The 70,800-nt window shown below is 48.6% G+C and overlaps 3 protein-coding genes across 5 annotated transcripts in view; all 3 read right to left on the bottom strand.

The window, feature by feature from the left end:
- LOC103292862 (mannose-binding protein A-like) overlaps positions 1 to 1,770 on the bottom strand; it is a 2,414-nt gene extending 644 nt beyond the window's left edge. Inside the window, exons 1-3 of the mRNA XM_008149121.3 lie at positions 1,590 to 1,770; positions 1,097 to 1,213; positions 411 to 485 (exon numbers count right to left, since the gene is read on the bottom strand). Of these exons, the coding sequence (XP_008147343.1) occupies positions 411 to 485; positions 1,097 to 1,213; positions 1,590 to 1,770 (373 nt within the window). The remainder of the gene's footprint in view (positions 1 to 410; positions 486 to 1,096; positions 1,214 to 1,589) is intronic.
- An 11,818-nt stretch (positions 1,771 to 13,588) lies between these two features.
- Positions 13,589 to 15,999, bottom strand: LOC103292861 (pulmonary surfactant-associated protein A). Of its 3 annotated transcripts, none has more exons than XM_054729144.1 (5): positions 15,966 to 15,999; positions 15,645 to 15,830; positions 15,247 to 15,366; positions 14,438 to 14,515; positions 13,589 to 13,965 (listed from the first exon to the last, which is right to left on the bottom strand). In XM_054729144.1, the coding sequence occupies exons 1-5, from the start codon at positions 15,997 to 15,999 to the stop codon at positions 13,589 to 13,591; spliced, it is 795 nt and encodes a 264-aa protein (XP_054585119.1). The 3 variants fall into 3 exon arrangements, with proteins under 3 accessions (XP_054585119.1, XP_054585120.1, XP_028012733.2); XM_054729145.1 differs by having other exon boundaries at positions 15,247 to 15,306; positions 15,732 to 15,830; XM_028156932.2 differs by lacking the exon at positions 15,966 to 15,999 and having other exon boundaries at positions 15,645 to 15,837.
- A 14,316-nt stretch (positions 16,000 to 30,315) lies between these two features.
- Positions 30,316 to 45,142, bottom strand: MAT1A (methionine adenosyltransferase 1A). Its single transcript, XM_008149118.3, has 9 exons — positions 45,049 to 45,142; positions 40,465 to 40,542; positions 39,556 to 39,678; positions 36,639 to 36,751; positions 36,120 to 36,263; positions 33,015 to 33,233; positions 31,435 to 31,617; positions 31,015 to 31,148; positions 30,316 to 30,418 (listed from the first exon to the last, which is right to left on the bottom strand). The coding sequence occupies exons 1-9, from the start codon at positions 45,140 to 45,142 to the stop codon at positions 30,316 to 30,318; spliced, it is 1,191 nt and encodes a 396-aa protein (XP_008147340.1).
- Positions 45,143 to 70,800: the final 25,658 nt, after the last annotated feature.

The raw sequence follows: 70,800 nt of genomic DNA, 5'->3' as shown, positions 1-70,800 counted from the left end.
GGGGACAGGGAAACAGGCGTGGGCCCCGCTGCCAGGCTTGGACGTCAGGACCGAAAGGGGCAGGAACAGCCATCTGAGAACAGTGGGTGCTGAGGACGGAGCGAAGATTTGGAGGCAGCAGACCTCCATGCAATCTTTCCTTTGCTGCTTCCCACCTGGGTGACGGTGAATGAATTACCTACAACTCCTGGACCTATTTCCTCTCACTTGTAAATTAAATAAGGGTAATTTACAAACAACAGTGATGAGAGGACGGAATGAGACCATATTGTGAGAAAATGCCAACCTAGCACAGGCCCTGGTATATAATCCGTGTTCACAATTGTCAGTTCTCCTCCACCCTCCTGAAAGCCCAGAGCACTCAAGGACACGGGGAGAGCGGGAACCCAGTGGGGCAGGAAGAGGCTTACATTTTTTGATGTGGTCCAGTTCTGCCTTCAGGCTCCTCAGCTCTCTCTCTAAGTTAGCCAGCTTAGTCTCCGTAACTGCAAAGCAACCGGGGAGGGCAGATATTGAGAAAAAGACCCTAAATTCAAGAACAGAGTATTTTGGGGGGGGATGGGGGAGAATGCTTATTAAGAAGTATGCTTATTCCAGAAAAATAAGAAAACAAAAGGAAGCAAAAAAAAAACAAAACTTAACTGTATTCCTGCCTTCTCAGACATAATTCATACCTCTTATAAACTGTAACTCTGAAACTAGTAATAGCAATAGCAATAACGGTAACTTGCATACTATAGCTCTGGATCCTTTTCTTCCCTTACTGCTTAAATACTGTGCTATTATACACATTTATAGGAAAAGACAGAACTCTTTCTCCTTTTTGAAAAATTTTCTTAATCAAGCTGAGGGAGCTGGTCCATCTGCAGGATCCACAAGGAGTATCAGGCAGGGTTGCAAGTGTGCTTTCAGGCACCTGTAGGCCTGAAAAAAAATCCCTTCAGGCCCCAAGTAGGACTGGGAGGAGTGAGAGTGCTGGGTCAGGAAGCAGAGGTGAGGTCTGTCAGTGGGGCACTGGAGAAGGGCCCCTTCCACCAGGTCCTCCTGTTCCAGGACCAGGCCCCTCAGCCCCGCCATGCTGAGATGAGCTCCTTACCTGAACTGTCTCCACGATCTCCTTTTTGGCCCTTCACTCCTTGCGGCCCAGGAGCCCCTCTACTTCCTGGAGGCCCCAGTTTCCCTGGAGGGCCCTGCAAGCCTCGGAGCCCCTGCCCTGTTGGAAGATGAAGGACATGTGGCCCAGTGTCTGTCACTCATTCTCTTCCTCCAAAAGCTCAGCACTAGATTCACGTTGACGCCAGAAACCACCAGCAAACTAGTGGTGACCTAAGAAAGAAAGCCCTCCTGCCTCCAGCGCCAGCTGACCGGCTGCAGATACCGCCTCTTCACGGACAACCACACCCCACCGATTCCTGCGTGGAATGTGGGAGCCAGGTCACAGCAGCGTCTTTGTTTAGGAGAGAATGAAATTGAACAAGAATAATCCTGAGTGATTCATGCCCATCATAATGTAAGGGGAGCCTGCTCATGACTCTGTCCCAGATCCCTATGGGGAGTAAAGATTCAAGAAGTCAGACCAGCCTGGCTACCTGGTTCTCCTTTTTCTCCCTTGGCTCCATCTCGCCCATCTCTGCCTGGGGTGCCATTGGTGACCGGGATGCCACAGGCAATCACTGAGCAGGCCTTCTGGGCATCTTCACAGGTTGTGGGTTCTGAGAAGGACACTGTCACCACACACAGGAGGGTGGGAAGTGGTAAAAACCAGAACATGGTCTCACCTGATATGGAGAGAGTGCAGGGAAAGAATTTCATCTCATCCTGTGGAGCCAACATTCGCTACCACCTCTGGTGTGTTGGACCCTGTGCTCGGGACAGCAGACACACCAGCTTTGACTCTGAGTTTCTCCCAGGCTACTAAGGAGACAGACAAGTAAGTTAGAATTCAATCAGTGCTAAAGCCAAGGTAGATGCAGGAGGACTTGGCAGGAGCCCGTTCTCCTTGGGCCTCCAGTGCCCCTTTGGGTACAAGGCTTAGGGGGTGAGGCAGGCCCTATGCATGAGAGCCCACGGGGTCTGGAAATGACCTAGCTCTGGTCCTGGTGGCCTGGAGCAAAGGCAAGCTCACTGCCTGTGTGAGCTTCGGCTCCTCTCTCAACTCCAGTCTGTGAGGACCAAGCAGGCTTCAGATTCCCTCTTCTTCCCTTCCTATGGGCCTGAGAGCTAGACTCAAACTATAGCAGGAGCCTTGAGCTCCCACAAGGCCCATTTCCTGTCAGGACCTGGTTATGACATCCATTCTCTCATTTCACATAACAATCCCTTTTACAGTTCTGGGTCCACCTAACCTCAGAACCGCAGTTGTTTCTCCAAGTGTGTCAACCATTTCATCTACAGTTTTTACTTTATGACCGGCCCTTGCTGGATCTCAGGACCCAGAGTTCCCTGAGGCAGGGCTCTGAACCTCCCAAGGAACCTTCTTTGATCATTGATCTTGGCCACATAAGACTTAGATTTGCTTTCTTTCCTTGGTTTGAAGTTTTCTATTGTGAGGCAATTATTTATTTTTATTTTTTTACCAGCCAGAACCCAGGCTCCTAAAATTTCTGTTTATACTCGGCTTGGCCAGATTTCAGCTCATTCTTCTTCTCCTGGCAGGCTTCTCTGCATTCTGCCCAGAGGCCCCCCCAGCTCTGTACCCGCACCCTGCTGTCAGAGTCCCCTCCAGCCTTTGCTCAAGCTGGTCTCTGTTCCAGAAAGTCTTCGTAACCCAGCCCCATGGGGCTCTCCCTCTGCTCCTCTCTGGCCACTAATCCCAATGTTGCTGGTCCTTGTTGCATAACTACCATCTGCTCTTGCCTACCCTTCAGCTCCCTGAACCCTTCCCTCCCTCCAGAACGCAATGAGAAGTAGTGAGTTGGAAGGAAACTTTATCACATTTTCTCCACCTTTCCTTTTTCTATCTTCTTCCTGCCCACCCCCCTTCCCCAATTATACCGAAGGCCAAGGTCAGGTGTAAACATACCCACTTCCATTCTTTCTTTTGACTGAAAAGACAACCCTTTAGTTTGCTGATAGTCAACTGGATCCAAGAAGAACATAAACAGCACAGGTCACAGAGAGACCGAGACCCTGAGTGGGCCTGACAACCCCACCAACGCTCCTGCCTGGACCTCATGAGGATCAAGTCAAGTGGCCAGACTCTTGGCCCAGGACTCTGCCTCTGACCTCCAGAAATGACTTACTAGGGCCTCCTCAGAGCACGAAGGCTATGGCAGGGAAGCTGTCCTCCAGCCCAGGCCTCTGGTAGATGCCTCAGCAATGTCAGGCCCAATTAGCCTGGTGACCGGCACAGTGCTGGACTGGCCTTCACCCCAAGTTAATAAACAACCATTATTAGAACTCCGGTATACTAGGCAGCTCTCCAGGACTGATGATGGACCCTTCAGCCGCACTGGGCAGCTCTCTAATACCCTAAACTCCTCCTTCTACTGGCCCCTCCCATGCATCCACCTCTATAGCTCGGCAACTGACCCTCTAGAATAACAGATTCTCAGGCTATTTTCCTACAGACATTTTTTTATAGAAGATACAAGCACAGACATTCTACCAAACACATGATCACGTGTGCACTCACACGTGCACAGACACACACCTCTGTATCTGTAGTTTACCCTCCATTTGTGTTTACTCTACTGACAACACTGACTCCTCTCTTTCCAACCTTCTCATTCAGAACATTTATCAAATGTCTTCCTTGGGCATGTCACAGGGCTAGGCACAAGGAGAAGTATTTGTAGGTAAGTTACATTCAAAGCTGAATGTGGCATTTGCACTAGCTGTTCCAGCCCAGGACACTTCCCTCTATCTTTGCTGAATTGTTTGTTGTCATTCAGATTTCAGCTTAAAATTTTATCTCTGGAGAAAGGGCTTTCCCTAACCCTTTAACTTTAAGTAGTTATCAAAATTGTAATTCTCCGCCTGTAATTTACGTCTACAACATAATCTTTATTTGGTTGCGTATTTAATGGTCACATGATTCCTTAGAGCAGAAGTTCTGTTCATCAGCTGTTGTATCCCCACCTAGAAGAGTGCCTGGAAACAGAGTCATTGGTCAACAGACGTCAATGGAACAACCAAATCCCCAGCATCATGTCCTCAAAGCAGCCCTCTTGATTTCTCTCCAGCTAGCATGAACATCTGTGACACTGTTTCAGTGTTCTTAACTTTTCTAAGAACATTTGATTCAGTTCCTTGTATCCAGGGTGCAACCCAGGGCTGGGTACACAGAAGGACCTGCTGAGATAGTGAAGAGAGAAGCAGAGACCATGAGTGGGGTAGATACCAGACCAGTCCGTGGCTCCTCCATGCCTGGGTTTCCAGGGGTGTCCAGTTCTTATCGTCAAAGCCTGATGAAGTCACCTTTTCCAAGTCTCTGACATGACCTTTGATTCCCGCCCTCCCCGAAACTTACACTCACTCTTTGAAGCACTTAGTCTTATCAAATAACTCAAAAGGTTTGGGTTTTCCCTGGCAGGGAGCAGGAACTGCTCTTGGTTTGATCTTACTTTGTGATTGGTGTTTTGACTTCTCAAAAGTCATCAGTCCTGTATATTCAAGTCCTCATGCCTGTTGGGCAGTCCTCCCAGGTTCCTGTTGTAAAGGAGCCTGCCAGGCACTACGAGTGGCCCTTTGTAAAGAAAACCCTTCTCAGGGCTGTGTTTCCTGATGCCATTGACACAACTTTGAAGGGCCAATAGGTTCAGAGGACAAGGGGCATTCAACCCATTCAGCAAATGAGCAGACCTCCCAGAGAGGTAGAAATTTGAAACTGAGTGTACATAAAACCAGGACCCTGAATGTGTTATAGACTTAGAGGAAGGGAAGCTTGGGACAGAGGGAGGAATGTGGCCTGTCAGTTAAGGCATAATAAGAAAGCCTTGACTCTGTGCACACATATCCATAAGTCTGTCTTCTCATAGATTGGAGGTTTGAGTGTATGCTATTATTGTTGTTTGCTATGATTATTATTAATGCATTTTTCTGTTTATGTCAAGATGAAAAATTGTTTTTCAAGGGTCTCAGCTCATCACAACCTAGCGTACCATGGGGACATAAAAGCAATGGAGGACCTTACCCTTAACCCAGGATTTGTTCAGATGGAATCAGGTAAATTTGAGTTCATTTGGCAAAAATTGGCAAATCCAGTATGAAACAAACAGAGTGAAAGCTGATTGAGACGACAAGCCTCAGAAATAGTCCTCCAGCAAGGGAAATCATCAACAAAATGAAAAGACAACCCACTGAATGGGAGAACATATTCATCAAGAGTACATCTGATAAGGGGTTAATATTAGAAATTTATAAAGAATTTACATGGCTCAACATTAAAAACAAACAATCCAATTAAAAAATGAGCAAAGAACCTCAATAGACACTTCTCCAAAAAGGACGTACAGATGGGCAATAGACGTACAAAAAGATGTCTGTGACAGTATAGTTGGACCTGGAGAGTATTATGCTCAGTGAAATAATCCAGTCAGAGAAAGACAAATACCATATCACTTATATGTGGAATCTAATGAACAAAATAAATAAGCAAACAAAATAGATGCAGAGAACAAATTAACAGCTATTGAGGGGAGGAGAGTTGGGGCTACTGGTTGAAGAAAGTGAAGGAATTAAGCAAAAAAGAAAACTCATAGACACAGACAATAAGGGAAAGGGGGTTGGAGGGAGGTAGAGGAGGGTAAAGAAGGACAAATGGTGACAGAAGACTTGACTTTGGGTGGTGAACACACAATACCATGTATAGATGACATATTATAGAATTGTATACCTGAAACCCATATAATTTTGTTAACCAATGTCACCCCAATAAATTCAATAAAAATTTAAAAATAAAAAAGAAGTAGCCCTTCAAGGACTGCTGACTCTGTGCAACACATAAATTAATATTTTTAGAAAAACAGTATAAATAAAGAAATAAATAGGAAATAAAATAAAAATAAAAATAAAATAAAAATTAAATAATATATTTAATGAACTAGAATAAGGAAATAACCATAGAGCTAATAATAAAACAAAAACTTGTTCCTTGCAAAAAAATAATAAATTTGGCAAATATGATCATGGTAGTTTGAATTATTATTCCTCATTTAAAACATCTTCTTATCATAGAATTCTATTTTATTTTGTTCTTATCATAGAATTTTATTTTTTTTTTCTCTTTTTTTTTTAATGAATCTTTATTGTTCAGATTACAATTGTTTCTCCTTTTTCCCCACATATCTCCCCACCACCCAGTTCCCACCCCCCTCTGCCCTTATCTCCTCCCCTCCCCCCCACTGTCCTTATCCATAGGTGTATGATTTTTGTCCAGTCTCTTCCCATACTCCCCACTCAGACACCCCTTTCCCCCTGAGAATTATCAATCCACTCCCATTCTAGGCCTCTGATTCTATTAAGTTCACCAGTTTATTCTGTTCCTCAGATTTTTAATTCACTTGACTTTTAGATTCACTTGTTGATAGATATGTATTTGTTGTTCATAATTTTTATCTTTCTTCTTCTTTTTCCTCTTTTTAAAGAATACCTTTCAGCATTTCATATAATGCTGGTTTGGTGGTGATGAACTCCTTTAGCTTTTTCTTATCTGTGAAGCTCTTTATCTGCCCTTCAATTCTGAATGATAACTTTGCTGGGTAGAGTAGTCTTGGTTGTAGGTTCCTGCTATTCATCACTTTGAATATTTCTTGCCACTCCCGTCTGGCCTGCATGGTTTCTGTTGAGAAATTAGCTGATAATCTTATGGGAGCTCCCTTGTAGGTAACTAACTGTTTTTCTCTTGCTGCTTGTAAGATTCTCTCTTTGTCTTTTGCTCTTGGCATTTTAATTATGATGTGTCTTGGTGTGGTCCTCTTTGGATTCCTTTTGTTTGGGGTTCTGTGCGCTTCCTGGACTTGTAAGTCTATTTCTTTCATCAGGTGGGGGAAGTTTTCGTTCATTATTTCTTCAAATAGGTTTTCAGCATCTTGCTCTCTCTCTTCTTCTGGTACCCCCATAATTCTGATGTTGGTTCGCTTGAAGTTGTCCCAGAGGCTTCTTACACTATCTTCAACTTTCTGAATTCTCTTCTCTTCATGCTTCTCTGGAGGAGTGTCCTTGGCCTCTTTGTATTCCAAATCTTTGAGTTGATTCTTGCAATCCTCTAGTCTGCTGTTGGGTCTCTGTATAATATTTTTTATCTCAGTCAGTGTATGTTTAATTTCTAGTTGGTCCTCATGGAATTTATCGGCCTTTTCCATGAAATTCTTGAAAAACCTTATAACTCTATGTCCAGTGGTTTTGAACTCTATGTCTAGTCGCTTGTTCTCCTCCATTTCTTTGGTTTGGGATCTGTTTCCTTGCCTTCTCATTTTCGCTGCTTCCCTGAGTTGGTAGGGTAGCTTTGTGTACTAGGTGTCCTATTGGTTCAACGGGTCAGCCTCCCAGTTACTTGAGGTGGACACTCTTGGTGTACCCTTGTGTACTGTGTGTCCCCCAGCAGGAGCTACAGCAAGGGCTAGTTTTCTCCTCCTTTGCTTGGGCGGATTTGGAGCAGTCTGACTAGAGCTACAGTTAATTTGGTTGAGCTGTCACAGAACAGGCCATTTATATGCAAAAGCCGCTATGTGGAGCCTGGGCGGGTTTGTAGAATGTGCGGGGCGGGGCCTCAGGGCGGGGCGGGGTCTCAGGGCGTCACTAGGCTGGGGCGTGGCCAACGGCGATGGCTGCAGTCAGCCCTCTCTGCCTTTCCACGTTTCCAAGTCCCTGCGCCCTGCGCTCCAGCGCAGTAAACAATGATTGCTGGGCGCACCTCTGCAAAAAAGTCACTCTCACTTTCCGACCCGATGGCCGAGAGTCCAGCTTCTCCCCGTAGGTGTCTGGGTCCCCCGAGTGTCCCCAGAAACTGGATTTCAGAGTGATCGGGAGCTTGTCTCCCTGCGGGTTGAAGAAAAGCCGCGCACCCAGCCGCCCGCCGCCGGCCCGATTTGCGTGCCTCCGTACCTCAGCTTTTCAGCGTTTGTGCTCCTTTCTCTTCTTAGCTGTAAATCTTCCACTCAGCCAGCTTTCCCGTGGTTCTGGGTGGTAGATGTTTTGTCTTTTAGTTGTATTTTTGAAATTGTTGTGTGAGGCAGCAGATTAGTTGTTTAACTATGCCGCCATCTTGGTTCCTCTCGTTATCTCAATAGATCTTATCATAGAATTTTATATCCAAGCCCTTTGTAGAGTCTCCTACTAGACAGAGTACATGGAATAAACACCCTATTGATATTTGGCTTGGCTGTGTGACAGTGAGCAGACATGAAGGGAGCAGTAGCTTCCAATGTGCTTGTAAGTTTAACCTGGCCTCTTCTTGCTTTTTTCTAATTATGGGAAGAATATGTCCCTGGTACCCACTAATATCAGAATAATTATATGATGTGGAGTACCCACCTGAAAGCCTGAAGTAAAAATTGGCTATGAAAGTCCAGCCAAACATTAATGGTTAATAGCACAGTCTCTAGAATCTGACTTCCTGTATTTATAGTCCAGTTCTATCAGTAACTGGCTGCATGATCTTTGACAAATCACTTTAATATCTATTTTCATCAATATTCTTATCTGTAAATTGGGGATAATAGGGCTAAAGAAGATGACGTGAGTTAATACAAGTATAGTGCCTGGCACATAGTAAGTGTGATGAGAGTATCAGCCATTAGACCAAGTAAAATATATCCTAGAAATGCAAGGATGGTTCAATATAAAAAAATGAATCCATGTAACTCACTAATTTAATATACACTGAGTGGCCAGATTATTATGATCTCTGAATGCATAATAATCTGGCCACTCAGTGTATATCCTATATAATAAAAGGCTAATATAAAAATTGCCCCCTGGACCAGGAGTTTGACCAGCAGGCATACCAGCCAACTGTCCATGTCCCTTCCCCCTGGCCAGGCTGGCCAGACCCCACCCATGCACAAATTCATGCACCAGGCCTCTAATCCTATCTAATAAAGAGGGAATATGCTAATTGACCCTCACACCATCGCAAATATGGTGGCGCCCACAGCCAATAAGGCAGAAATATGCTAATTGACTGCTCTACCCTCAAAGATGGCAGCGCCAAGTCCCCTCAGCTCTGCCATCCTGCCTCTGGAGTCCCCCAGTCCCCTCAGCTTCCCAGCTGCCCAGAGCCGGCCCGAGGTGCAGACAAGCCTCAGATGTCAGCTATCCAGCTGCCCAGGGCTAGCCTGAGGTGCAGGCAAGCCTTGGATGGCAGCTTCCCAGCTGTCCAGGGCCACCCAAGACTCAGGTAACAAGGGCCTGCAGAGGTGTGATGGGTGTCACCTTCCCCTGATCGCCGGGTCGCCTCCTGCCCCTGAGGGCTCCCGGACTGTGAGAGGGGGCAGGCCAGGTTGAGGGAGCCCCACTCCAGTGCATGAATTTTCATGCACTGGGCCTGTAGTATATCTATATCTATATCTATATCTATATCTATATCTATATCTATATCTATATCTATATCTATATCTATATCTATATCTATATCTATATCTATATCTATATCTATATCTATATCTATCTATATCTATCTATATCTATACATATATATATATACATATACATATATATATATATATACACACACACACACACACACACACACACACACACACACACACACATACACTGAGTGGCCAATTATGCTTTCAGAGATCATAATAATCTGGCCACTCAGTGTATACTAAATTAGTGAGTTATGAAGTATTATAGTCAAATGGGGACATAAAAGCAACCATAAAAATCCCTCCATTTCTACATTAGGTGACTTAATCGAGTGTATAAGAAGTTTTACTGCCGAAACCGGTTTGGCTCAGTGGATAGAGCGTCGGCCTGCGGACTCAAGGGTCCCGGGTTCGATTCCGGTCGGGGGCATGTGCCTTGGTTGCGGGCACATCCCCTGTGGGGTGTGTGCGGGAGGCGGCTGATCGATGTTTCCCTCTCATCGATGTTTCTGGCTCTCTATCCCTCTCTCTTCCTCTCTGTAAAATTCAATAAAATATATTTTAAAAAAAAAAGAAGTTTTACTGCAGATATATACAATCTTAAAATTTGAAGTTTGCCTGGTCTCAAAACTAATATGTGGTCTCAAAATTCTTCATACATTTTCTTCCTGCAATGAAAACTTTCTAGGGTTGATCTAAAACAGTCCAAATGAATTGTTCTCCAGTTTTGTCATTAAGATCTCAGTTTTATCTCTGATTCATCATTACTCTGGCCATAGAGTGGTGGCTTCTTAAAGTGAAGAGTGGGCAGGCCTTCTCTCTTACTTCTTTCCATATGTGGGGGTAAAGAAAATGATGATTCCAGTAGTAGACAATACCTGCTCACAGGAGGAACTACATGTCAGTGGGGACAGTGCTGCTTCTTGGCCCACCCTGACTGGTTGTTTGGTCCCTTTGATCACAAATGACAACCCTTCTCAAGAGCTAATTCTTCAGACAAGGGACCTGTAAGCTTCTAGCTGCACGTTTCCTACCCTCCATATCACATCAGTGGACATTTCAATTCATTGTCTCTTGTTCTTTGAGCTCCTGTGTCCCTGCTTCAAGGGAAGCAACTTGCTCACAACTAGGATTTAAACCCCAGCTCATTTCTATGACACTGGCATTCACAAAGCCCCAGGGAAACTCCATACAAGTGATGGAAATCCACATTACCTCCAAACACTCCTGTTCCCAGCTCGATTCTCCCCTTTCTTCATCTTCCCATGCCTCAGCAACATCGGTCCATCTGCTGATTTAGCACTTCAGTGATTTCAGAACTGGATATAATCCCTCCATTTCTACATTAGGTGACTTAATCGAGGAAGGTGAAGCAATTGGGCATTCCCTACTGGCAAAGATTAGGGAGAGGACAGTGCAGTCTCCTCCTGAACCCTTCAGGGAGTGAAGAGGAAAGGATAATTTCTACCCAAGGTGCATCAGCCTTCTTTCCTCTCTTTATCCCTTCTCATACTGACCATGGGGGTGGGAATTATTAAATCACTCATGCTGAACAGCCCCCTCCTTGCAGGTTCCTGGGGCATTTCTTCAATCTTAAAAGACGAGGCACTTAAAGCCTCTCATTCTCCCCTGTGGACTCCAGATGCTGGAACCCAGGAATTCAAGATGACTCAACTCATACTAGACATCAGTTTAGTGTTATTAGACTAAAGGAAATGCCAAAAAATAATCTGATACAGTTCAATACATATTAATGATTAAAATAAGTCACAGCAAACTAGAAAAAAGAGGGAACTTCTTTTCCTTGATAAAAGGTATCTATCAGTTTCAAAACAAGCAATATTTTCAATGGTGAAATATTGAAAATGTTCCCATTTATACATTCAGAGCCACCCAAAAATCATAAATTTATCATTGAGGGTTTTCAACAATATATAGGACCTCCTGGCACCTTTAAATATATAAAAATTATATATAAGAAATGTAAATATCAAAATGGATAGGCAAAAAGTTCTGTCATTTGTAAATACAATCATATGCTTGTAAAATATAAGATAATCAATTATATTATAAATATTAGGTGATACATGAGAATCCAAAAAGATGGCTGAATATAAGATCAATAAAAAATAAATCAATAGTTTTCTTATAAACCAATAATTAATTTAAATGTGATAAAAATAATATCACAACAATGGCAAATAAAACCATAAGGTAAGTAAAAAATAAATCTAATACAAAATGAGAAAACATCAATTTTTGGATTCTTAGACTATTGATCTATAAAATAGGAAAAATGTACTTCTCCTTTTTGCTCTTTTGAATTTTGGGGAAGGCTCAATAATTTGTGTGTTAGGCCCATGTAGCAAATGACCAGATTAAAAATTGCCATTCATGAAAGAATGATAAATATTTCTGCTCATTCCCATCTGGCTTTGTGGGTTTTGATCCAAAGCTCTCTCTTGCCTAAGAAAATAATTATATGCAGTGAGGAAGAGCATTAGAAGATTTGAAAGTGGAAGAAGTGAGGACCTTTCTGAAGATGGGACACATATGTGGTTGCCTCCTCAAGCCAGGAGGGACATGATCCCATTCCCACAGAGCCTTGGGACATGGTCCCATTCCTTGCATACCTGAGACTGGGGTGGCTCACTGAGGCCTTGGACAGAGCCATAACTAGGGAAAACATCCAGGTGGCTCAGTAGGAAATGAACACATTAAATCACCACCCAAAATGGATACATAGACTTAGAGGAGGAGTTATCTTAATGCCAGCCACCAACACTAATGTTCTTCCAGGAATTTTCTGTAGCTCCTCATTCAACTGTATAACCTATGAGTGGAGAGCAGGTTGCCCTCCACTCAACAAAGAAAGCATAACCTGAGATTGAATTTTCAATTTTTTAGGTAAGTGGGGGCTCAGAGCCAGTTAAGTTGATTTATAAAAATACAGAAATGTGATGTTTCTTCGAACCAGAGCAATGGAAACTTATGTTAACACATTCATGATTTATTTAAATAATCTCTGTTCAGTAAGAGAGTAGGGTGGTTATGATGATGAGCTTCAGGTCCACGTTGATGGGTTTGAGTCCAGTCTCTGCCTCTTGCTCCATGTAATAAAACTCAAAAACATTTAACTTCTCTAAATTTCAGTGTCCTCAGACAGAAAGTAATGATGGTCCCATAGCATTGGGTAAATATTAAATAATATTTATTTGCTAAAATGCTTGTCAAGATGCTTGGTACATAGCATATGCTCAATAGATAGTCAATGGGGTGATGAGTGGTGTGAACACCTCATGAGAACTGAAGTTGTGTGGAGATACTAGTATGTCCATCAGCAGGAAGTTACTTGGGTTATGTCTGAGGTGGAGTTAAGATCTTCCCTAGAGGTCTAGGCTTGCTGCTTTTAGGTCAGGGAGTTGAGTTGGTACCCCAAGACTCAAGAAAGTGGATCATATATGGCAATCACTATAGTGGGTTGGCCTTCATCATGCTGGGACACCAGCTGGCCCTCTGATCCCGTGGGGAAACTGACCACATGTGTCCTCAGAGGCCACAGACTGACAGATAGTCCCCAAATTTGGAATATCCCAGAAGTCCACCTGTTTCTATCATATGCTTTACCAGAATTGCTAAATCGATGAGACTGGGCAGGGAGTGGGCTGCAGAGAAAGAGTAGAGGTAGCCAGGAAGCAGGCACCCTCTGTGTGATTTTGGAGGGATCTTCCATCCCAGGACCTCACTGTTACCACCTATAAATGAAGGAACTGGACAAGAGGAGGAAGAAAGAAGTCTCCATCTCTCGACAAAGGGCAAAGATAGTAGTGGCTGCCTAGAGTGCAGTGCTGAGAGGGAGCGCCAGGGGGCGTGTCAGACTGATTAGTGATCAAGGGGGAAGAGGGAGGGCCTTAATGGGGAGTGGAGTGGCTAAAAATGCCTCTAACTTGAATAGCCACAAATAAATGTTGTTGAAAAGGATATACAGGTGGGTCCACAGGTTGGCGGCTGAAAGCAAGGTGGGACCCTATCTCTCCTGTGGCTTTGACGCCTGCTCAAAACTCACAGATGGTCAGTCTGTATTGGTGGCAGCTCTTGTCATTCCACTGCCCATCTGTGTACATCTCCACACACTTTTCTTTGCCCCGACCCCTGGGCTCCCCAGGGTACCATTTGGTGTAATTTACAGGAGTGTTATCCAGGTAGTGGAAGTCTCCAGGGGTGGGGCCCTCGGTCAGGCCCAGGTAGGCGTAAGTGTTGTGCTTCTTCGCGATGCTTGCAATGGCCTCATTCTCTTCTGGACTCTCCGGGGTTGCAATGCTGCCGCCAGCTCTGCTACACGTCTTATTAATGGCATCAAAATTGGCCGTCTGCCCATTGGTGGCGAAGACCTTCTCTCCCACTATCAGCATGGAACCCAGCAAACTGAGGACTGAGAGCAGAGGAATCTGGGTCAGGCCACTGGCCTCTTTGTCTCACTTGGGCTCTCTGCCTTTATACTCTCTCCAATCTCTTCACCTCTGCCTTTCCGTCTTCCCTCTGTCTTCCAATCCTACTCTTTCTAAATTCTCCTCTGTGTTCTCATCATTCTGTTCATTCACTCATGCATTTAACAATTACTTATTAACTGTCTTATTATGTGCCCCAAACTGCAATTTCTGGGATTCAATGGAAAACAAGATAGGCAGAGACCTTGCTTTCCCATGACGTAGGGAGCTAATCTGTGTCTATCTCTGTCCCCTCTGGGCCATCAAAGACATCAAAAAGGGAAGCATCATTATTTTCCCCAAGACATGCATATCCACAACTGTTTGTCAAGTTGCTAAGTTCTGGAGCCTGGTGCTGAGGATGAGGGGAACTTATGGGAGACCCCCTGTCCTGTAAGGCCGTAAGTGGTCCCTTACCTCCCTTTGACTGCAAGATTTGATGTCTGAGGTCTTGGAGTTCGCTTTGGAGCTCCTCATCCTGAGAAGCTGGAAGCCCTGTAGAGAAAACCCCATCCAGAATGAGGGTAAGCCAACAGGTGTGATACCAGCTGCGAGCCTGGCATTCTTCCCTCTACTTGTCCATGCCTACTGCCCAGGACCCAAGTCGCAAGGCTCCACTACACTGGAGTGTGCTTCCACACTCCCTATATACTTGTCCTTTCACGCAGCCTTGCACCTGGAGAGCTCTCTCCGCTCTCCTCTCCTGCCACAGCCTTTGATGCCTGTCTGCCCACCTCTGTGGGTTTTTCTGGTTTCTGGGCAGAGCCCCTCCCCAGGGCAGGTGTGGTTCTCTATGTACTCTCCTGATGGACCTGGATTACTACTCAGCGCTTCGGACTTTCCCTCTGCATGTGGGGCTCCCAATCACATGATCTGCTTGGATCTTTAGTCCACATACCCCATACACCTTTCAGAATTCCCCTAGTGCCTCACCCCTAAGAAGTGCCCCCCGGTACTACCCATTTCCCATACCCAACACCTTGTGCCTCCTCTATGGCAGTCGTGATGCATGGAGCACTTACAACACCCATCGGTCCCTGCATTGTGGCGTACCACCCACACACCCTTTTAATGTCTCTTCTCAATCTCAGATTCTTTTATTTAGGTTGAGCAATATGCCCTTGGGGGACCTCCACGGTTCTGTCTGATCCCCATCATCCCTCATGTGACAATCACATGGGCACTGTGCCCATGTTGCCACTGCCTGCCTTCCCCACCTTGCTCACCTGGAGGGCCCCTCTCACCAGGTTCTCCTTTGTCTCCACGCTCACCAGCGATGCCAGGTGCTCCGATGGGCCCATCACGCCCGGGGAAGCCTGGCATTCCTCCAGGGGGGCCCATGGGGCCTGCAGAGAGAAGGGGACATGGATGCATGGTATTGATCACTCACAACAGGGTTGGATTCACCTGACGGGACCTTCATTATCAGCCAGGCTGAGTCATCGATCAGTACATGGGCACTCTGAGGAGACACCCTCCAGGGCTCCTCTAAGGGCCCTGGGAAACTCCCACCATGCCTCACCATCCAGCTGACCCTTAGGCCCCCTCCAGAGCCCCAAACACACTGGGCTCCTGAAAACAGGTCACTGTCCCTCAGATAAGGCAGGGATCTCCCAGTCAGTACCTGGAGGTCCGGGGTCTCCTTTGACACCATCTCTCCCATCTCTGCCTGGCAGGCCATGGGATCCCGGAGTGCCAGGGATGCCCGGGCTTCCAGAACAAACTTCCTTCAGCTCACACTCGATGCCAGAGACCACCAGCAGGATGAAGGTGAGGGCCAACGGGCACAGCAACATGGTTCCTGCTCCAGCTGCTCCTTCTACAGAAAGTAAGGGCTGTCAGCCACCTGAAGCATGTGCAAAGGTATTCCCTCCCCTTGCACCACTGAGCCTCAGAGCCAGGTACTGACAGGAGCTCTGAGAGGACCTGAACTATCCTTGGAAACTCCCAGCATCATCTGGCATCTGACATGGTCTCATGCCCCATTGCTCTGCATAAGTTGGTGCGGTGCCTGGGCAAGTGAGGTACACAGTAGAGAGCTCTGGAGAACCAGAGGACCTGGGCTCTAATGGGGTCTCTATTTGCACCTGCCGGGCGACCAGGGGGAAGTCGCTCTACCACTCTTCACTCAGCTGAAACTTCCATGCCCTGGAGACAATCCTGCCCTGCCCTCCCAGGCTGCTAGGTGGAGCGATGTGGCCACTCACTCACTCCTGCCCTTGATGCTCTCAGCTACCCTCTTCTTGGGGTCTAGCAGTGGTTCTCAACCTTTCTAATGCCGCGACCCTTTAATACAGTTCCTCATGTTGTGGTGACCCCCAACCATAAAATTATTTTCGTTGCTACTTCATAACTATAATTTTGCTACTGTTATGAATCATAATGTAAATATCTGTGTTTTCCGATGGTCTTAGGCGAGCCTGCTAGCGGTTCTCACACATGAGGAACTGTATTAAAGGGTCGCAGCATTAGAAAGGTTGAGAACCACTGGTCTAAGGGATCATGCTCCTGAGGATGAATGAAGATGACCAGCATCCATGGCCTGGCCACTCCAAGATGGCCAATGATGGGGAGACCCCCCTCCTGCTCAGGCCACCCCTTCTTGGCAGGCTGTTCTCTGCTCCCTGTCAGGTCTCGCTGAGTTCCTGGTGGGAATGGACCTGGCTGAGGAGCCCAGCAAGATATGAGAAGGTGACTGCTGGGCTGGTTCCCACCACCTGCGACCTTTGCACTGGGCAACGCCAGGGGATGGGGCTAAACTCACCCACACGGGGCCCACGTGGATCTCTGCCTCCAGCTCAGAGTGGAGGGTGGACAGCAGCATTTATACGGACGTAGGTGAGCACGCTTCCTCTCCACGCTGGAGAGGCTCCTGTCACAAGGGCCTCCGCTCCCGTGCCGGAAGCAGCCATCCTGTTTACACAGCACATTTCTTCACGGGCACTCAGCGTGGAGGGGCACTTAGGAAGCCTGCAAAGAGCAACCGCAGGGACACTCCCCTCCACCAGTTTCCAAGCAGTGAGGACGAGGGCACTCACCCAGGTCCCGGCGAGGCACGTGGCAAGGAAGCCCTCCCCGCTGGCCGTGGCTCCCATCCTGGCTGGTGACACACCCGCCGGCAAGCACCACCAGCCCCTGAATGCCCACCACCAGCAGAGAACATCCCAAGGCTGGGCTCTTCCCAGGAGAGCAAGGGGGCAGCTCAGCCACCAGGGGTATGTCCGTGGGGCCAGGCCGGCCCCAGAGCCTCCTCAGCTTGGAGGGGTCCATGTAGTTCCAGGAAGTGCAGAGGCCCTGGCTCAAGCTGAGGGTGGTCAGGCTGACCTGGAACTAGCTGCCTGTCACGGGGTGTGCCCAGCACTGAGCCCCCCAGACCTCCCCGCTCCTGCTTCTAGAGCCTGCGGCTGAGGAGGAGGGTGCATGGCTCAGAGTCACAGGTAATGACTGTGGCATCACAGGTCATGCACGTCCCCTTGCTGGGTGCTGGCAAGTTCAGCTGTGGGGAGGCAGGCAGGGCCTGGAAGTCACAGGAGAGCGGCAGCTTCTGCCTTTGGCCATGCGTGATGTCTGATAACCTGCAATGCTGAAGTGGTGGAATCGTACACAAAGCCCTAATTGATAAGATCCCCTATTCAAACCACTTGATTAGGAAGGAATCTCAAATTGTAGGGTTGGTGACATGGGGAACCAAGACAAGAAAACATTGCCATGGTGACTTGTAAGTGATTTGAAAAATCTCAAGGTCCTTGGGAAGAGCTGGAGGACTTTTGGGGAGTGGGAGCTCAGCTGATGAAACCCCACTCCTAGGGACAGGAAGCCAGCCAGAACTACTTGGAGCGCTGAGTGCTTCCAGCTGCCCAGCAGCTGCCAGCCACGTGCCCTAAAGTGGGTGCCAGGCCAGGTGGCTGGAGGAGCCAGGTGGATGGAGGGCAGGCTGGGTCAGTGGGGAGCAGTTCCAGCAAAAGGACTTCAGCGGGGCTTGGGGGAGGCAGGCGGCTGCACAGATGATCGACCAGGGAGAGACTTTCTAGGGCCAATTTCGAAGGGTCTGGAAAGGCAGCTGTGATGTCGGGGGCCCGGTGCTTGGTGCAGGAGGGTGTGGATTCAGGAGCCAGACACACCTGAGTTGCAATTTGGTGCTGCCATTTATTATCCAGGTGGCCTTGGTCAGATCATATAAACTTCCAGCCTTGGTTTACCCTTTTTATTATTATTTTGAAGGAATATCAAACTTAGAGAAAATTTGCAAGTACAGATTTTTTTCCTGAACCTGTAAGAGTTGGTGGCCAATATGATCCTCCATCACGCCAGAACTTTAGTTTATATTTCACATAAATGTTTGTTAATAAATGTGTTTTCCTATACAACTGCAATATAACCATTAAATCAATAAATTAGCATGATTCTGATATTATTTTTATTAAAAAGTGATATAATATCATGGGGTATTTTATTTAAACATGTAAATTACCTGTTTGATCATTGAAGTCACTCACGTAGCTTAATGGCAATATATAAACACGTGTCATACACAATTCTAATGAAATGACTATGCGATCAGCTACCTGACCCTACCTCCTCCTTCATCCTGGGTCCCACCCTCTCCCTCTGCAACCTCTCTAAGGAGAATGCTGCAGTGCACAGAACCGAGGCTGCTTTCCATGGCTCTCTCTCTTTGATCATGATTTTTCTCTCGTCTGGAGTGTTCTGACTGTCCTTTCTGACACACAAAAGAAAGAGAGAGAGAGAGAGAGAGCATATTGCCCAGGTCTCCTGGAATCCACTTTAAATTCTCTGCCATAATATTCCCGCAGTCAGAGGGGTATGTTCACTTTAATTGTACCTAAAGACAAAGGGATAAACAAGGTAATTTACTGCTTATATGTGGATCAAGGTCTAATTCCAGGAATCTAGAGTGCAGCTCAACAACCTGAAGGAAAAGAATTGAGCCTGTTATTCCCGGAAACCATCAACACACTCAATAAATACATGCATATTACACTGGTGCCTTTCCAATGAATGGCATTTCATTAAAAAACCATAATAAATAAATCCATTTCTGGTACCTAAAAATGACAGTTTGTTTAACAATTCACATTACTTGTTATTCTCTTAATATTTTTCCCCAGCACAGCCTTCCCACCTTCCTCTCTGTCCGCAGCATGTTCAGCACTGGCCTGTGTGCTTTCCAAACGCCAGAGAGGCACATGGTGTTTCAGGCGTTTTAACCTTTATTGAGGTATAACTGACCCAACACTGTGAAGTTTAAGTGTAGGTGTTGACTTGAGACACACATATGGTGAATGAGTCCCACAGAGGGTTGATACCTCATCATCTCCAATAATTACCGTTTCTTTTTTGTGGTAAAAACACTTAAGATCTACTCTCAGTAATGTTCAAGTACATATTGGGGTGCTGTTAACTATAATCACCATGCTGTACATTAGATCCCCAGGACTTGTTTATGTTTTAACCGGAAGTTTGTGCCATTTGACCAACATCTCCCATTTCCACATCCAGTCCCTAGTAACCACCAGTTTACTCTCGGGGTTTTTCAGATTCCAGGTGTAAGTGATATCCACACTATTTGTACTTTTCTACCTGACTTATTCCAGTTAGCATAATGCCTTCAGGGTCCACCCACAATGTTGCAAACAGCACTAGTGCCTTCTCCCTCGAGGCTGAATAATAGTCCATTATATATACTAGTATATATGCCCCACCTTTATCCATGTGCACATAGACAGAGGTTTAGGTTGCTTCCATCTCTGGCTGTCATGGAAATGCTGAAGTGGGAGTAGGTATCTGGAGGAGATCCTGTGCTCATTGCCTTACTTGGATTAGACCAGTGGTCAGCAAACTGCGGCTCACGAGCCACATGCGGCTCTTTGGCCCCTCGAGTGTGGCTCTTCCTCAAAATACCGCTTGTGGGCGCACACGTTCAGTGCGATTGAAACTTTGTGGCCCATGCGCAGAAGTCGTTTTCGGCTCTCAAAAGAAATTTCAATCGTTGTGCTGTTGGCTCTGTTGACTAATGAGTTTGCCGACCACTGGATTAGACTAATGGTAGCTGTCCGGGCAGTCCCTCACACCCAGTCCTGCTGTCCTCAAGCCCATTTTTGGTGCATCAAATAATGTGATCATTCCCTTAAAAAAAAAAAATCACAAGATGGGGTCTGAATTCAAATATTCTTTTAGAGTTTTCTGTTTTCATCATGAAAAAAAACCAAAATCTTACTGTGTTCGCAAGGGCCTTGTTACCTGACCCTTCCACATCACCCCACCTCATCACCCCTCTCTGACGGCTTCATAGCAGATGGAACAAGAGAGAAGGACCTAGACACAGGGCGTGTGAGCTCCAAAGGGGGAGGGGAGGGGCAGGAGGAAGCTACCCACCGGATGCAGGAAGCAGGGTGCGCTCAGTCCCTTCCCGCCGCAAGCTCTGCTCCAGCTTGGGCTTAGAGCGGGGAGTACCCTGATGGCCCAGAGGCCCGGTCCGCAGGTGTGCACGGGGAGATGAGATGGGAGTGTGGGCAACCGTGGCAGTGAGGACCCAGGACTCAGAGAAAGCAGAGGCCCATCCAGGGTGGGAGAGCAGCTGCTGTGATGGCTCCTTGGTGGGAAAGACAAGAGCTGGTATGAGCGGTGGAAAAGGGGCCTTCCAAGTCGGGGAAGCAGCCTAAACAGAGGGCCGGCGGGGAGCTAGGCCATCATATTCCTCAATAATATGACGCTGTAGTCAGCTGTGAGTTTCCACAGAGGTCCCTAGAGAGGCCTGCCCCCCTGGTCCCATGGCCGGACGGGTTCTGCTCTCTCTGTGTGCAGTGCCTTCTGTGAATCCGGTAGGAATTAACCTCAGACCACAGCAGTAACACCGGAACCCATTCCTCCCAGATGTCCGAAAGCATTTCAGAAGGGACCACAGCCTTTCTGCATGAAGGCCCATGTTCTGGGGTGTTGGAGCCATACCTCCCGACACTGAGATTTGGGGCCCAGTATTGGCTATGGCCTGAGTTTCATTTTCTAACGTCCAAGAGGAGAGCAAGGTCTCTGGAGCTTTCAGCTTAAAGTGGCTCAAGAATGAAGCAGGGAAGGCCGTCCCCGCACTCGCCCCGCTCCCTCACAGCACCCCGGAGCTCCTGCCCTCGGCTGAGCCGCAGTTGGACCACCGGCCCTCCACAGGCAGCTGTGAGTCCAGGGCAGCACTAGCAGAGATCAAATACAAGCCATGCATGTGATTTAAAAGTTCCTGGTATCCACATTAAAATATGTTTAAAAACGATGACATTTATTTTAATGATTTTTAACCTAATTTGGTCCCAATATTATTTTACTAATAGTATGTAATTAATATAAAGCATCATTTGTTACATATTTCTCATTCATTTCTTTTCTTACTGGATCTTCAAAATAGACATGTTCGCATTAGCAACACATCTCCCCTGGCCCCGGATGCGGGAGGCGGTGGTACTGAACAGCCAGGGAGGGCGCCAGGCAAGCCTCGTCAGGGAAGCAGCTGAATGTGCGAGGAGGGGACCAATTTCAGGAAGGCTGTCTGGGAAGGCGCACCCCCAGAATAGGAGACAGTTCAGCCGAGACCTGCACGATGAGGGGGAGGCGGCCATTTGGAGAGAGCATACAGCTTCACTGGCAAAAAAGAGTGTGCGAAGGCCCTAGAACCCAAGCCTTTCAACCCAACCACTGCTGAGCCTGTAATTCTTTCACCCAGAGTCTCCTCTCTTCCCCCACTCCTCTATCCACTACCAACTCCAAAATACCCCTCGGGCCAAGCTCCCACCTCCCCATCCTTGGCACATGCCTCCTGAGTCCCTCCCCACCCGATGTCACCTTCCTCTGGCGCCCTGGGGTGTGACCAAAGGAGCCTGATGCCAGTCTCTCCTTCCCACTTCAGAGGTGCCTAGCCATCTTCCCCCTCTCCCATTAAGGGCACCAGCCATTATTACAGCAAGGCGGGCCGGGGAGGGAGTGCACAGAGAATGCACACACATGCTGAGTTCCACTCCATGCTCAACTGGGGCTCTGCTCCTCATTGGTAATGGTGACCCTGCAATGGGCCTCAGTTTTTACATCTGTAAAACAGGCATGAGGACAGCTCCTAGCTGGGGGACAGTGGTTACAAGCAGAGCATGGGATAGCATTCATGTGCATGATCCTTCCCCCCTGAGAAAGTCCTTTTCTAGCAGAGAAGGAGGGAGCACTCCCTGGGACAAGAGGGGCACCGGTCGCCACAGCCCTGAGAAATCTAGTCAGACTGATGAGGATTTGTAACTGGACTGGCCTGTTGTGGGAAAATGGAATGTGCGGGGAGGAGTCCTGACCGCTCAGGGACTCTGAATGGCCTCTTGTATTCTTGGTGAGGGAGGGAGGTCCCTGAGCCCTGGGGCTGATCCCCGCGGAGCACCCAGACCCCTCAGGAGGGAGCCCCTCCTCTATCCCACAGGGAACGTGTGAGTCAGCTCTGCTCTCTGGTGTCCAGATGAAAAATTGCAGCCACATAATGCACCGGCCAATGTCACACATCACCCCGAGGGCTCCCTGGTGTCAGGTGCTGTGATAGGATAGGAGACCCAGCTTCACCTCTGCCTCCCACACTGTACCCTCCCCCACTCCCCCTGCCTCCCCTGCTCACCCATGACGAGTCTGATAGATACAGTCTCTGCACTGAGCCAGGGCCCTTCTGGCTCATCGTCTCTATTTGTCCACAGAAGCTGGTTCGGAGCTATGTACCTGGAGAAGCCTAATGGGAACCCTGTCCGTTCCTAAGCCCCTGCTAGCTACCAGGCACCAGCTGGTAGACCCTCTACATCTACCATAGCTGCCCCAGACTCGCTGGGAGGAAGGCTTTGTGTCAAGCCCCTTTTCCTTCCAGGTGTGGAGATCCACCAGCTAGCTACTGCCCAAGACTGCTTCTGTCCTACGTCCCTTAGTAACTATTTAATTCTGAAGTTGTCAGCCTCTTTCTTTGACCTCTTAGCCCTGCTCTCCTTTGGAGGTCAGGGCCAGTCCACCCTGGGAAATTTCCCAGCACCAACATCTCATTTCTCCCGCCCCCAGCCCTGGTCACCACCATTCAATTGTTTCTGTGAGTTCAGCTTTTGTAGATTCCACAAGAAGTGAAGTCATACAGTATTTGTCTTGCTCTGTCTGATATTTTATGTAGCATAATACCCTAAAGGCTCATTCAAGGTGTTGCAAATGGCAGGATTTTCCTCCTTCTCACTGCTGAAAAATATCCCAATACCACATCTTCTCCTTCCATTCATCCACTGACGAACTCTTAGGTTGTTTCCATATCTTGGCTATTGTGTCCTCCTGCTTCCTACACCGTGCCAGGGTCACACCCACTCCACTGGATTTGTCACAGGTGAAAATTTCTTCTGAAGTTCCCATTCCAAGCCTTTCAACCCAACCACTGCTGAGCCTGTAATTCTTTCACCCAGAGTCTCCTCTCTTCCCCCACTCCTCCATCCACTACCAACTCCAAAATACCCCTTGGGCCAAGCTCCCACCTCCCCGTCCGTGGCACATGCCTCCTGAGTCCCTCCCCACCCGATGTCAGCTTCCTCTGGCACCTCTGTGGGAGATGGGATTTGTCATCTCATTGCCATCCCATGTTCACTTGCAGTGTTGAACAATTAAAATGTGTATAAATCCTCAATAGTCAGAGCTTTAAAAGACACCTCTGTTAAATGACTGTAATTTACATCTCTGGGCTCCTGAGCCTGGCACAAAACCCACCAGAGGGCGAGTGGGACCCTCATCTCCTGCAGGACTTCTTTCCAAGGGCAGCTCGGGGGCAGGAGAGACACACACACTTAGAATCCGTTCGCTGATATGACCAGTGTCCTACATTGAGCACCTACTGTGCCAGGACAGGTATGAAATGGCCAACAAAGCAGACAAGGCCAGAGCTTAAGAATTTCTAGTCCTGTGGGCCAGCAGGCATAATCAAGCAAGCACTGACTTCCCTACAGAATCACGGCCTTTGACATAATAGGTGATATTTTTAAAATTTATTTTCTAGCTGTTTATAGTAGATACTAGAGGCCTGGCACATGAAATTCATGAGAAGGTACGGTTCCTAGGCCTGGCCTGAGATCAGGGCCATCTTCCCCCATTGCTGGAAGCTGGCCTCACCCCCACCGCCACCCACCCCCAGTACCCCATTCACCATTGGGCAATCGGAGCCTGCTGGCTGGGGGCGGGGGGAGAGAGGGGGGAAGGGATCGAGAGATTGGTTGGCAGGCCCCAATCAGGCAATCAGAGCCTGTGGGCTGGGGGCAGCTTCTACGTTGAATATCAACCCCCTGTTGGTCAGTGTGTGTCATAGTGACTGGTCCTTATGCTGTTCGGTCCATTTGCATATTACCCTTTTATTATATAGGATATGCATAGCCCATGGACATGGGCAATAGAGTAGTGAAGACCTGAGGGTGGGTAGGTAGAGGCTAGGGGAAGGGAAGTAAGAGGGGGAAATTAGAGATATCTGTAATACTATCCTATCTAATAAAAGAGTAATATGCAAATTGAATGTCACTCCAACACACAAGATGGCTGCCCCCATGTGGTCAAAGATGGCTGCCCCCATGTGGACACAAGATGGCTGCCACAAGATGGCCAGCAGGGGAGAGCAATTGGGAGGGACCAGGCCTGCAAGGGAGGGCAGTTGTGAGCGATCAGGCCAGCAGGGGAGGGCAGTTGGGGGTGACCAGGCCTGCAGGGGAGGGCAGTTGTAGGGGGAGGACCAGACCAACAGGGAAGAACAGTTAGGGGTGATGAAGTTGGCAGGGGAGGGCAGTTAGGGGTGATCGGGTCAGCAGGGGAGGGCAGTTAAGGGTGACCAGGCTGGCAGGGGAAGGCAGTTAGGGTGACCAGGCCAGCAGGGGAGGGCAGTTAAGGGAAATTGGGCTGGCAGGGGAGCAGTTAGGCATCAATCAGGCCGGCAGGGGAGTGGTTAGGGGTGATCAGGCTGGCAGGCAGAAGTGGTTAGGGGCAATCAGGAAGGCAGGCAGGCGAGCAGTTGGGAGCCAGCCGTCTGAATTGTGAGAGGGATGTCCGACTGCCCATTTAGGCCCAATCCCGGTAGGGATCCCAGATTGGAGAGGGTGCAGGCTGGGCTGAGGGTGCAGCAGGCCTCTAGTCAACAATAAAAATATAAATTTTAAAAAGACACTTATCACATATCTAATCACATGTTTAATGTCTCCCATTATATTCAAGCTTCAAGAAGGTAGAAATGCAATCTTATTTCTTTATGTGTTCCTAGCACATAATAATCATTTGTTGAAAGAGAATGAATGAATAAGGACAACGTTCTTTTTCTGGGTAACTCTTACTTACCTATCAAGGACCAGGTTGGGTTACAGTCAAATCTGATGCATCTTTTGATCCCTAGGGCCTAGTTTGGAACTTGGTACATGATTCATGTATCATAGATATTTGTCAAATAATAATAAACTCTTGGCCAGGAATTGATAATCGTTGAAACTAAGTGATGGGTATATGCATAGGGTTCATTACACTGTTCTTTCTCCTTTCATCTATATTTTTAATTTTTTCATAATAAAAAGTGAAAACATTTATATTCACCTAAAGTCAAGCGAAAGTGTAGGCAAAGACGATCTTGAGGTTTCTGGCTGAAGCAAACCAGTAGATGGTGGTGTGGTCACTGGGGTGGATGCAGTGGGGCTGCATCCAGACTCGAATGCACATGTGCATGGCTAGCTTGGAGAGGGCTCTTTTCACCCCATGAAAGTTCTTCCAAGGTCAATAACATGGATGAAAGAATAAGTTTTGATTACAACACCTTTAGTTTTAATTACCTGAGGGCATCTCCAGTCAGCTGTGCAATAGTTAGCAGCTACAATAAATTAAAATCTCTGCCTTGAACAATGAGCTATGAGAGGGTTTCTGGATGGTAACCTTCCCCCTCATGACCCTCGATGGCCTCTGGAGCACTGATCGGACTGACCACTGGGAACTGTCCCTCTGTCCAGGGCGTCTGCAGTGAATACTGTGCCCCACCAGTGCTTCCTTCCCACTCCTCATCCCCACTCTCCCCTCCTCCTTTACCGCTGTTTTATTGCTACTGGGGGGTGATTTATGGACGTCGGCGAGGCCTCGGTGGTGCCACAGCTTCATGTTCAGCAGCAGGTAGCGTGTCAAGAAAATTCTGGTTCCCTTTCGACTTCACCACCTTCTGACTGCAAGTCGCTTGACCTCTCGAATCTCGAATGCTGCCTCTGAAAAATAAGGATAACAATCGTGGCGACTTCACAGAGGATGAACGCACGCAAAGGGTTCAACACAGAGTCTGGCACAGCGTGAGCGGCCAGCGCCGAGTCCTCCTCTGGAGAGATGCTGCAGGAGCGGAGCAGGCTGCCCTCCTCCACGGCCGCTGGCTCCCACCTGCCCAGTGGGTCCCGCGGGCGCACATGAACAACTCCAGGTGGGGTGTATGTAGGGTGACGCCAGGATGGCAGGGTCAGCAGAGGTGGGGGTTGTGTTATGGGACCCAGGAACCGAGCGCAGGGTTGGCAGCTGGCGCGGGGGCTGGGGCCGTGGGCTCCCCGAGGCCAGAGGGTCCCACTTGCAGCACCAGCTGCCTCGGCCCCCGCTGCCACCACAGCAGCTGGCCCTGCCTCACCTCCGCCACCCCAGCTTTGTCCGGAAGGTCGTCCGGAAGGTCGTTCAGCTGTCAGGTCTAATTACCATATTACCCTTTTATTATTATAGTTATTAGCATACAATCGACTTTTCAATATTTACATCCAGGAGCCTTGCTAAAGTTATTTATTATAAGTAATGTAGATTCTGGTTAAACAAGGAAATACATATTTATACATTGTGTTAAACACTGAACCAAAAACTGAAAATAGAAAAGGGAGCTTATCAAGGAATGGGCTTTTCAGAAACATAGAAATTTCATCTGAAACCTACAGAATGAGCTGGAACATGCATTCACAGACGGGAGAAGAGTCTCACAGAGGGAATGGCATATGCAAAGGTCCTGAGGCAGGAATAGCTGGGCCTGTTTGGGGAAGCCAAAGAAGACAGGGAGTCTGGAATGGGGGTGGGGAATGAAGCCCAGAGTGAGGGTAAACGGATGGGCAACGGACAGGAGCATGAGGCAGTCGCAGCTTAGTCATGCCCCTGGAACTCTAGTCAGAATGCATGGGAGAGACTGAAGCTTCACATGTGCTGTCAGTGACTTTGTCCTTTCCCAGGTCACCAATGACCTCCACGAGGCGGAAGTCAGTGGGCACTCAGGCCTCACGCATCTAACCCATCAGTACCATTTCACACAGGGGCCCCTCCCTCATCCTAGAAACTGCTTTCACTTGGCTTTCATGGACACCCCCACTTTCCTCCTCCCCCACTGGCCGCTGGCTCTCCATCTCCTTTGCTACATTTCCCTGACATGTTGACACTTGAGGCTTCATGGCTCAGATCTTGCTCCCACTAATTATTGGGCCTTTATGCCCTCCGAGCCCATTCATTTACCGCGTTCCCCACAGGCAAGCATTCCGATGTGTTCTGAGTGTTTTTGTTCGTAGATGTGCTTGAGAAACATGTGTTATTTCCTAGGAGAAACATTTCACTGAGTGGCTCACGCAGTGGCTTCTCAGGGCACAGGAGGGACCCTCCTGACGGTGGTTTTCTCCTCATCTGTCACATTTCTGTACGCCTGCCCTTCCTGGTACCCTGAGTCAGCCTCTCTCGGGTCAGGGTCTCGCCAACGCCTCCTCACCCAGGCTTTGCCTCAGCCCGGACCGTGGTGCTTCTCCAGAGCTGCCTCTGCCCACCGTGTGCTTGTAAGAAACAGGTCCCACCTCCGCACCTGCTCTGTGCGGGCCTCAGGACCACACCCCGGAGGCTGCCGCGGTGACCATCTCTAACCGCCTGCTCGTTCTCCTCACAGAATGTGTGACAGGGAAGCGAGCACCATTTACAGGCTCGCTCATCTCTCTGCAGGCCAAGCCCCTACATCACTCTGCTCATCCAACCATTGGACAGATACAACCCTCACCCCCCACCCCCAACGCCAGGCTACTGTACATAATGCAGGCGGGCCAGAAGGATGAAACGGACCAGGACTACGGCACCAACGCCTGGCGATCAAGTGCACGCTCTGAGGCGGAGGAGCCGCTTGGCAGCCAGGTGCCCTTGGGCACATTCCCAACCCTCCTTGGGCCTCTGGTTCTCCCCATGGCACGTGGGTTTCCTCGGCCGTGTGCCTGGGTGGCCTGTGGTACGAAATGACTATGGCAGTGCGGTGACAACGCAGTCGCTGGTGGATGAGGAAACGTCAATCCACGCTGGACGGGCGCCACGTGCCCAAGAACTGAAGGCCCCGGTTTGGGGGACTGCCCAGGCGGGAACCCCCACTTTGCTGAGCCATGGGGGAACCAGGTGACGCCACTCGGAGGGGAGGTTTCGGAGGCTTTGCAGACAAAAACGACTAAGCGTAGAGAGTTGCTCTGCTGGTCTTTATTCACAGCCCAGCGGGAGCCCACAGGCTCTGTATGAACAACAGAGAGAGAAAGAAGATCTTGCTTCTCCAGGGGGAGGAAGGTATAAAATTCCGAATTTTCACTTCAAATATAACCTGAGTTCGAGGAATTCGGCCACCTGCAGGCTGACCCTCCCTCTCCTGAGCAGCACCTGTGGCTTTCGGGGAACGGGAGAGCAGAGCTCCCTGGGGCCCCACAAGCTCTGGGGTTGGTGGTAACTGGGGCTCTGCTTCTGCCCTGGGGCATCCTTTCCCTGTGGAAAGAGAAGCCCCAGGGCCTTGGGTCAGGCCCAGAGCCCAGGAGCAGGCTGTCCGCGCCAGGTGAGGCATCCGGCTGCTGCCCCGCCAGAGCCGGCTCCGTGTGCCCGGAAAGGAGCCCGGTCCCCAGCACCCACGGGCCCGTGGAGGCCCTACCTGAGCCTGTGGTCTGGCAGCTGGGATGAAGGTAGAGGCCCAGGCTGAGGACAGGTGGGTGGGTGGTGCCAGAGGCCCAGGCTGAGGACAGATGGGTGGGTGGTGCCAGAGGCCCAGGCTCAGGATAGGGTGGGTGGGTGGTACCGGCCATGGATGGAGAGGCAGGTGAGCAGACAACTTCTAAGACCCTGTCACACCGAGGACGCCTCGGGTTCCTAGGGAGTGGACCTGCCGCCCCAGAAGCCACCTGGCAACACGGAATCTCCCATGACATCTCGGCCAACTTGTCCACCACTGGGATTCAAGCCCTGCCCCCGAGCTCACACTGAACATTAGACGTGTGGGACTTGGGACTGGACTGGACTCAGGCCACTGACCCGAAGCCCACACAGCCCAGCTCAGCCCTGCCTGAGCTTGAGCATCAGGGGCTGGGTTATATGGTGGCCTCCTAACTCCAGACTCCAGCCCAGCCAGCTCACCCTGAACCGTCTCCTGGTACCAATGAGGCAAACGGAACCGCTTTGTTTCTGCCCTGACTTTGCAGGTTGCCCAGGGCTCCCCAGGAGCCGGTGGCCAATCCCCTGATTCGCAGCAACCTCGAGTCGATAGGCCAGAGGCCCAGCCTCGCTGCACTCTGCGTCCCCGTGGCTCAGACCTGGCTCTGGAACGAGCTTGAGGGGTGGGGCCCAGGCTCCTGAGTCAGAGCTCCTGGGCCGTGCCGAGGCCCTGACGCTGTGGCTGTGGGACCGTGTGAAAGCTCCCTGGATGGTCTGTGTGTCATCTCCCCGCTTATAAACGGGGTGACGAAGGCGTTTCCCAGCACGTGGACTGAGGAAGAGATGGCACCAGTGGTTAGCTCAGACCATGTCAGCCCTGCTCCTGTGCCTGCCACAGCCTCGCCAGGGGCTGGGAGACCCTAGCTCAGGGCGCTGGCCGGAGAGCTGGGAGATGCACTGACCTTGGCTCACGCCAGGAGACGGGGACCGAGAGCCGGTCAGGGCCTGGGCTGGGGGGAGGGGGAGGCGGGGGGAGAAGAGTGGGGATTAACTCCTGGAAGGATGGTTTTTCTACTAAATGAGCATCGCCTTGGTCTGAGGGAGAGGTAGGGGAACCCCGTGACTGTCCTCACGAGGAGAGGGGACCCTCAGCACCGGGAAGCTGCCGGCTTCCTGCCATTCGTGGTGATGATGACGGACAGGGCTAAGTCCGAGGGCCAGGAGGGAGCGTGGGGAAAGGCACCCTCTTGGCCGCACGCGGCGCCTTCGGTCTGGGAGACCGGGGAGCTGGGGTCCTGGAACAGAGGAACGTGGCCACCCAGACGCCTCCGGGGCCAGGCCAGCTCCCGGCTCTAAAACACCAGCTTCTTGGGAACCTCCCACGGGAACTCGCTTCTTCCAAAGTGGCCGTAGCACGCGGTCTTCTGGTAGATGGGCTTCTTCAAGTCCAAGTCCCTGCGAGGCCCGCAGAAGGAAGGGTCATTGCAATGGCAAGGAAACAGCCTCTCTCCGAATCTCAGGGGCAGGAGTAGCAGCCTCGCCAGTCTCTGTGTGGAGTGTCACCACTCAGGTCATTCCCCTAAATGGCCTGTCTACACTACACCATGTCTGTGGGGTGGCTGTCACTGTCACTGGCCCCGGGGAAGCAGGCTCAGAGGCTCAGGGAACCCCCATCAGGGGCCAGGAGTGCACTCCAGCCCCGCGGTGCCTTTCTCCTCTGCACCCCACTCACCTGGCCCAGACCAACGCCAAGTTAGCACGCTCTAGAAAGCAGGGATGGCATTAGAAGTGAGAACAGACGGGACTAGACTTGCTGCCTGAATCCCTAGCCATTCAGCCTCTTACTTTCCTGAGGCCTCCCACCTGGAGGTGGCCTCCGCTGAGCCCGCAGGCCCCTCAACCTGAGCACCAGACGCCCGGCTCCTGGGTGCGCATGTGCTGGCCCAGGGCTCGAAGACGCCCTGCTGCTGGGGCTGCACGTCCTTCCTGCTCCCCCTCCCGCTGAGCTGAGCTGAGCTGACCTGCCCACGAGCGCAGGGCGGCAGACTTACCTGACGATGACGCCAGGCCGGAGGTCGAAGTTCTTATTCACCACGTCCAGCAGCTCTCTCTCCGTCTTCTGCGAGGTTCCATAGGTGAAGATGGAAATGGACAGCGGCGCGGCCACACCGATGGCGTAGGAAACCTTCCGGGGGAGACGAGGGTCAGGCCCCAAAGCCTGTGGGAGGGCCCTGCCCCCCACAGAAACCCCATGTCCTCAGGAAGGGCAGCTGGAACCACGCCCCACACTCCGCTCGCCCCACACACTCCCCGCACCGTCTGCACAGAAACCCTGCCGGCCTCTGTACCTGGCCCTCTCCCTGAGGTTCTGTCCTCTCCCCAGGCTTCCAGGCTCCTGGCCACAGTGCCCCACATGACCCCCAGAGCCGCATGCTGTGGCCAGAGCTGGGGCCGCAGGCATGGGGACCCACCTGCACAAGCACTCTCCGGCACAGCCCTGCTTTCACCAGGGACTTGGCCACCCAGCGGGCAGCGTAAGCCGCCGAGCGGTCCACCTTGGTGTAGTCCTTCCCGGAGAAGGCCCCGCCACCGTGCGCCCCCCAGCCGCCGTAGGTGTCCACGATAATCTTCCGGCCAGTGACGCCCGCGTCCCCCTGCAGAGGGAGAGGAGGAAACGGAGATGAGAGCCGAGCCCCAGGGCCTGGGAAGCTGCGCTGAGGCACTGTGATGGCCGGAACCACCACTGGGAAAGGGTGCCCTGCGGTGGCCCGGGGGCACGTTCCAAAGACTCCTTGGCTTAGAGTCGGCCAGACACCCGGGCTCCAGTTCAGACCAGTCACTGACCAGCTGGAAGTCAGAAAGCCATCAGAGCCTCATCAGAACGTGCAAACGATGAGCCAGCTAAGATCACAGGCAGCCCCCACTGCCTCTGCTTTATGAGCCAATCCTAGTGGAGAAATCCAACTGCAGGAAGCAACTGCACTGTAATCCACACACCCTGGGCCAGGGCCTTGCTGGTGACACCCCGTAAATGCCATGGCACCCGTTTCCTCACGCATCTGCTCTGTGCAACACCAGGCAGTGAAGGCGCCAGGGCTCTGTGTTAAATGATTTGAGAAAAGTGCCTGCTATTCCCCCTGTTAGAGGTCACGCTCACACTCATATTTCTAGCCTCGGAGAGGTCCTGCAAGAAAATACAAGAGGCGTGGCCTTTCTTTCCGGCTGTGCTGCACTTCGCCTGGTCACAGGGCCCGTTACGGGGCTCCTGCTCTGTGGCAGCACAGCCACAGCTGAGGCCCCGACAGTGGCCGGCAGCCTCGCACAGATGCCATACCAATCTCCGCTGCCTTGCTCCAGCGGGGCAGGAGAGAGGGGGCAGCAGGTGTCCACATGATAAACTCCCACCGTGGTGCCCACAGGAGTTGAAGGGAGCCTGTGGCAAAGACCTGTGAGCGCCACCTGGTAAAGGCCAGTCATTTGTGATGTGAGTTAGCACATTAGCACGTGAGGCAGCAGCCACTTGGGCAAGCATGGCATCAAGAATGGGCTGTCTGGCCTTAGCCAGTTTGCCTCAGTGGATAGAGAGAGCATCGACCCTCAAACTGGAGGGTCCCAGGTTCGATTCAGGTCAAGGGTACGTACCTTGGTTGCAAGGCTAGATCCCCAGCCCAGGCGGGGTACATGGGGGAGGCAGCCAGTCGATGTGTCTCACATTGATGTTTCTCTCTCTGTCTCTCCCCCTCCCTTCCACTCTCTCTCTCTCTCTGAAAATCAATGGAAAATATCCTCGGGTGAGGATTAACAACCACAAAAAAGAATGGGCTGTGTGGAGTGGGAGGGGCAGGCAGCACAGGTGGAGGAATCCTGGGGACACGTCCCCGGTCACTCAGGTACTGACAGGTACACAGCAAGCCTCGCAGAGAGGGAGCTGACTTCACAGTTGTCCAAGGCGAGACCTGGCTGAGTCACACAGCCCCCGACAGCCTGTGCTCAGGGAGGTAGCACCCCAGTAACAGACAAACCAGGGCCTCATCCAGAAACCGGGGCGCACCTGAGGACCGCCAATGACAAAGCGCCCGCTGGGCTGCAGGTGGTAGATGGTGTCTTTGTCCAGGTACTTGGCGGGCACCACGGCCCGGATCACCTGCTCCTGCAGGGCCTTGCGCATGTCCTCCAGCGTGATGTCCTCATTGTGCTGCACAGAGATGACAATGGTGTGGACGCGCACGGGGACGACCGCGCCATTGTTCTGCATGTACTGCACTGTCACCTGTCGGTCAGAAGGGCAGGAGGAGACTCGTGAGGCCCTGCCCTGAGCTCAGGACACATCGCTGCTGGGCACAGAGGCAGCCAGGGCTCCCAGGAGCCAGGGGCCTGCTGTCTTCACAGGGCCTTCAGGAAAGTTCATCTGACACATTCTGGTATCTGAATAGCTGCCTAGTGCTGTGTGATGGCTGGGCATGAGGCATAAGCTAGTCCCACCTGTGGCCACAGTTAGTGCCCCTTGGAGACTCAGGGTTTACCCAGTTTTCTCTCTATGACCCTCTGGACTTCTTTACTGCTATCTCAGAGGGTTCTGGGTGCCAACAAATGTCCGCTGGCCAAAGTCCTCCCTTGACCCTCTATGTCCCAGGGCCAAGGACACAGGAGTCTGCGGGCCACGGGCCAGCTGTCCCAGCCTCTCGGGGGAGGAGCTCTGGAGGCAGAGGCAGAGGGAGCTGCCAGCTCTGGGTGTCTGGCCAACGAGAGGGAAGCGGAGAGCCCCGAGCGACGGCACCTGCCCACAGCACCCTCGCAGATCAGGCCACAGGGACAGATCCAGCATACTGCCACCAGCGAGGCCAGGCTGTGCCCGTTCTGTGCATGACCAATGACTCTGTGAGCCATTCCAGCAGAGCAGGCCTGTGAGCTCCATTTCACAAATGAGAACACGGCTATGAGAAGTGAAGCAACTCGTCCGAAGCCACACACTAGTCCGAGAAAAGCCTAAGAGCCAAACCCGCTCTGCCTGGTCCACAGCTCATGCCATTCCCACAGCAGCACGGGCGAGATGCTTCTCCCGTCTTTCCTGACACCTCAGTGAGCAGGAGAGCCCGGTGTCCCCGCCTGCCCGGGCTGTGAGACGGAGAGCAGCCGGGGCAGCCGGGGCTTACGGGTGAGAGGGAGGAGTGGTGAGCACGGCAGACGAAGCTGGTTAAAGAGACGGGCATGGACCGAGCATGCACTGTATGCCAGAAACCATGCCAAAAGCTCTAAGAGGCTGTTACCAGCCCCATCTTAAAGACGAGAAAGCTGAGGTCCAGAATATAAATGCCTTGGTCAAGGTCACACAGCAGGCAAAGCCGGGCTCTGACCTGGAGCTGTGTGGCCTGGCAGGGGCTCTGCCCAGCAGGAAGCTGTCACTCAAGACCCTCGGGCTATGCTGGAGCCACAGGCCCATTGCTACCCAGTCAGTGTAAGCCCACAAGAGCAGTGCCCCGAGGGGCTCTGGAGCGTGGGGGCCTGCAGGAGTGAAGCTATGCCAGGGGCCCTGTAGAGACACTGGCTGCAGGCACAGCACTGCTCCCACCCCAGGGCCTCGACAGGACCACAGGGCAGCAAGCAGTGCCCTCCTGGGGCTGTGCCTGCAGCCAGTCTCTGCCAGCCCCAGGCCCTCGGATGTTCATGCAACACTGGACTTGTGTCACTCCTACTCTGCGTCCTTCCTGGTCCAAAGAGCAACAGGGTGAGGTCAGGAGAAGGGAGAGAAAGAACCCTGCCCACATGACGCCTTATGAGATGGGCCGATGCACACCAACATCTGTGGACTGAAGCAACCCTTAACTGCTGGGCTGTGCACACGCAGGGCCCTGTGGGAGGGGCTGGAGTTGGGGGCTCCCAGAAGGGGGGTCCTGCTGGCTCTAGGACTAGATCTGCCCTTCGGGCTGCAGGAGAAGGCTCGCATCCCGAGGAGCGGCTGAGGCCCGTCTCCTCTGCCCCTGCCCCCGACCTCCCCTCGGCCGCGAGCCCCAGCAGCGTCCTTGCAGGCCCAGCGAACTGTGGCCTCTGAGCTCGGGGCTCTCATCTCATCGTGTCGGGAAAATGCACCGCGGAAAACACAACCCTGACCAGCGGCAAAAATAGCCTCGTGCTGCACTCCACTCCCGTGTCAGCAGGAGGAGTTTGCTCAGGTGGAAAGACTCGTCCTGTTCAGTCAGCGCAGTGAGATGAGGAACCTCCTCTCCAGGAGGGGGTGGAGAAGGCCTCGCAGCGGGTCCTGGCATGGTGCCCCACAGTGCAGCGGCCTGGGGGCTCCAGGGGCCGGGAGGCTCCATCAGGGGAGGTCAGGAGAAGGCTGCTTGGGGTACCAGTGTGGGCCTCACTCCCGGCTCAGGCACCACACAGCAGGCTCCTGGGCACATTGGTTTGCAGGGCGAGTGAAACACGGAGTGTGATTGGGAGAGGACTGCAGGTGGGAGATTGGGAGCTGCTTGAGCCCAGTGGTCCGCTAGCACAGATAGAAGGGGAGAGAGGGTGGGAGAAGAGCCAAGGACCTGCTGGAATGCGGAAGAGGAGCCGTGGGAGGGAGCCCCCAGGACAGGCGGAGGCGGACAGGGGGCCTCCAGGTGTGCGAGCGCTGGCATCACCGTGGGCCTCGGACACAGACCTCCGTGGGGATCTCCACTCTGCAGGGCGCCCAGTGGTCAGGGCCCAAGGGGCCAGAGGCAGGAACAGCAAAGAGTAGGTGTTTTTATGAGAAAGGAAGGAAAAGGCCAGACAGATGCAGAGGATCCTTGCTCAGGCGGCGTCCAGACCTTGCTCAAGATGCGGAGACCTGTCTTGGTGGCAGGGCAGTGACCAAAAGTTTGAAACCTGTTCAGAAGTGTGTGGCAGGAACTGGGGAATTATATTATCAGACTCAACATATGCTAAGAAGGAAAAAAAAAAATTTTTTTTTCTTAAGAAATTTCTTTCCATTTTCCGGTACTTATGAAATTTTTCATAATAAAATGGGGGGAGAAAACATCTAGAGCTGAAGGTTTTTCAAATAAATAACTCTTTTCAAAATCCACAATTCTTTGCGTCCAGGCTGCACATTTTGGCCTTAACAGGAATGAGAGGAGTCGGGGGCTTGAAGTGTGTGTGTCTGGAACCAGGAGGCAAAGGAGAGACCCACCTGCGTCTTCGAGTCGGGCCTGAGCCAGGGGAGCACCCCCGAGCGCCTCAGCTCTGCCATCCGGGCGTTGAGTTTGTGAGCAAGGATGATGGTGAGGGGCATGCACTCCTCCGTCTCGTCGGTGGCATAGCCGAACATCAAGCCCTGCAGCGGGGAGAGAGCCCACTGAGCCACACCCGCTTCAGACCAGGGCAACTGCCTTCAAAGCTACCCTCCGCTGCACTCCAACCTCACTCGGGTGCCTCGCGCACGCAGCATTCACGCTGGGCCCTGGGGAGGGGATGGCACGGACCCTGCCCCCCAACATCCTAAGAGGGGAGGGAGACAGCCCAAACGGCATCAGCAACCCCAGCCTTCCACAGCCCGCGGCGCCCTCACACCGCTGCCCTGAAGTTGGGGCATGCAGCTCCCTCCGATCCTCCAGGAGGAGGGTCACCCCACAGCGTGATTAACCTGTTATTCAGGAGCTTCCCCAGCCAGCTCCTCAACACAGGGCAGAGCAGGGCTCAGCGCTCTCACCTGGTCTCCGGCACCGACGTCCTCTTCGTTTCTGTCCAGATGGACGCACTGGGCGATGTCCGGGGACTGCTGCTCCAACGCCACGAGCACATTGCAGGTCTTGAAGTCAAAGCCTGGGCAGAAGGGAAGCAGGCCCGAGGGGGACACGTCAGACACGGGGTGGTTGCGAGCGTCCGGGACGTTCAGGGCCTGGCATGCACTTGTGCCAGGGGTGGTCTCTGGTTAGCTGGGACCTGCCCGGGCCCAGAGCCAATGCCAGGATGGGGAAGGCCCATCCTTCCCATCACGTAAGACTCGTTAGCCAAAGAAAGTGCTGCACTGCGCACTGACTGTATTAAGTCACAGCTTGATTAGAAGCACACGTCCTACCGGGAACTGCTGTACAGGAAGCAGCAGCCCCAGCTGCCCCCTGAAGCGTGGTGGGAGACTCACGCCTGCCCCGGGCCCCCCCGCCAGAGGCACCTCCCAGGACCCAGGTTGGATGACTGCACTGAGGGAACCCGGGCCCGGCCGCCCTGCCACCCGAAGCCGGACATGGGCCTAATCCAGGTACAGTCCTCGACTTGGGATCTTCAACTTCACGATGTTGCCAAAGTGATGCGCATTTAGTAGAAGCCATACTTCGAACTGTAAACTTGGCTCTTTCCCTGGGCTGATATTCAGCACCTAGTCTCTCAGATGCCGGGCGGCAGCCTCGGCCCAGGCAGCCACACAATCAGGAGGGTCAACAACCCGCACTCTCTAGTGTAGTCGCTGTTGGGCGATTTGCCCAATGTGGCTGCTGTAGGTGTTCTGAGCCGGGTGCGGCCGGCGAGGCAAATGGGACGTTCAACAGCTGTACTAAATGCATTTTAACTTACGATGTCTTCAGCTTAGGGCGGGCTTATCAGGACGTTACCGCATTATAATTGGAGGAGCATGTGTATTAAACACACTGAACAAATAACGTGAACCTGACTGTTCAGAGGCTCCCAGCGCCAGGGCCTCTCATCCTGAGATGTGGTCCCGAGGGAAAGGCCACACCTGCGGAGCGGAGCCCTGGCTGCCCGCCCTGCAGCTCGGCGGGCACAGAGGGGGAAGCAGGTGCCACGGGTTGGGCCTGGGCAGGGGAGTCTGGGCTCGCAGCAGCCCAGCCGCGGAGCCACAGGAGGGAGCACCGTGCACAGACAGCACATTCTTCTCCCTGCTGGGCCTCCAACGCACAGGCCTCAGCCCAGGGACCCTGTGACTGAGGAGCTAATGAATTTAGTACAGGCCCCACCAAAGGGTCAGGTATTAGTGACAAGCTGGCTGTCACCCTTTTCCAGTCTCTTCTCCTATCCACGTGGCCAGAGTGGGCAACTAAAGCAAACAAACAAGCCAACAACGCAGACCCGATCTACTGTGTGCGCACATGCTTCAGGCGAGGCCCTACCGCCACACGAAGTGAAACGGGCCTCCACAGCAGGACCCCTTTCGCCAACGTGAACTTGGGGTAACCTTAAAGAGGACATGCCCTTACCTCCCCGAGGTCTCTGCTGGAATGCTCCTCCTCCGACCCCCAGCCCCACACACCCGAGTCAGGCGGCTCTCAGTCAGCATCCCTGGGCCCTCCCGCCGCTCTTCCTGGGGAGTTATGCCACCGACTCCCTGCCCGGCACCTCATGCTGCATCATCTGATGCCAGGCAGTGCCCCCACCCCAGGGACACCTCTGCCCTGTGCCGCCTCCTGGGCCCAGAGACTGTTTCTAAAGGCACCAACCAATGAACAACCTTTAGAGAGCTGCCAACGACTCACCAGTTTGCAATAAACATCTCGCATTTGGCCTAATCACTGTCTAAATAATGACTCTTCTTAACGCTGAACACCAACCAAGGGCGTCACGTGATCTGGGAAAGCGGAGTGGCTCTCTCCCTTAGAAACGTGCCACAGGTCCCCCAGCCTGCCCTGACCCACGAAGATGCTGCACGTCACCCTAAACAGCCAGTAAGGGGGCCGGCGCTGTGCACAGGCCCTCAGCATCCGGCCCTCACCCTGCCCTTTGATGCCCCTGCAGGGGGCCCTTCCTGGCCTGCCCACGCCTGGTCGCTGCTCCTCCTCCACTCCTGCCAGGGCCTGTGCCCCTCCCTGGGCTTTTGGCTCCCACAGTGCCTGCCTCCTTCGCCCGCCTGCTCTCAGGACCAGTTCTGGGTTAAGTCTTCTTCTTGTCCGTAATGGGCAGCAGCACAGTTTAGCAGAAGGAACGGGGGGGGGGGGGGGGGGGGGGGCCCAAAAGGGGCAGCCACGCACTGACTGTGTCACCTCATAGAAACCATTTACGTCTGGAAGCCCGGATATCCTCATCTGCATAGAAGTGCAGCAGAGTCCTCAAGCAGTTAACACATTGCGGACCAGCAGTTTTATTGCTAGCTTTACCCAGTGGCCAGATAAGTTTCTAGTGAACGAGTACAAAAAACGTTTTACATAAATGTTAAAGGCACACCTTAAATTAAATACCCATTGCATTTTGAAGTTACTTATTAGATGGTCTTACAAGCTAATATCTTTTTAAAGAATTCTCATGATTGGCCAGAAGCCTTAGAACAGAAAACACGAGAATTCTCGTGATCTGTCCACAATGTGTAATTAAGTAAGATGACAGACCAGTGCCAGTGCCATCCGAGGACAGGACCCCGGTGGAGGGCAGCTCCTTTACCCTGGAGTTCTTTCTCTTGCAAAGCTCCAAGAGGGCAGGGCACTAAACAAGGCCAGAGTTACGATGGATGAACTGGGCGGTTCCGTGGGCTGTCACTGGGCTGCCTACTGCTGCCAGGCTCTGACCCCTAGTCCCTGACAGGCACCCTAAGGACTGTCTCTCCTGGGGTGGCCTGAGCCCATCCAGAAGCCTCCGATGTGACAGCTTGGGGGGCCTTCCTCAGAGACCGGGCCCTGCCTTACCCTTGGCCGAGTCGTCGTAGCCAATGTGCTTGATGGTGTCTCGCACCACCCGCTGGTAGTCCACCATGGCCATGGAGGTGATCTCCCCGCACAGCAGCACCATGCCCGTCTTGCACACCGTCTCTGGAAGGGAACGAGAAAAGGGAGTGGCCAGCGCCAGCACCGGGACGCCCAATGGCTAGACCTCTCCCCGTGCTGATAAAGGGACTCACAGCCAACCTTACCAGACAGGAAAGAGCAACGCTAATAAAAAAGAGTGAACGCCAGCACAGTTGCTGACCATCTTCAATGCCCCGAGAACTATACTTTGGAAAGAATTGGTTACACCTGAGTTTTTGTACCAAGTTTTCATATCACACTACTCGTGTGATCTTGAACAACTTAGCCTCTCTGTCTGACTCCTCGACTGTTAGGTGAGGCTAAGAAGACTGCTGTGTGGATTGAAAGAAGACCATGACGCATGTAGTTGGCCTAAAGGATGCGGTCAGCCTGTGTGACGCTCTCCCGCCCCTACTGCTAACCTCCACCGCGGGCTTCAGGGAGTGGGGTCCTGAACAAAGAATCGGGCAGCTGTTCACAAAGATGTTGGGGTGAAGTCTACCCCCAGAGGGGCACATAGTCCTCAATCCAGGGGCCAGGGTGGCACTGGAGAGGGAAAGCTTGTCTGTGCAGCAGACAGGCCAGGACACCAACAGGAGGACAGCAGCTGCGGTCTCCATGGTGGGCATGCCTACCCTGTGACCGTGGCCAAGGCCCTCAGTCAGCTGCACGCACTGTCCCTCAGTGAAGGGAGAGGACTCGCCCTAATCACCTCAAGGCCCTCCTGACTGCTGTGGTGAGGGCTTCACCTCAGGCAAAGGACTCAGGCTGCCCCTTAGGGCTCCGGCGAGGGGCCCAGGCGCTTCTTACCGCAGGCCACCTTGGCATTGGGGTCCTGCCGGAGGTGGGCATCCAGCACCGCGTCGCTGATCTGGTCACAGATCTTATCTGGAAAAGAATGAACACGTGAAGGAATCATGGAACTATTAGGTACAACAAATGAAATGCTAAAAGAATTAGCTATTTTGTCAGTTTACATATCAAATCTGCCTAAAAGGACACTTTTTTAAATGTAAGAAGTTATTTCTTCCCATTTCTGCCTAATTTTGTATGATGTATAAAATTATAGAATTCTCTAAAGAAAGAAATATATTCCAAAACTAGTTCTAAGAGTCTACAGCAATTTACACACACACACACACACACACACACAACACACACAGAGACACACACACACACACACACACACACACACACACACACTTCTAACTAAAAGTCCCTCATTCCTCAACATATTCCCTTTCATTCTAGCATCCAGGAAAGTCCTGGACATAGAAGCTAAAACAGCTGCTAACATCGGTGAGATTAGGTGCCAAGGTGTGAAGTCAGAAGGGACAGCCCGATGCATGTGCTGCAGGTTCCACAGGATGCAGTGTGTGGTGTAGAACACGCCAGGCCAGCCCCACCCCAGCCGTGGGCTCTCTGAGAGGACCTCTGAGGACCAGTGCTGATTTGCAGAACATTCCCTCGGGCAGTTCTCAGACCTTCCCCACGGCCACTCAGCCTCCTAAAGGCCAGATGTTCTAACAGCTGGGCCAACCTCCTCAGTCAAGGTGGACTGACAAGAGTTCAGCACGAGCCGGCATTTGACCTCACTCTGTGTTTGCCTTAAAGACTCTGCATGGCTGGGCTCGTAGACCTTGGATGGCACTGTGGAGAAATCTACTCTGGCTTTGCGGGTCCTGTGAACTGTCAATGTTCACAAATTCCAAAATAAAAGTGACATCTATTTACACATATTAATCTCATTAATGTCCAAAATATCCATAGAGTCTACTCTTAATAAATTAATAAGATTTTTCCAGTTTTATTGAGATACAATTGGTCTAAACAAATGTTGTGTATAATTAATGTGTACAATTTGATGAGTTTGGACATATATATATATATATATACTTGCATGTTACCATTACCATATCAAGGTAATTAACATTTCTATCACCTCCAAAAGTTTCCTTGCATTTCCCTCTCTTTTTTTAAGTTTTTAAATTAAGAACTTGGATCTACAATTAAGCAGTTCTACTCTCAAAAGCACATTATGCATTCTGTAATTAAAAATGTTAATTTGTCATTAAAGGTAAATTTCCCAATTTTTCCTTGCAGAAAGTGCTATTAAACACATGTTTGAACCTAGAGGGTATTATGCTAAGTGATATAAGTCAGACAGAGAAAGGCAAATATCATATAATTTTACTAATATGTGGAATCTCAAAAAATCCCCACAGAAACAAACTCATAGATACAGAGAACAAACTGATGGCTGCGAGATGAGAGGGGGGTAGGGTGCTGGGTGAAAAAGGGGTAGGTGTTAAGAAGTATAAATTGGTAGTTACAGATGAGGATGTAAAGTACAGCATAGGGAATATCGTCAATAATATTGTAACAACTATGTGTGGTCAGATGGGTACTAGATTTATTGGGTGATCACTTAGTAAGTTATATAAATGTCTAACCAGTATGCTGTACACTTGAAACTAATGTAATATTGAATGTCAACTGTAATTTTAAAATTTTTTATAAAGAAAAATAACGGTACTTTTGAGCTTTTCTATCCTCCCGCCAGTGGCAGATCTGGTTGTAAATCTAAGTTTGTCTGAGTCGTAGCCTCTGCACACCCTCCCAAGGAAGGCCCCCTGCTGCTCAAACATCCACTTTAGGCTGACCCATCAGGACTCTTGGGAGCCGATCGCAATGACTCTGCTTACTTAAAGGACATGAGTCACATGTTCTCAATGCACACAGAGAAATGGGAAAAGGGATATTAGAGATTTTAAAGCTGGAGTTGAGCAAGGGTATCAAGATAGCTTGACAGTCAGCCGGTGTGGCTCAGTGGTTGAACGTTGACCTATGAACCAGGAGGTCACGGTTCAGTTCCTAGTCAGGGCACATGACTGGGTTGCAGGCTCGATCCCCAGTTAGGGGCATGCAGGAGGCAAGTGATCAATGACTCTCTCTCATCATGTTTCTATCTCTCTCTCCCTCTTCCTTCCTCCCTGAAATCAATAAAATATATATTTTAAACAAAGACAGCTTGACAAGGAGGTTCTTCAGAACTGTTTCTTTAGGCTTTGGAAATTTTTATCATTATCACTTAGTAGCCTTAAGAGAGCTAATAGTTGGTTTTGTTGGGAGTTGAAAAAGAAGCATTAATTTTATCTTTCTGGTGGAGAGGAATTTAGCACTGGAATAACAAGCAGAAAGTCACCAGACCTTAGTGGAAACTGACTGACTTATGTGGACAGTTAAGTTTTAGTGGCAAGTGAAAGGAAAATCAGACAAACTGAAGGTCTGCCATTCAGTAGACAAAGCAACCAATTGATTGGCTAGAATTTTCCTTCTCTGTCCACCGAGCACCTTGCTGTGAGTACCATGGGACCACTGGCCACTGCATGCCAAAGCACCCACTTCCTCCGGGTGGAGCAAATCCTAACCTATATATGGCTTTCAAAAGCCAGGGGGCTGTCCAGAATTTGCCACACATAGCAATGAAGCTGAAATTATGAGTACGGTAAACCTAGAAACTTTGTAAAATTATGCATAATCAAAAAGATTATTTACATTGAATTAAGTCACAAGGTTTCTCAACAGCACCACTATGGATATTTAGGGCTGGAAAATTTTTTGTTGTGGGAGATGGACTTGTGTATGCAGGATGTATAGGCCTCTATCCATTGAATGGCCATTACAAACCCCCTTGGTTGTGACAATCCCAAATGTTTTCAGACATTTTGAAGTGTCCTTGGGGGGAAGGGGACAAAATTGCCCCAAGTTGATAGCCACTGGCTGAAGCATATGGAGGGAGTAGTGTATTGAGATATTTAAAGCTGCATTACAAGGTACAGAAGTTAAATCTCTTTGAGAAAGAACAAGAAAGAGAAAAAAAAAAGTAGACTTGGTGATGCGTTACCAAAAACTTCAACTGGTCCAATGAATTTTGAAGAAGTGCTTAAATACATAAATCAGTGTGTCTAGCCCCAGGGTTTTCCTGGAGCAATGGTCCTCAAAGTAAGATTCCCACACTAAAGGCAGTAGCATCTCCTGGAAACTTATTAAAAATGCAAATTCTGCCCTGTTCACATGGCTCGGTGGTTGAGTGACAACCTATGAACCAGGAAGTCACGGTTCGATGTCTGCAACCATTGATTCTCTCTCATCATTGACGTTTCTCTCTCTCTTTCCCTCTCCCTCCCTCTCTGAAATCAATAAAATATATTTTTTTTAAAGAAAATTCTTTTTTTAAGAGTTTCTTTTAGCCAAAACTGACAATTGCCAATTTTCAACTGCTCCCAAAAATGCAAATTCTTGAGCCTTCCCAAGACCTACTAAATCAGAGAGTTTGGGGGTGAGGCCCACCACTATGCATTTTACCCCGGAGTTTGAGAACCATTCTTCTAAACATTGAGGTTCTGATCCTGGTCTCTACTGTCACCATGGAAGCCTCTCTCAGTTCCCCAACTCGCAGCCCACCTACTTTTCAGGTCCAAAAGAATGCTTGAATTTTCTTCTTCTTCAAGAAGTCATCTGCACTTTCTTTTATAACACATTGGAGACTTCCAGAACCTAGAGCTCCATCCCAATAGAGGATGCACTGCCACTTATTCCTAACCTACATGTGCTTTACACGAAAAACTTAGTGACCCTCGGTCTTGTTTGAGGGAACATTTTCTGTTGACTTAAGCTGCTCATTGATAATAAATTAAAGATTTACTAATACACACACACACACACACACACACACACACACACTGAGTGGCCAGATTGTTATGATCTCTGAATGCATAATAATCTGGCCACTCAGTGTATATCCTATATAATAAAAGGCTAATATGCAAATTGTTTCCTCGACCAAGAGTTCGATCAGCAGGCAGGCTGGCCAAACGCCCATGTCCCCTCCCCCTGGCCAGGCTGGCTGGACCCCACCCATGCACAAATTCATGCACCGGGCTATACACACACACACACACACACACACACTCACACACACACTGAGTGGCCAGATTATTATAATAATCATAACAATGCGTTCAGAGATCATAACAATCTGGCCACTGAGTGTATATATATAATGTTTGTATCTGATGATAATTTTATGTCCATGACTATCTTTAGACAACCAGCTGCGTGGTCTCTGCCACAGCCCCACCACGCTGAGGGCTGATGCCCGTGGTGGTGGCGGCAGGAACCCTCAGCTTCATTCACTTTCGATGCTTCACTGGCATGTGATGATCTGTTTTACAAAACTACAAATAGAGGGAAAAATACTTCAGTGTTCCTCCAGAGACCCCTGAGAGTCACTAACACAAACTGTTTTAAGACCTCTAGCAAAAGTGACTCCCTCGGAACAGGTCACATTGGGCCGGTACAGGTCACATCGGGCCGGTACAGCCTACTCACCAGGGTGTCCCTCTCCTACAGATTCCGAGGTGAACATGAAGGCCCCTTCTTCACTTAGAGAGGTGTCATACAAGCCATCCACCGGTCCGTTCATCTTTTCACAGGTCTCCACGCAGCTTCCTCAAGGCCACCGTTCTAATGCTGTGACTTTGTCTGAGTTTTTCTTTTTTCTTTAAACCCAACAGGCCTGTGGTTGGCAGAAGCACAGGGGTCACTTCTGCCTAACTGCTGGTGAGCATGCGAGAGTGAGGCGAGGATGCGTGAGAAGGGAGGGACTGAAGGTGGCAGTGTGGCTCCCTGGACTGGCCAGAGCTTGCTCCTGAGTGACTCCTATATATGGAAAAGTGAAAGTGCCTGCACATCATGTGAGAAAACTGGAGGAGTCCATTTCCTGGGAGGGGTCACCTCACCTGGAGGGATTTCCATCTTGAGCTCTGACTTCCCGGCCCTGGGCATCTGGTCAGTGGTGGGAAAGAAGGCTGCGGAGACCCCGTGGAAGGGACGCTCCACGCTCCACGCCAGACTCCATGCTGCTCCAAGGTCAACATCCCACCTTGGAGGGTGGGGGCCATGGTTACTGAGGGACACAAACAGGCAGCAAGAAACTCGTTTTCCAGAGATCTGGTTTAGGCTGCGATTGCAACACAGGATGGCCTTGGCTGCTGGGTGCTCCCCTCCTCCCCCACGGCCTGTCTGGATGGGCTCGTCCGCTTCTCCCGCCTTCTCAGAGCGAGAGCATGCACCTGGACTCAGGCCGCTGGGGTGTTACACAACAGATTCATTTTGAGCCCACGTTTTTCTGCTAATAGAAATCACCCAAACTGTCAACTTCTCTAAGGCGCTGGCAATCACATGGAGAAGCAAGATATTTAAAAAGTATCTGGGCTTTGGGGAAAGGACTCTTGAGAGACAGGTTCGTTACACGGAACCTGTCAGAGTTCCGTGTCCCAAAGCTTCCAGATATTAAATTAAACATCTACATATTCAGCCCTATACACTTGATAAACATCCTGCTCACCTAACTCTGCATTATTTTTTGCTTTGAACAAGAAAAGCAATAAACAGAATGGTATCTTTAACCACTTCATGCACTAAATGATGGCATTTCTCCCTTCGTTCTCTCCCACTCTCAGTTCTCGCTGCACCCTCAGGCCCCAGGAACAATAGGGAACCGAGCTCACAGGAAACGGGCATGGGTGAAGAAACCACTAGAAAGCGATACAAAATAATCAAACAAAACCTGATGCATCAGAGGTTGGACTGTGGGAAGCAAAAGGTAGGATGTAATAATGCCGACTAACAACTCTGGTGACCAAATCCCCTCTGTGCTTATAATATGAGACTTAAAATCCTTGTCTGGGGCTCCAAATCTTGAGTTTTGCCAATTCAGCAGTAGCAGCACCATCCCTCCAGGCAATTAAAACCACGTTGACGTGACCTCTTCAGAGATGAAGTGAGAGACTTTACATACATGGATTGAATCAGAGGCATTTAACAACGAGTGACTGGAATGCTCAGGCACAGGCTGCTGACAGGTCAGAGAGGAACGAGCGAGAGATGGGATGGAAAAATGACGAGTCAAATAGGGACTTTAGACGATAGCGCCTGGAATTCTCCTGTTTGCACTTAAACTGTTTCAACATCGCTGTCCCTTTGTAAATTTCTTCTGGGTACATTGGTTCCAGACCTTGAGGCAATGTGAGCTAATGTTTAATGTGAACTGCAGACCGAGGTTACCCCAGCAGTCAGAACCGCCGCCATTCTGTTCTACTAGTAAATGCGCTGTAAGAGCAAGGTGAAAGTTAAGGATCAAGTACCCGCCACGTTTCCGAGAGCTAGCTAGAGGTCCGCGAACAAAGCAGCCCAACTGCCCTCTGAATCCAAGATGAATAGCATCATGGGGTGGGGAGGCCCTGGGTGGGGGGTGGGGGTGTCCTGTACTGAGAAGTGGCACTTTCAGAAGGCTCCCGCAGCCTGGACACAAATGGGCAGTGCGGGAAGGACCTGGAAGAGATCTAGTTCAGTACCCGTCTCACGTAAGAGTCTCATATGGCATCCCCACTAAATAACCCCATGCCACCGCACAGTCCTTCGGCAGCTCAGTGCTAACAAGAAGCACATCCAGCATGGTGGCTGGGGGGGGGGGGGGGCAGGCTTCCGGTGTGGTCCCAGTTTTGCATCTAACCCACTATGCACCCTGGGCAGGCCTCCTGACCCTCCCAGGCTGCTGATTCCTCACCAATTAAACAAGTACCTGCCTCACAGTGTTGTGAGAACTAAATGACATCATGTAGGTATGAGAGAAATGAGCATAGTGCTACACACAACCAGAGTCTGACCAATATCACCTAATATTTGTAAGTACCTTCTGTATACAGATACATTTGTTCCTGAACAAAAGTAGATGACCGTATACGAGCATTTCTCGGAGATACTGTAGGATGGGTTCCAGGCCGCCCACCACCACCACAATAAAGCAAGTATGGCAATAAAGTGTGTCGTAGTCTTTTTGCTGGTTGAGGGTCTTGCTTTCAATTTGTAAAAAAAACACACAACATACTGTGAAGCACAAGAAGGCAAATGCAGTATGTTGTTTTCTTCTTGTGCTTATGTCTCTACATGCACACAGACCTCATTTTTCAGCACTTGAACATCCTCCAATAAGATGACCAGAAATTATCGAACCATGCATTCCCTGATGGCTCCTTGCAGCTTCTCTGCTTGCCGACCTTATGATGCGACAGGGAAGATGCTTAGTCGTTGGCATGTTTTTGTAAAAAGATAAAATGCAAGGCCCTGCCAACGCTGAGCTAGCCAAAATATGTCCATTTTTGTAGTACATTTTTACCAGTCGGATAAAAGAATTAGCACTTCAACCAAGAGTTAAAATCACAGCTTCAATCTGGCCCCTTCGGCAAGAATTGGCAGATCTTGGCAAAGATGTACTTACTTCGAGTTGAACCCACAAGGACTTCAGAGCCCTAACGTGTCATCACACACGCAAACGAAAGCCTCCCTTACGCACACGCTGTCCTGTTCTCCCTTACGCATGAATTGTCCTGACGCCACCCCAGCCGCAGCGAGGACTGAGTCCAGTCCAAAGTGCCAAAGGCTGCAGGGGATCGCACTCCACTCCACGCGGCAACCTTCACCTCTGCATCTTCGCCACCTGGCCTCTGAGGAAACGTGGCTCTGAAAGCAAATCTCACGTTCGGTCAGGTTTACCCCGAGGAACCTCTGGGTGTAAAATACCTGCGGGAAGACCTTGCTTCCAATAGGCAGTGTGTGCACGCCACGCTGAGCAGCTCACGAGGGTCTCTGAGGGCACCCGCCCCAGGCACTGACTGGGGCCGCAGCGCTGGTGGGACCCTCCGGCCCCTGGGCAGCCACGCCTGACGGAGACGCCGTAGCCAGGAGAAGGGCGGCTCTGGGACCCGATGCCGGATGCAGAAGCGGAGTGTGCACCCACCTCTTCAACACCGTTTCCGAGCAGACCTTGCTCATCTTTGGCGGGAAGCTCCCCAACTGACAAGGCATCACACCACTGAAATATTTTCAAGATTTACTTCTTTGCCCTCATTAATTTAAGCACAAACTTTCCCCTCATATGTTATCCTGGAGCATAAGTTACTTATTTATATAAGAAATATAAAATCGATCCGGACAGTACTTTTTTTTAAATTTCTTTATTGATTAAGGTATTACATATTTGTCCTCATCTCCCCATTCCCATCCCAAACCCCTCCCCACGCATGCCCCCACCCCCCTATTGTCTGTGTCCATTGGTTAGGCTTATATGCATGCATACAAGTCCTTTGGTTGATCTCTCCCCCTTACCCCCACCCTCCCCTACCTTCCCTCTGAGGTTTGACAGTCTGATCGATGCTTCCCTGTCTCCGGGTCTGTTTTTGTTCATCGGTTTATGTTGTTCATTATTCCCATAGATGAGTGAGATCATAGACAGTACATCTTTTCAAATGTTAGGTAATTTTAGCAACATGTCACCTTCCTTCAGTAAAAAAATCCAAATAGGTGCCCCCAATGCAGCAGCTGTTCTGAAAAAGAATAAAGAAATGCGGAATGGTTTCACGGAAAAAGCAGAACCTGAGTTGGACCCAAAGGAATGACAGGATCTTAAAAAGCAGCAGGCAGACAGGAAGGCTGGGTGGGGGTGGGAGATAACTGGGCAGGAAAGTGGAGGGCTGGGAAGCCAGGCAGGCCAGGAGCTGGGGCTCAGAGCCATAAGTAGCCCTGCAGAGGTGGTAAAATGGGACTTTCTGCCAGACAGGAACATCCAAGCTAGTGTAGAGGAAGAAGATTCCAGAATCAGACATAAGAGTTAAAACTCCCCCTTGGGAATATTAAATGTTGACGCCATTATGGAAAACAGCTTGGCAGTCCTTCAATAAGTTAAATATAGAATTATCATATGACCCAGTAATTCCACTCCTAGTTATATGTCCAAGAGAAATAAAAGCATGTGTTCAAACAAAACCTTATACAGTAATGTTCATAGCAGCATTATTCACAATAGCCAAAGTACAGAAACAAGTCACGTATCCATGAGTAGACAACTGGATAAGCAAAATAGTCATACAATGGAATGTTATTCAGCCATAAACAGGAATGAAGTATTGACACATATTACAACATGTGAACTTCAAAAACAAAGTGTTAAGTGAAATAAACCAGACATAAAAGCCACATACTATCTGTTTTCATTTATACAGAATGGCCATTGAAGGTAAATCCATAGAGACAGAAAACATCAGTGTTTTCCAGGGGCAAAGGGGATGTGAAGAATGATTGTTCAATGGGGATGGGATTTTGGGGGAGTGATGAAAATGTTTTGAAACTAAATAGAGGTGATAGTTGCACAACATTGTGTACTAAAATGTCACTGAAATGTGCACTTTAAATGCTTAATTTTATGTTATGCAACATTTACCTTAATAAAAAAGCAAAAGATTAATGAACACAGGATTCAGAATTATAATTAGTCTGAGTGGAGGCATGATGGTGAATGAGACAGGAGGGAAGGGGCCTGTTATTAGATATAGGTTAAGTCAAGAGTCAGCTTATATTCCCACAACTAACATCACACCCAATAGGGAAAAGCTGAAAGATCAGAAACAAGACAAGGAAATCCACCTTTATCCAACACTAGTGGCCCGAGGCACAAAATTCGTGCAAGGGTCTCGGCCCTCGCAGCCCCAGCTTCATCCGGAAGGTCATTCTGCTGTTTGGTCTAATTAGCATATTAGCTCTTTATTATATAGGGAAGTATTGGAAATCCTAGCCATAGAAACCAGACCAAAAAAAAAGAAAGAAAGAAAAGATATCCACATTGGAAAGAAGTAAAACCATCATTATTTGCAAATGATATGATACAATATGTAGAGGACCCTAAAGATGCCACAAAATAACTACAAGAACTAATAGATAAATTCAGTAAAGTAACAGTATACAAAACAAATATTCAGAAATTGGTTGCATTTTTATACACCAACTAGAGGCCCAGTACACAACATTTGTGCACTTGGGAGGGGGGTCCCTCAGCCCAGCCTGCACCCTTTCACAGTCTGGGACCCCTCGGGGGATGTCTGACTGGCGGCTTAGGCCCGCTCCCCAGAAGGACATCAGTCGGACATCCTTGGTGCTGCTGCAGAGGCGGGAGAGGCTCCTGCCACCTCCACTGCACTCACTAACTGTGAGCCCGGCTTCTGACTGAGCAGCGCTCCCCGCTGTGGGAACGCACTGACCACTAGGGGGCAGCTCCTACGTTGAGTGTCTGTCCCCCTGGTGGTCCCTGTGTGTCATAACAACCAGTCGTTCAGCCATTCAGTCGATTTGCATATTGCCCTTTTATTATATAGGATAATGAACTTTAAGAAAGAGAAATTAAGAAAACAACCCCATTTACAATTGCATCAAAAAGAATAAAATATCTAGGAATAAGTTTAACCAAGGAGGTAAAAAACCTGTACTCAAAGACAAAAGTTAAAGAAGCTAGAAATAAATAGAAGCATATACCATGCTTATGAATAGGAAAAATTAACATCATTACAGTTTTCATACTACCCAGAGCCATTTATAGAGTCAATGCAATTCCTATCAAAATGCCAATAGCATTTTTCATAGAACTAGAACAAATAATCCTAAAATTTATATGGTACCACAAAAGATTCCAAATAGCCACACCAATAGTGAGAATGAACAAAATTGGAGGAATTATACTACCTGTTATAAAATTATACTACAAGGCCATAATAATCCAAACAGCACAGTACTAGCATAAAAACAGACATATAGATCAATGGAACAGAATAGAGAGCCCAAAAATAAACCCATGCCTATATGGTCAATTAACCTATGACAAGAATATACAATGGGGTAAAGATAGTCTATTCAATAAATGGCCTTGGGTAAAGTGGACAGACACCTATAAAAAATGAAACTAGATTATCTCTTATACCATACATAAGAATAAACTCAAAATGGATTAAAGACTTAAATGTAAGACCTGAAACCATAAAACTCCTAGAAGAAAACATATGCAGTAAAATCTCTGACATTGCTCTTAGCAATATTTTTTGGATATGTCTCCTTGGGCAAAGGAAACAAAAGAAAAAATAAACAAATGGGACTCCATCAAACTAGAAAGTTCTTGCACAGCAAAGAAAACCATCAACAAAATGAAAAGACAACCTACTGAACAGAAGAAAATATATGCCAATGATAAATCTGTTAAGGGGTTAATATCCAAAATTTATAAAGAACTCATACAACACAGCACCAAAATAAATAAATAAATAAACAATCCAATTTAATAATGGGCAGAGGACCTGAATAGATATTTCTTCAAAGAGGACATACAGATGAAAAGATGTGAAAAGATGCTCAATGTCACTAATCATCAAAGAAATGCAAAGTAAAACCACAATAAGATATCACCTCACACCTGTCAGAATGGCTATCACCAATAAATCAACAAACAACAAGTGTTGGTGAGGATGTGGAGAAATGGGAACCCTCATGCACAGTTGGTGGGAATGCAGATTAGTGCAGTCACTGTAGAAAACAGTGGAAATTCCTCAAAAAAATTAAAACTAGAAGTACCTTATTACCCAGCAATTCCACTTCAAGGTATATATCTGAAAAAAATCCAAAACACTAATTCAAAAAGAAACATAGACTCCCTTGTTCATTGCAGCATTATTTACAACAGCCAAGATATGGAAGGAACCTAAATGCCTATGGATTGAGGAATGGATAAAGAATGGGTACATATATACAATTAAATATTACTTGGCCATAAAAAAGAATGAGATCTTGCCATTTGCAACAATATGGATGGACCTAGAGGATATTATGCTAAGTGAAATAAGTCAGACAGAAAAAGACAAATAACATGATTTCACTTATATGAGGAATCTACTGTAAAAAATCAAAACAAAATAAACAAACTCAGATACAGAGAACAAATTGATGGTTGCTGGATGGGAGGTGGGTGAAGGGGGCCTAATCACTATGTTGTACACCTAAAAATCTAATATAATATTGTATGTCAACTGTAATTTTAATTAAATAATAAAAAATAAATAAACTGTCACCACTTCTCTCCCACCCGCTAAAAGAGTCAATTTATGTTCTTGGTCATAGATTGTACATTATGTCATCATTATTCCATAATGAGTGCTTAGTAATTATATTATTATTATAGACTAGAGGCCCGGTGCACGAAATTCGTGCATGGAGGGGGGTTGTCCCTCAGCCCAGCCTGTACCCTCTCCGATCTGGGACCCCTCGAGGGATGTCCTACTGCCCGTTTAGTTCTGCCCTAAACGGGCAGTCGGACATCCCTCTCACAATCCAGGACTGCTGGCTCCAAACTGCTTGCCTGCCTGCCTTCCTGATAGCCCCTAACCGCTTCTGCCTGCCAGTCTGATCACCCCATAACCACTCCGCTGCCAGCCTGTTTGGCCCCAACTTCCCTCCTCTGCCAGCCTGGTCACTCCTAACTGCCCTCTCCTGCAGGGTTGATCACCTCCAACTGCCCTCCCTTGCAGGCCTGGTCCTTCTCAACTGCCCTCCCTTACAGACCTGGTCCCTCTCAACTGCCCTCCCTTGCAGGCCTGGTCCTTCTCAACTGCCCTCCCTTGCAGGCCGGGTGCCTCCCAACTGCCCTCTCCTGCTGGCCATCTTGTAGTGGCCATCTTGTGTCCACATGGGGGCAGGATCTTTGACCACATGGGGGCAGCTATATTGTGTGTTTCAGTGATGATCAATCTGCATATTACTCTTTTATTAGATAGGATAGAGGCCTGGTACAGGGGTGGGGGCCAGTTGGTTTGCCCTGAAGGGCGTCCTGGATCAGGTGGGGTTTCCCTTGGGGTGTGGGGCAGCCTGAGCGAGGAGCCTGTGGTGATTTGCAGGCCGCCATGCCCCCTGGTAACCCAAGCAGAGGCCCTGGTATCTGGAATTTATTTTCCTTCTACAATTGAAACTTTGTAGCCTGGAGCGGAGCCAAGCCTGGGGCTCCCTCGGAGGCCGGCAGCCATTTGTGTTGGGGTTATAATTGAAACTTTGTTGCCTTAAGCAGGTGGGCCCGGCCAGGGTGTGCGGAAAGCTTTGCTTCCCCTGTTACCGCCGGCAACCCTGGCCTGCTCTCTCAAGCTCCATTCTGCCCCCATTTCTGTTTGAATTTGTTTACCTTCTATAATTGAAACTTTGTAGCTTGAGTGGAGGCTTAGGCCTGGCAAGGGCAGGCGGAAAGCTTGGCTTCCTCTGTCACCTAGGAAACCTTGCTCTCTGTGGCTGTAGCCATCTTGGTTTGGGTTAATTTGCATACTCGCTCTGATTGGATGGTGGGTGTGGCTTGTGGGCGTGGCTTGTGGGTATGTTGGAGATATGGTCAATTTGCATATTTTTCTATTATTAGATAGGATTAGACAGACAAGCAAAATTGAGTCATGTAAGGACCAATGAACAGTGTGTATAATGAAACAGGATTACAATTAAATAATTTCCATATAGTTGAGGTCCAAATCAAATATATTTTTAAAAATTGTCTGGCTCCATAAAGGTCAAAATAGTGGGCTAAGGAGGCTGGGAACCACTTGATAAATGGTGCTGTGAACTTCTAATCACAATATCCAATTGTATTAGGGTCCCCTTTGAAAAGAAAATTTATTGGGTTTTATTCTGATATAATGTATAGTGACTGTGGAAGAGATTTAGAACTAGCAGAAAATAAAAATAATATACTCTAATCCTGCTATTAATAGGTTAATAACCATAATTAATATGTTGGTGTATTTTCTCTTAAAGGAGATATATCCATTTGTCTATACACTGAGTGGCCAGATTATTATGATCTCTGAATGCATAATAATCTGGCCACTCAGTATATATATATACACACACATATATGTATCAGAGGCCTGCTGGTTGAACTCCTGGTCAAAGGGATAATATGCATACTAGCCTTTTATTATATAGGAGGATATACACTGAGTGGCCAGATTATTATGCATTCAGAGATCATAATAATCTGGCCACTCAGTGTATAAAGTCCCCTGCATGTATTACTTAGATGAAATTTAAAAGTTAATTAAACATACAGAGTTCCAGTTCCAGGTGAGATGGAATAAACATGATAAGCATAGTCCACCCATCTCTCCCATTGAATGCAGCTATAAAATCTGGACAGAATGCATGGAGTAGCTGTTGGAGGATCAGAAAATGGGGGAAGAAGATCAGAATTCAAAATACCACTGAAGAGGCAGTGAGGTTCCCAATATTTCCTTCCTATATCCCCTGGCCTGGACCCAAGACAGCACAGAACTTGGAAGGGGGACCAGGTGCACAGAGGAAACCCCCGGGGGGACCCTCTTGTTCTAACCCAGGAGCAGGAAAGGGATTCCTAACACTGAGAGGGTGGAGGGAAATCTGTTCTTTTTCCTTTTTCCATTTTCTCAAGCCCCAGTAGGCCCTGCAGGCACCTAACATTTGGAAGAAGAGGAACCGTTCTCTCTGATTGGAGAAACTGTGATCTGAGGGAGGTGGAGCCAAAGTCTCTATTGCCTTTTCTCTCACCGCATCCTCCACCACCTGGCCTCAGAGGCAGACACCTTGGTGGGAAGGGCACACAGAGTGGGGTAACTGACACCCAGGTTTCTGGACAAAGGACCCAACCGGGGAGGCCCAGATGGGAAAACAATGGGCAGATCCCAAAGGGAAGAGACCCCTCACTGTTGTGCCATTCTAATGCAACATGGTAACAGCAGGGGAAACTGGGTTCAGGGTACACAGCAACTCGGTACCATCTTTGTCGTCGTTAAAGCTAAAGCTGTTCTAAAATTTAAAAAAAAAATTTTTTTAACTAAATAGTTACTCTGGCTTATTCATTCCTGTATTCATTCACTTCACTCACTGAATTATTTACTGAGGACCTACTATGTCCCAGGTATTGCCTCTAGAGATACAAATAGCAGAAAACAACAACATAATTCTTGCCATCAAGGAGCTCACAGTGCAGTGAGAAATGAAACAAACACCACCAAGGGGTTGTTCAGTCATAGAAGGAAGATGTCATCCCTTTCAAGATTAAAAATTTTGAATCATGGGCACACCTATGTTTGTCCTTACTGTGTTCGGCCTAACCTGTTCCTGACATATAGTAGCAGATGTGTAATCCGTGCTCAGAGAATGAATGAGTGGAATATGAGAATGGGAGGATGAATGGATGGTGGATGCATGGATCCCTGTACCGCTGGGGTGGACCTGTACAGGGAAGTCACTACTTTCAAAATTAAAAATTATCTCCTTGAGTTCTCATGATAGAAGGTAAATCTCTGAGAAGTTAAAGGCCGAGGCTAAAGACCATACAATCTGGCAATTTGACAATCAAGGATCAGGATTTCCAAAGAGGAGCAAAAGGCAGCTCTGAAGCCAAATGAGGCAAATCCATACCAGGAGGCCCCGCCTCTCAGCTGCAGCAGGAAGAATGACGGGAGTCTAGTCTTACAGCAGAGGGCCAGGTTAGCTGTTGGTTTCTCCTGTGGATAGATGTGCCCTGTGGGGGTGCTATCTCAGCAGGGGCTGTGCAGGCAGGAAGGGTAGATGGGCAACAGGACCAGGACAGGCGCCACTCCAGATGCACAGGGATGCCCCCATCACCCATCCTCCCATTTTCTCACATTCCACTCATTCATTCTCTGAACATGAACTAGACACCTACCATATGCCTGGAATGGCGTAGCCCTCCACAATAAAGACAAGCACAGGTGTGCCAGGTGACACGGAGAAAATGTTCCGGGCAACAAGAACATTGACTGAGGCTCAGAAGCTAAAGCGAGCTGGAAACCCTCACGGCATGTCAAGTGTTTCAGTGAAGCTGGGGTGTGGCGTGTGGGCTGAGGACGGCACGAGAGAAGACTGGAGGTGGTGGCAGAGGGCAGATCATGAAGGGCTCTGCAGGGCCTATAAGGAACTTAGGCTTTTGCTTGATGGCAAGAGAAGCCAAGCAAGGGATTCCAGCACAAGATGTGCATGGGTGGGGCATATGATCAGAGGGACACAAACGGAAGCCACATGGCTGCTGCTGCTGCTGTGCGGACCCTGACCTAGGAGAGCTACGCTGGAGCAGGGAGGTTACATGGCACAGTCAGAAAGTAGAAGTGGAATCTGATACCTCACTGGATGTAGGATGTAAACAAGTAGGAGGATTCAGGGATGACTTCCAAATTTCTGGCCTGGAGGAATACACAAAATGCCAGATTAGACCGGTAATGACAAGAAACACAAACACCGTGTGTTGCCAGGATGCGTTAGGCACTGCCAAGAGGTGAGTGCGTGCTGGCGCCCTGGGGACACGTGGGTGCCCAGTGACCTATTCTGGCTTCCCACCTTGCAAATACTAGTGTTGCCCTTCACGTGCATGTTCCAGGCCTTCTTCCAAGTAAGCATGTTAAATAAGCATCCAAACGTGTAAAGCAAACATTTTTTAGATATAAAATATGAAAACAATCCCATACCCTGATAAATAAAGAAACTTCTACAAGGATTTTAAAAAATAAATATGTGATTTTATGTTAAATAAGCACTATTCTGAAGGTTGTGGTTATCGCTAAGTAAACAGCACTCATTTTACATAAGCGAACACACTCACCAAGGTAAATTATCCAACTGAAGTAAAAATGGAGCCAACGTGGGTGTGTTTAAAATAGCCAGTAATTTCAGAGGAAAAAATCAGGAAGTTGGGTGGGATAGAAAAAGCAGCATAAGATTGGCTAGTTGATTTCCCAACACAGGGTAACTTTGGTGCAGGTAAGAAAGAAGGAGGATTACATAAACCCAACTATTTTTAAACAGGGAATCACAAATTGTGAGTACTTCCATCAAATTTTCTACTTAGCTAATAATCACTGCTGTAGAATGACTTTTAATCTTTTTTAAATTAAAAAAAATTTTTTCCATTACAATTGACATTCAATATTGTATTAGTTTCAGGTGTACATCATAAGGGTTACATGTTTATATAACTTGCAAAGTGATCACCCCAGTAAGTCTTGGATCTACCTACAGTTATTGCAATATTATTGACTATATTCCCTAATTTGTGCTTTAGATCCCCATAACTATTTTATAACTGCCAATTTGTACTTCTCAATCCCTTCATCTTTTTCATCCAGCCCCCAACCCCCTGGTAACCATCAGATCATTCTCTGTACCTATGAGTTTGCTTCTGTCTTTTTTATTCACTTATTATGTTTTTTAGGTTCCACATATGGTGGAAACATATGGTATTAGTCTTTCTCTGTCCAACCTATTTCACTTAGCACAATATCTCTAGGTGCATCCATGTTGGTGTAAATGGTAAGACTTCATTCTTTTTGTGGCTGAATAATATTCCATTGGTATATTTGTCCTTTCTCTTTATTTCTTGTATATTTTTGGTTTGTGGTTACTATATGCTTCATATGTAACAACCTATGTTTATGCCAGGCTATTTTAAGCTGCTAGTTGCTTAAGTTTGAATATGTTCTATAATCACTACAACTTTTACACACCCCCTCTACATATATGTTTATGCTATTATTTGTGTGTATCTCTTAATTTATCTTTGGAATTACACATGATCATCCTACTTTTGCCTTTTAACCTTTGTACTGGCTTTATCTAATCTACTGCTGATTCCCTCCAATGTATTCTTCATTACAGTTCTTTTTTTTTTTTAATATATTTCTTTATTGATTTCAGAGAGGAAGGGAGAAGGAGAGAGAGATAGAAACATCAATGATGAGAGAGAATCATTGATCGGCTGCCTACTGCACGACCCCCACTGGGGATTGAGCCCGCAACCCAGGCATGTGCCTTTTGCCAGAATCGAACCTGGGACCCTTGAGTCGGCAGGCTGACGCTCTATCCACTGAGCAAAGCCGGCCAGGGCTTCATTACAGTTCTTGTATTCTTCATTTCTGACTGGTTCTTTTTTATGTCTTCTATCTTCATTTTTTTTTTTTTTTACCTCTTAATTAAAGTTCTCACTGAGATAATCTACACTGAGTGGCCAGATTATTATGATCTCTGAATGCATAATAATCTGGCCACTCAGTGTATATCCTATATAATAAAAGGCTAATATGCAAATTGCCCCCTCAACCAGGAGTTCAACCAGCAGGCAGGCCAGCCAACCGCCCATGTCCCCTCCCCCTGGCCAGGCTGGCTGGACCCACCCATGCATGAATTCATGCACCAGGCCTCTAATATATATATACTGAGTGGCCAGATTATTATGCATTCAGAGATCATAATAATCTGGCCACTCAGTGTATTCTTCCCCTAAGTTCATTGAGCATCCTTATAACCAGTGTTTTGAACTCTGCATCTGGTATATTGCTTGTCTCAATTTTGTTTAGTTCTTTTTCTGCAGTTTTGTCCTATTCTTTTATTTGGAACATGTTTCTTTGTTTTCTCATTTTCACTTCCTCTCTGTGTTTGTTTCTATGTATTAGGATCTGCTATGTCTCCCAATCTTAGCCTCATGTAGTAGGTGTCCTATGGAGCCAGTAGTCCAATCTCTCTGACCACGTGAGCCAGGTGCTCCAGGGGCATCTCTTGTGCGGGTTGTGTGTGCTCCTGTGTTGTAATTGAGCCTTGATTGCTATTGGCTCATCAGTGGGTGGGACTGACCCTCAGGCTGACTGGCTGTGAGGACTGGCCATGACTTCAGCAGACAAGCTATTGTGTGGGGGCTGACCCCCTGGAGCAGGATTTGTTTCAGGGCAGCTCAGAAGCTTGTTAACTCCACCCTTTGGATGTGTTATTTGTGGTACTAATTGAGTGGTGCTCTGGTGTGGTCTGAAGCTAGCCACTGGCTGTTATTTCTGCGGCCTCTTGGGAGATGCTCCAGTGCAGGCCAAGGTCAGCCACTGCCTGTGTCCAGCCTGGGGACACCTGGTAGAAGCTATAAAGTGATTGTCAGTTGGTTGACAATGGCACTGGGCTTGGAGGCACCCAGGAATTGTATGCTGTGAACCAAGAACAGCTGCCACTAGTGCTGGGCTTGGGCTGCTTAACAGGAGGTACAGAGCATGCCAAGGCCAGCTGCTGCTTTTGGGGATTTGCGGACCTTTGAGAGATTTTAGGAAAGTCTGTAGCGTGGACCCAAACTGGTCCCTTGGTTGGGTTAGCCAGCAAAAGAAGTTCCAGCTGGGCAAATGATTTGGGTGGGGTAGGATCTCAGAGAATCACCTGGGTGCATGAGAGTGGTCTTAGCCAGATTAATGGAGATTCAGACTTGGTACCCACCTGCATCAGCAAGCTGAGTGGATGGAGAGCTCAACAAAGGAACAGTGGTATCCACAGGCACTGGAGAGAGCTGCCCCTGCAGCCCTCGCCCTGAAGCCAGACAATTCAGTTCCTCCCCACGTATATTTGTTCTCGCCTCTAGCTGCTGTCCCGTCCCTGGAATTTTGGGCAAGTGTTGTGACTGAGTAAGTTTGCATGCGGGCACTTTAAGAGGACACCGGGGACTCCAGTGGCCCTCCATCTCACGTGAACCGAGTCCCCACTGATCTTCACAGCCAGCTGTCATGGGGACTCCTCTTCCCAGCACTGGTGCTCCAGCTGAGGAGCCCTGTGTGGGGCTGGGAGCCTTGCTCCTCAGTGAAGATCCCTGCAGCTGGTGGTGAAAGCCCTACCGATTCTTCACCACCACACATGGGTGTAGGACCAGCCCGTTTCACATCTCCGCTCCTCCTCCAGGGGTTTCTCTTTACATCCTTAGTTATAGTTCTGCTCAGTTAGTCTTCAGGTGGTTCTCCAGAGTGCATTTCCATAATTCAGTTGCAAATCTGTTGTAGTCTTGGGAGGAGGTAAGCATAGTACTTACCTCTCCACCATCTTGACTAGCAGTCCCTAACTTTTAAGATTTTTAAAGCACAAACAATACTGAGTCAAACCTATGAATCAATTCATAACTATCAATATGAATGCTAAATATACTATACATGGTTTCAAGGAATTAGCCATAACCTCTCAAGTCTAAACTTCTTCACTTAGGAGATAGCTAGGATGCAGACATCCATCAGCATCCCTAAAGACCACATGTACACACACAACTTCCATCTATATATATAAAAGCCTAAGCAACCAGCCAACTGGCCAGTAGCTATGACCCACACTGACCACCAGGAGGCAGACACTCAGCAGAAGTGGTAACCACAGGCATGGAAACCGGAACAGACTGATGAATCTCAGAGGGAAGAGGGGAGGGGGGAGCGTGGGTAGAGATTAACCAAAGATCTTATATGCATACTAGAGGCCTGGTGCATGGATTCGTGCACCAGTGGGGTCCCTCGGCCTGGCCTGTGGGGATGGGGCTGAAACCGGCTCTCCAACATCCCCTGAGGGGTCCTGAATTGTGAGAGGGCCCAGGCCAGGCCGAGGGACCTGTGCACGAATCCATGCACCAGGCCTCTAGTTTTAAAATAAAAACCTGATGGCCACAGCCAGTCAGTTATCGATCAGTTCTATTATAAAAACTGAAGATTATCTCAACTGACCTCATTAATATATAGAAATTTAAAATATCATGTCCTTCCCTCTAAGTCAACTCACCATAAACTCAACAACAGAGGTGGGAAATCTGGGAAGTGTACAGATTGACAGAGAACCATATGAACTCAGTCCACACTTTACATAATGGAGCTAAATCATTGACCTAAGGTTTCACAATAAAATTTCACAAAAGCTATGGTAGAGACAGAGTCAAGTCACCCCTTTCCCAGAATACAATTTCTTCACCAAACAAATCCATCACAAACAACTAAACAGGGAGTCAGAATATTTTAGATGCAAACATTTTAGAAAGAAAATTATGGTCATCAAGTAATCTGGTTTTAGTTTTCTCTTGATATTTTGCCTTTTCCTTATTTTCCTAGAAAATACTTTGATAATAATGAAAAGTGTTGTTAGGGATTAAAATATTTTAAATGAAATAGAAGCTGATTTTTTTTAAGCTAAAATAATTATTTAGGCAATTTTGGACAAACTGACCCTCCCATCCCAAGCTTTATTCCAAAAAATAAACAATAGTTGGACAAAAGTGTTTCATGTTTAGAAATGTCTATATAATGGTCTTATTTGGGGGGTTGAGCGCAGATTTTAAAAACCTGTGTGAAGGGGATCCAAGATGGTGACAAAGTGGGTGAAAGTTACACTCGCTTCCTCCCAGATCCAAATCAGCATTATAACTAAACTAGAGGCCCAGAACATGAAATTATGCATGGGTAGGGTCCCTAGGCCTAGCCTGAGATCAGGGCCATCTTCGGCCTGCTCACCAGTCCCCAGTCCCATCCCGCTGCTGCCACCCACCCCAGTACCCTGTGGTTCCCTATTCACCATCCAAGGATTGGAGTCTGTGGGCAGGGTGGGTGGGGGAGGAGGGGGTCAATGTACCTCATAGTGACTGGCTGAGCGGTCGTTCTGTTCGTTCTGGTTGCTAGGCTTTTATTATATAGGATTACACAACAAGCAACTTAAATAACCAAGTGAGGACTAGTTGAACAGACGTCTCATAACTATGGATTTATAAGAGAAGCCACATTGAGACTGGTAGGAAGAGTGGAGATGTGGAAAGGCTGGCCCTGCCCACAGCTGTGACAGTGGAGACTCCAGAGGGATATCTCAGCTGCAAAGGTCCCCTGTGAAGAGTGTGGGGTCCCAACCCCATGCCAGGCTCCAGTGATGGGAAGAGGAGCCCATATAACATCTGTCTGTGAAAGTCAGCGGGGGGTTTGTCTGCCAGGGTAAGAAACGCAGGCACCCTCTTAAAGGGCCAACATACAAAACCTTGTTTGTGTGCATTCACCCTGGATTCCAATGGAGAGATGGCAACTCAGAGAAGACTGGAGTCATACTGGCAGAGACTGGGTTGTGTGGTTTCAGAGAGAGAGAGCTGAAGGGACAGCCGCCCATTTCCCTGTGCTGAGTCCCTCTCCCACGCCACCCACAGGTGCTATCTTCCCTGGGTCAAGAGCTCCTCTCCAGAAGGCATAAGTCAGAGATATTACTGCCTATATTTTCTTATAGGAGTTTTATGGTTTCAGGTCTTACATTTAAGTCTTTAATCCATTTTGAGTTTATTCTTCTATATAAGAAGGTAGTATAGTTTCATTTTTTGCATGTATTTGTCCACTTTACACAGACCACTTATTGAATAGACTGACTTGACTCCATTGTATGTTCTTGCTTCCTTTGCATAGATTTATTTCTTAGCTCTATTCCATTAACCCAAGTGCCTGTTTTTATGCCAGCACCATGCTGTTCGGATTACTATAGCCTTGTAGCATAGTTTGATATCAGGTAGTGTGATTCCTCCAACTTTGTTCTTTCTCAAGATTGCTGTGGCTATTTGGGGTCTGTTGTGGTTCCATATACGTTTTAGGATTATTTTCTCTAGTTATCTGAAAAATGACATTGGTAGTTTGATATGAATTGCATTGAATCTGTAGATGGCTTTGGGTAGTATGGGCAATTTAATAATGTTAAGTATTCCTATTCATAAGTACGGTATATGCTTCCATTTATTTGTATCTTCTTTAACTTCTGTCTCATAGTTTTCTGAGCACAGACCTTTTACCTCCTTGGTTAAATTTATTCCTAGGTTTTTTGGGTGCACACAAACTATTAGTAATAGATGATAGCGTAGGGAGCACAGTCCGTCGCACTGCGATCTGTATATGTGGGGCCTGGTGGGTACCAGAAACATTGAGGGGACACTTTACTTTGCAGTATACCGGAAACTAATATAAAATAATGTTGAATGTAAACTGAAATTGAAAACTACAAATTTTTAAAGAGAGACTAGGTAAAACAAGAAAAAGAATGGTGTTTAATAAATGTTGAATGAATGAGAAAATAAGCCTGTGTGGAAGCAGCCTCCATCCCTACTTGGTCTCTGACGCCAACCTTCCCTGTTAGTGAATACACAGAGATAGTCTTGCTGTTTGGAAAGCACTCCTGCACGTGTCAGCTCATACAGTTCTCACAACGACTCGGGCAGGGTATTGTCCCAACTCAACCGAGGAGGAAGCTGAGGCCCAGAGAGAATGGTGACCTACTTAGGGTCACATAGCTAGTGGGTACACCACACTCCAATTCAGCACTTCCAACCCCACGCACTGTCTCCTTTCCCCACACTGTGCCCCTATTAAAACTACTTTAATTAAAACTATTTTTTCCTAATTCAATATAATAAAAAGTAATTACCTATAAACTGTCGTTCCTCATTTATTTATTTATTTATTTAAATATATTTTATTGATTTTTCAGAGAGAGGAAGGACAGAGAGATAGAGAGCTAGAAACATCGATGAGAGAGAGACATCGACCAGCTGCCTCCTGCATACCCCCCACCGGAGGATGTGCCCACAACCATTGTACATGCCCTTGACCGGAATCGAACCCAGGACCTTCCAGTCCGCAGACCGACGCTCTATCCACTGAGCCAAACTGGTTTTGGCATGTCATTCCTCATTTATCTGCGACCAGCTACTTGAATGCTTTCTGCTACCAGAGCTTAGACAAAAGCCTTTCAGAGCCTCCCTTGCAGAAAGCTTGCCATTGAATGCCCCAGAACTAACCCAAAGGGTTCTTGGGCAATGAAGCAAACCCATCTCTAAATCCACCGCTCAGTGGGATACGCTTCCACTGGCTTTTGAGCCATAAGGACCATTTGTACCACAGCTCTGTGTCCAATGGGTCATCAGGCACCATAAGGAGAAAGGGACCCTGCTCAGCCTGAGCTCAGAACCTGCAGCATGACCAAAGGCACGGCCAGTACTGTGCCCACCACCGAGGCAGCGCTCCTGTGCCTTCCTTGGAACGAAAGCACGAACCCAAGTGTCATCAAACAGGTTTTCTCTCCTCTCCAATCCACTCTCCACACACACGCCTTCTCTGCACACGTGGGGCCCTTGTTATTCAGTCTGATCCTCGCATTAGGAGGCGCAGCATCACCTGCCCACGTGTTAGAGACGCCGAATCTGGGGCTCCACCCTAGACTCAGGAATTAGATCTTCACTTTAACAAATTCCCCCAGTAGTTTAAAAGAAATTAAAATTTGAGAAGCACCACTCTAGGAAAATGGCCAAGCAAGAGAACTTACTCCTGTCTGGTTGCCATCTCATGTTGTCCTTGTTCATACCAGTTCTCCAGGCCAAGTTCAAACCTTCCAGTACCAGCCCACCTGCTCACCTAGGATATCCTCTTCAGTTAGGTTTGCATTTTTAGCAAAATAGCTTGGGCTACTTTACATTAAAGTACGAATAGCTAACCATGCCTGCAAACAGTGGGCTTTGATGGAATGTGATTGAGAGAACACAGTGGTACCACAAAGTTTTAAAGTCAGAAAAATCTGGGTTTGCATCTCAGCTCTCTCAATGATCAGCTGGGAGAGTCTCAGAACCTTCAATACTCTCAGAGCCTCCGTTTCTGCTCTGTAAACTAGGGGCAACATCTGCCTGTCGTGGGGGAGGACATAACTGCAAAGCACCTCGCATACCATGCCTGGCTCACAGTAAGTGTTCTCTCTTCCCTTGGAATGAGTGGGCTATAATGTCAGAAGTAACTGCATTTCAAACTAGTGTTGATGCAAATGAAAATCTAGTTGGTGCCACTCCAGCTAGTGTGGCCACGTGGAGACCTCTTGGAGGAGGGAGCATTTCTGTGACTTACAAAATTGCCCCTGCCAGCCACCATTAGCTTAGTTTCACCGCACACCTCCCCCTGATAACTTCTCTCGCACTAACTGATACTTAGAGTCATCTGCTTCAAAAGCCCTTCTCTGGGCTCCTTGAAAAGGGTGTTTAATCATCAAATTAACAGGCCAAAAATATTGGCAGTGGTGGATAGGGCAAGGTGTTTAAACTGCAATAGGTTCATATTTAGCATTTAAAATATCCTTTTAGCAACATCATCAATGTATAACTTATGAACGAATTGTTTTTATTATTCAGTGTAACTGGTAAAATTATGCTTTTGTTGATTTTTAAATTTTCAGTTTAATTACTAACTTTATTTGAAGGAGATTAATTTGAAAAGATCTAAATTAAAATACATGAAAATAATTTTAAGACAATCAGGTTGAATATGTTGTAAGAATTAATGTTTCAATAACATATTAAAAGACAAAAAAAAAAAAAAACATGGTTTAAAAAAAGGTAATTTAACTAAAATAAAAGTTAAGCCCTGGCCAGTGTGCCTCTAGGTGGTTAGATCGCAGGCTTGATTCTCAGTCAAGGGCACATACCTGGGTTGCAGGTTCTGTCCATGGCCTGGGTCTGGGATGCCTGTGGGAGGCAACCAATCAATGTGTCTCTCTCTCTCTCTCTCTCTCTCCTCTCTCCTCTCTCTCTCTCTCTCTCTCTCTCTCTCTCTCTCTCTCTTTCTCTTTCTCTCTCCTCTTTCCTCCCTCCCTTTCACTCTCTCTAAAAATCATGGGGGGGGAAATATCCTCGGGTAAGGATTAACAAAAAGAATCCTATCTAATAATAGACAGATATGCAAATTGACCATACCTCCAACACGCCCACAAGCCATGCCCACCATTCAATCACAGCGAGTATGCAAATTAACCCAAACCAAGATGGCTACAGCCACAGAGAGCAAGGTTTCCTAGGTAACAGAGGAAGCCAAGCTTTCCACCTGCCCTTGCCAGGCCTAAGCCTCCCCTCAAGCTACAAAGTTTCAATTATAGAAGGTAAACAAATTCAAACAAATGGCGGCAGATTGGAGCTTGAGAGAGCAGGCTAGGGTTGCCGCCGGCAACAGGGGAAGCAAAGCTTTCCGCACACCCTGGCCGGGCCCACCCGCTTAAGGCAACAAAGTTTCAATTATAACCCCAACAGAAATGGCTGCCGCCGCAGAGGGAGCCCCAAGCTTGGCTCCACTCCAGGCTACAAAGTTTCAATTGTAGAAGGAAAATAAATTCCAGATACCAGGGCCTCTGCTTGGGTTGCCAGGGGGCGTGGCCAGCCTGCAAACCACCACAGGCCCCTGGCTCAGGCCGCCCCACACCCCAAGGGAACCCCCACCTGATCCGGGACACCCTTCAGGGCAAACCAACTGGCCCCCACCCCTGTACCAAGTCTCTATCCTATCTAATAAAAGATTAATATACAGATTGATCATCACTGCAACACACAATATAGCTGCCCCCATGTGGTCAAAGATCCTGCCTCCATGTGGACACAAGATGGCCACCACAGATGGCCAGCAGGAGAGGGCAGTTGGGAGGCACCCGGCCTGCAAGGGAGGGCAGTTGAGAAGGACCAAGCCTGCAAGGGAGGGCAGTTGAGAGGGACCAGGCCTGCAAGGGAGGGCAGTTGAGAGGGACCAGGCCTGCAAGGGAGAGCAGTTGAGAGGGACCAGGCCTGCAAGGGAGGGCAGTTAGGGGTGACCAGGCCGGCAGAGGAGGGAAGTTGGGGGCAAACAGGCTGGCAGCGGAATGGTTAGGGGGTGATCAGGTTGGCAGGCAGAAGCGGTTAGGGGCAATCAGGAAGGCAGGCAGGCAAGCAGTTGGGAGTCAGCAGTCCTGGATTGTGAGAGGGATGTTCGTCTGTGGGATCGGGCCTAAACGGGCAGTCGGAAATCCATTGAGGGGTCCCAGATTGGAGAGGGTACAGGCTGGGCTGAGGAACAACCCCCCTCCGTGCACGAATTCGTGCACCGGGCCTCTAGTAATAAAATAAAAGCTAACGTTCTTTGCCAAACAAGAGAGCATAAACCAAGCTAAAAGGCAACCTACCACCTGGAGCGATTTCCCAACACACGTAGCCAACAAAGAAAGTCAATAAGAAGTCAAACAAATCAATAATGAATATAAGCAAATAATATGAACATGCAGTTCCCAGAAGAGCAAACCCATTGTCCAATAAACATGGAACGATTTGTAACCTCGCTAATAATCAGGGTAAATGCAAATTAAACCACAAAGAAGCTACCACATTACACTCCTGTCACGGGCGAAAATACTGAAGTGTGACATTACTGAGCATCAGGAAGGAACCACACAGCAGGACCCCACATCCCGCGGGCAGAATTGTCTCATAGCTCACAGGCCACTCGGGGAAGCACTGCAGGGCTGTCTGGCAGCCTGAGAACTGGGTTTGCTCTTCTGCACAGGCGGGCTCGGCTACCCCAGCGCAGTGCTTACCGAGGTGGCTGCTGAGCAGCAGCAGGCCCCCTGGGAGCTCACCAGAACGGCAAAGTCTCCGCCCAGCCCAGACTCTGCCTCGCTGGGTGCATATGCAGCAGCCCTCCAGCAGGTTCTGATGTGCTCACGCTGCAGAACCACTGCCCCGGAGAGACCCTCCCACTGTTCTCACCGGTGGGGCACGTCAGGACATTAGGGACATGGTCCTCGACCTGCTCCAGGAAGGTCTGACAGACCTTGGTTCACTGGGACAGTGTCGCCGAGGGGCAGGGGACAGTGTGCAGGCGGTCAGGCTCCTCAATGCACACATCTGCACAATGAGGTGCGTACAAGGGTGCAGGTATAAAAATAAAACATGTACAAGTTAAACAGCTGCCAACAGAAGAATGGGTGCAATGATACATTACACAGAGGTGAAGATCAATGAGGTGGGTATACATGAATCAGCAGGGGTAAATCTTAAAAATATGCCGAATGAATAAAAGCAAGTTGCAGAATGACGCCTATATGGCATGATACCATTTAAGTTCAAATCCCACCCAAAAATGGATCTTCTTTTGCGTAAGTAAACATTTGTATGAAAACACCAGGGAAGTCCATCTGCTCACCGATAGGTAAGGGTTATCCGTGGGCAGGAAATGAAAGGAATGGGATGGAGGAGTACAAAGAGAACGCTAACTGTAAGCTTTAGTGTTTTAAAAGCTATCACACACATGGCAAAAGGTGATTGTGTGTTAAATCTGGGTTGGGGTAAAAGATTTTGCTTATATTAATGCATACTCTTACACATATTTGGAGAACTTCATAATTTAAAAATTTAAAGTAGTATATTCATTATAGTTGTGAATGCTAGAAAACCTTATTTCTGTACAAACGGAAATCTTTCAAAGCCACAGCCCCAAGAGGTAGAGCTTCCCCCCACCCCAGCTTTATTGAAGTATAATTGACAAATAAAAATTGCATGTACTACTTGATGTATTACTTGATGTTTGGTATACATATACATTGTGAAATTATCACCACAATCAAGCTAATTAACACACCCACTTCTCATAGTTACCATTTATTTTATTGTTTTATTTGTGGTGAGAACACTTAAGAGCTACAAGAGGCAGGGCTTTTAAAAACTGAATCTTTGTGACATCTAGTGGTAGCAGAAATAGGTACAATGTAATACACAATTAGAAACAACCTTGACTCAATTATTATTGATATCTGAATTCTAGGTTTAATTAAATTGTCACAACATTTAAAAGCTTGTGCTTTTGTTTTTATTGTGGTTTCAGTGGTCTGTACATGAATATTTTTCATGAGGATGACACTTTGGAACAGGTTTTTTCTTACGTATATTATGTGGTTCAGCCACTGGTCTCCTGAAAACGTACTGTCAGTTCTGGAGTCCCCCAAACAATGCCCTGCTCCCCCTATCCCCCGCCCCCTGCCCCGCTCCTCTCTGGGTCAGTGAGAGCAGCAGGAAGCAGCTCTGTGCTTCTCCTGTACATCCTGCTGTACACCCAGCTGGCCAGTGTCCCTCCCTGCCTCAGACCTGCACCTCTGCAGGATCTTTCTAAGCCATGTATGGCCCCCTCATTGCTCCAGATCCCAGGCTCTTCCTATGTCCTTTACACCCATACAATCAGTTTCCAGGTCAACCCATGGGAGGTGTCACACCACCATTGTTTTCTTTCTATCCCCCACTAAACTGCGAGTGACTTGAGAGTAGAAACCATGCTTTGCACATAAGTCCCCCCTGAGAGCTAGTATAGTTCTTGGCATGTACCAGGTACACAATCAATGTTCACTGAGTGAATTTCCACTGCAGTGGACCAGTGTGGACAGTGGGTGGTGACCAGAGGGGCCTTCCTATTGGGCTGGCTCATGGAGAACCTCAGGATCTTTGCATAATCCTCAAGTTAGGGAAAAGCAAACAGTTTTATAATTCTCACATTGGAGAACCCTTGTAATGACCAAGGGTAAATCCCCCATTAGCCTTGCAGGATGAGTAAATTAATTTCCTTAAAATTAAGCACGATGCTTTCTTCTCAAGATCTTTTTTTCAGAGAAACAAAAACCGTGGGAATTAAAGAATAATAAAATGGTTACCTCTGTTCTTACTCCCTAGCCTGAGAAATAGAATATTATTAGTAGCTCCACACTCCTTATGCATCCCCTCAACCCTAGAGGGAACCATTATTCTGAATTTTGCGTTAATGATTCTTTGAGCACATAAATGTATCCCCAGGCAAAATATTTAGCTTTCCCGTATTTTTTCACTTTTTATAAATAGAACTAGAGGCCCAGTGCATGAAATTTGTGCACGGAGGGGGGTTGTCCCTCAGCTCAGCCTGTACCCTCTCCAATATGGGAGCCCTCAAGGGATGTCCGACTGCGCTCTCACAATCCAGGACTGCTGGCTCCCAACTGCTTGCCTGCCTGCCTTCCTGATTGCCCCTAACCACTTCTGCCTGCCAGCATGATCACCCCCTAACCACTCTGCTGCCAGCCTGTTTGCCCCCAACTTCCCTCCTCTGCTGGCCTGGTCACCCCTAACTGCCCTCTCCTGCAGGGTTGATCACCTCCAACTGCCCTCCCTTGCAAGCTTGGTCCTTCTCAACTGCCCTCCCTTGCAGGCTGGGTGCCTCCCAACTGCCCTCTCCTGCTGGCCATCTTGCGGTGGCCATCTTGTGTCCACATGGAGGCAGGATCTTTGACCACATGGGGGCAGCTATATTGTGTGTTGCAGTGATGATCAATCTGTATATTACTCTTTTATTAGATAGGATAGAGGCCTGGTACAGGGGTGGGGGCCAGCTGGTTTGCCCTGAAGGGTGTCCCGGATCAGGTGGGGGTTCCCTTGGGGTGTGGGGCAGCCTGAGCGAGGGGCCTGTGGTGGTTTGCAGGCCGGCCACGCCCCCTGGCAACCCAAGCAGAGGCCCTGGTATCTGGAATTTATTTTCCTTCTACAATTGAAACTTTGTAGCCTGGAGCGGAGCCAAGCCTGGGGCTCCCTCCGAGGCCGGCAGCCATTTG

This window comes from Eptesicus fuscus, chromosome 17 (genome assembly GCF_027574615.1).
Source record: "Eptesicus fuscus isolate TK198812 chromosome 17, DD_ASM_mEF_20220401, whole genome shotgun sequence".
Lineage (NCBI taxonomy): Eukaryota > Metazoa > Chordata > Mammalia > Chiroptera > Vespertilionidae > Eptesicus > Eptesicus fuscus.
The sequence above is the reverse complement of the archived record's forward strand: the minus strand, read 5'-3'. Positions and strand labels throughout refer to the sequence as shown.

Coding starts and splice junctions, on each gene's coding strand:
- LOC103292861 (XM_054729144.1), bottom strand. CDS start 15,999: ATGAGACCATGTCAGATGCCAGATGATGCTGGGA. Junction 15,831..15,965: donor GATGCCAGATGATGCTGGGA/GTTTCCAAGGAT, acceptor TAGAAGGAGCAG/CTGGAGCAGGAACCATGTTG. Junction 15,367..15,644: donor AGGAGACCCCGGACCTCCAG/GTACTGACTGGG, acceptor TTCTCTCTGCAG/GCCCCATGGGCCCCCCTGGA.
- MAT1A (XM_008149118.3), bottom strand. CDS start 45,142: ATGAACGGACCGGTGGATGGCTTGTATGACACCTCTCTAAGTGAAGAA. Junction 40,543..45,048: donor TGTAGGAGAGGGACACCCTG/GTGAGTAGGCTG, acceptor ATTCTTTTCCAG/ATAAGATCTGTGACCAGATC. Junction 30,419..31,014: donor CGGCCTGGCGTCATCGTCAG/GTAAGTCTGCCG, acceptor CGGGCCTCGCAG/GGACTTGGACTTGAAGAAGC.